We start from the raw sequence: 72,089 nt of genomic DNA, 5'->3' as shown, positions 1-72,089 counted from the left end.
GGGTGTCATACATACAGCGGGGCGGTATTGTTATATGTGTATTCTCCCCTCCCTGGGGCTCCGTCATCTACATACAGTGATGTCCTATCAGCGCTTCTCTCCTTATTTATCAACTTCAGTTTCTTAAAATGGTATTATCTGGGCACGATATGGCGTTATTGTTTAAGCAGTACATGCTGGTACTAATTGGGCACTGTATGGAAGTATTGTTTAGGCAGTATATGGCGGTATTATTTAGACACTGATAGATGTTTTATTTGTGCACTGTATGGTAGTATTGTTTAGGCAGTATATGATGGTATTATTTAGACAATGTGAGATGTTTTATTTGCGCACTGTATGGAAGTATTGTTCAGGCAGTATATGATAGTATTATTTGGACAATGTGAGATGTTTTATTTGGGCACTGTATGGTAGCATTGTTTAGGCAGTATATGGCGGTATTATTTAGACACTGATAGATGTTTTATTTGTGCACTGTATGGTAGTATTGTTTAGGCAGTATATGATGGTATTATTTAGACAATGTGAGATGTTTTATTTGCGCACTGTATGGAAGTATTGTTTAGGCAGTATATGGCGGTATTATTTAGACACTGATAGATGTTTTATTTGTGCACTGTATGGTAGTATTGTTTAGGCAGTATATGATAGTATTATTTGGACAATGTGAGATGTTTTATTTGGGCACTGTATGGTAGCATTGTTTAGGCAGTATATGGTGGTATTATTTAGACACTGATAGATGTTTTATTTGTGCACTGTATGGAAGTATTGTTTAGGCAGTATATGGCGGTATTATTTAGACACTGATAGATGTTTTATTTGGGCACTGTATGGTAGTATTCTTTACGCAGTGTATGGTGGTATTATTTACACAATGTGAGGTGTTTTATTTGGTCACTGTATGGTAGTATTGATTAGGCAGTATATGGTGGTATTATTTAGACAATGTGAGGTTTTATTTGGTCACTGTATGGAAGTATTGTTTAGGCAGTATACGATGGTATTATTTAGACACTGATATACTGTATGTTTTATTTGGCCACAGTATTGTAGTATTGTTTAGGTAGTATATGGTGGTATTACCGTATTTAGACACTGATAGATGTTTTATTTGGATACTGTATGGTAGAATTGTTTAGGTAGTATATGGTGGTATTACCGTATTTAGACACTGATAGATGTTTTATTTGGATACTGTATGGTAGAATTGTTTAAGTAGTATATGGTGGTATTACCGTATTTAGACACTGATAGATGTTTTATTTGAGCACTGTAGGGAAGTATTGTTTAGGCAGTATATGGGAGGTATTATTTAGACACTGATAGATGTTTTATTTGGGAACTGTATGGTAGTATTGTTGAGATAGTATATGGTGGTATTATTTATTTATTTTGTTTTATTCATGTAATACCATCATATTTCTCAATTCCATAAAGACATCATATTGTTCCTGGTTGGAATTGAAGCCAGCACTGCAAAACAACAGTACTAACGACCAAGCCACCATATTGCCCTTTATTATGTTGACACTATTGCACTGTTTTATTGGAGCACTGTATGGTAGTATAGTTTATGCATTATGTGGGTGGTATTATTTGAACACGTAGTATTTTTAGATAATGGTTGGTATGACTGTATTGTTTGGCCCCTATAAGGTGGTATTATTTCAACATTGCATGGTGGTACTATTTAAACAGTATAATTTTGCAATTGTATTACAGTCTTACAACAGTGTATAGTAGCATTATTTAAATTCAGTTAGGTAGTATTATTTGGCAATGGTATGCTGGTATTGTTTCAATATTGTATGGCACTACCATTTATACACCTTTAAATAGTATTATTTCCAACTATAGTTTAGTTTATGAGGGAGTATATTGCAGTATAATTTGAATACAGTCAGACTATTATTTAGCAATGGTATGACATCATTGCATTGCCACTTTATGGTTGTATTGTTTCAACATTATATGGTTGTACTATAAGCAGGGGAAGTATATGCAACAGCCGAGACACCAGGAGGAACAACAGAATTATATGAATAAAAGATTGTTATTAGAGGCAGATTACACAGACACAGTATTCACAGAATCAATGGCAAAACAATGATATAAGCAGGAATATATTGGTTAATGTACAATATCAAGATAAACTCGGGGTCTGCAGTCCAACCTAATTCTAGTTGGGAGGGGGCAACTTCTGTACTTGGTGGGAACAGTCTCTAAGAACTTCCGCAGCTTCCTGGGCCCGACAAGGGACGCTGCTCTGTCTCACTAACCCCAGGTTTTCCTAACAAAGTGTATCAGTTCTCTCTGGGCCGCTCTAGCATCAGCCAGACCCCGTCTGGTCCGCATCCCTCCCTCTGACAATTATTTATGTATGAATGTACAGGTACTGCTGTCAATCAGTAAAAAGTAACACCCACTGGACTCTCAAAACCAGAATGAGTAGAAGAAGAAAAAAGTTACGAGTTGTAATGAAACTTTTGCCATAAACTACATATCAATTTGCTCGGTTCTTCCTGCTCTATAACCTGCTGTCCACAGATCTGCCGGTATGTTTAATGTGACAGGCTCCCTTTAAGGCTGTATTACAGCTCTATACAACCTACCAGATACACAGTGACATTTTATTACACCACACACATTTGGACGCCATATTACGGTAAATAAACGTTACTCCTAGAAGATAACATCTCCATATTGCGGTGCCATACACAGCACCATGTGGCGGCACACAGAGTGCCCATATCTTGGAGCCTCGGGGAGTTTGCTTATCTCCATACTCCTTCTTGTACACGTTTCTGACGACGAGACACTCTGTATTATATATTGTACAGACTGTATTTTTTTAGCCGCCTTCAAGACACCATTACCAGCAATTTATGGCATAATGCGGACTAGGATTGTTAACGCAATGAAAGTACAATAAGGGCAAGGTTGTCGTAACACAACCACACCGAATACTAAGGAGACGCACATCACTTAGTTCCAGGATGATGAATGACACAAGTACAATGAACCGCTCACAGCTATCTTCACTAAACCTTTTTAAAGCGGTAAATAAATAACCAATAATAGAAAGAAAATGCTCAGAAAAATCATCAAAAGTTCAACATATCGAAAAAGAGAGCAAACAGCTTTAGCATGGAGGTGGAGCAAACCCAACCGTCTCGTTATGATCCTTCATTCTTCTATATGAGACCTTAGAGCACTGAGAATCGGAAGACTTAAGCCCTCCATACACCCTCGATGGCTGTTGGGCAAACAATTGTTGACCCATCTCTTATACAGAGGAGCGTTCTCTCGTCTGAATGTTCCTATGTTCTCTTCGAGAGAGCTGTTGCCAGGCATGTCAAGGAGAGCAAAAGACTCGGCAGCCTTAAATCAGACATGCTGGACCCTTATCTCCCCCCATCATCAGCAGTACAGGGAACCCGGACTGATGGCCAAACCTGTTGACATCGGCGGCTTTGGTTGATGTTGGTGCAATGTGTATGGAGAACTTTAGTCTGGCCAAGAACCCTGGTGAAATGTGGCAACAAACTAATGGAAAAAAGTTGTTAAATCTGCGTTGCTGGTCCAGTATCCACAATAAAGATCTAAAGACGATGTAGAGATGTCAATAGCATTTTAATCTCGACACGTTTCAAACTTCTGAAACTTCTTCCTCAGGAGAACCACAATGGAACATGTCCTTTTCAGTAGACGCATAGCTTAGTGCGTAATCATGATAAAACGGTGGAGGAGTGCTATGGTCCATGAGTTACTATGAACCAAAAATGCATCCAAGACTGAAACTATAATTAGGGGACAGATTTACGAGTTGTGAAGTGACAAAGGCTCTGGTATCGGTGGTGGATTACGGTGCCTCCGTAGAGACAATGGTGTCAAAGGGGTGGACATCTGTTGATCGTATGATTTTCATCTAGAAAAATAATGGACGATTTTTCATCTGGATCGTGACATCCATTATCCTACATCAACAACGGATAACATTTACGAGACTGATTCCTATGTTAACAATTTCAATCAGAGATGATCGGATCGATTCGCGGAACTTGGGTCCAACATCTAGGTCAGTGGCACCTGGAGACTAGACGGGAGTACCGCCAATCTCTTACCTTCCTGCTTGACATGATCTTTACTCAGGCGGACTACTCTAGAGATGACATACAACCTCACTGGTAGGTTTTCACATGAAACCAGTTTTCAATTAGGCGATAACAACTCTTGATACCATATTTGGTGGCTTAATGTGACACGTGTCACCTGCACAAATGACTCTAAGGAGGAGACGTTCTATATTTATCATCCCTTACAAACACTATTACAGGTAAACTATGGCATACATAGCAACGTAGCGGAAACGCATAATAGCCAATTCTTCAAATATCCCGCAGTACAATAAAGGCAATGTTGGTGTAACCTAACCACACAAAATGCCATGGAGACACATAACCTCCAGGAAGATAAATCACTCTGACACAATTCACCTCTCACAATCATCTTGACTAAACTTTAAAAAAGGAATAAAAGGATAATTAAAGGTCAATGTATGGGGTATACAGACCGAGTAACACTGAGGTGGACGACGCATAGTACTCTCTGTATGGTCCTCAGGAGCTTAGCTTTTCTAGTACAGACCGGAGAGCAGTACTAGTCCGAAGACATACTGTACACTGACCAAGCGTCCTGTTGTGGATTCTGTTTTTGGGCTCCCTCTGGTGGTTACAGCTGGTACTGGGTGACTTTGGTGGGTTGCGGTCTCTGGTTTCCACCTGTCCATCAGAGGCTGGGTGTTTCCTATTTAACCTGGCTTTCCTGTCATTCCCTTGCCGGCTATCAATGTATCAGTGTGTCTCTGTTACCTTTGCTACCTGCTCCTAGGCCTTCAAGACAAGCTAAGTCTGGATTTCCCTGTTTCATGTTTGCTTTCATGTTTTTAGTCCAGCTTGCAGATATGTAATTCTCTGCTGCTGGTTGCTCTAGTGGGCTGAAATTACCACTCATGTACCATGAGTTGGCACATGAGTTCAAGTAATTTCAGGATGGTATTTTGAAGGGTTTTAAGCTGACCGCGCAGTTCACCTTTTGTATCCTCTGCTATCTAGCTTAAGCGGGCCTCATTTTGCTGAATCTGTTTTCATAACTACGTTTGTGCCTTCCTCTCATTTCACCGTCATTATATGTGGGGGGCTGCTATTTCTGTGGAAATATTTCTCTGGAGGCAAGATAGGTCTGTGATTCTTCTGATAGGGGTAGCTAGATCTCCGGCTGGCGCGAGACGTCTAGAGTCCCCCCAGGAACGTTCCCCGGCTGCTGTTAGTTGAGTGTTGAGGTTCAGGATCGCGGTCAGCTCAGGTTCCATCACCCTAGAGCTCGTCCTGTTTTTGCCCGTGTTATGTGTTTAATTCCCTGCCATTGGGAACATGACAGCGTCCCTACCCATTACTTATGGTGAAATGTGTCCAATTCAGCAGGACCATGGCTTAGCATATAATGGTGCCCATAAAGTATTGGAGAAAGGTTAAGGTCCACCTGATGGGTTTCTAGAAGTTGTACATTTATCTAAAGTTAAAACTATAATCAAAGAACAAATTAAAAAGTTGTGCAGTGAGGGACTGCCGAATTTGTGCCTCTTTACCGTGCACACTGACAATGGATTGAAGAGGTAGACATCTTCCAAAAGCTGTCTATGGAGTAGATGACATTTTGATTTTACTGACTTTGTCATTAAGCTGCTTTTACATCAAGAACTTGCATGGTGACACCACTACTGACTCATAGTTCCACGTTCTAGCATTCACAGACTGTTGATACTAAGCTGTCCCAAAGGCCATAAACACCAGACTTAAGGCTAGGTGAGTCTAACCTAACAATTTCAAGGGAACTGACCATCTAACGTGCATGAAAGGTGCGGCCAACATTCTTTCGACATACGGTGGGGGTACAATGGATTGGACATGTTGAATATCCACATACTTTGTTTTCAAGAGAAATAAGCCATCACAAGAGAGAAGATCTTACCATCCTCCTTTACAGTTCATTATGCCAAGTGCCTAGTTTAATTGATCCTAAATTAGGTACTTGGCATAGTGACAACTCTAGGACTTAACATGTTTTCATTCAACACATACAATGATAGCTACAATTTTGCATAAAATGACACTTAGAGTTTGGCATCAACCCCAAATTGTTTATCGAAGAGATGATGTCCAACTTTCAACAAAAAGCCAGTCCTACATTAGATGATATCAACACTGGGCACAATTTCTTGTCTAGGAGCTTACATTCCCACCTTCTACTCCACGCATAAATTGGTGCCAATTATAGACAATTCCTAAAACTGTCTATAAAGGAGAGGACATTTATTTCAATGGTAGATTTTGACACTAAATCAGTCCCATATTGGGTTCCATCAACATCAGACATAGTGGTGACACTTGGAACAACTAGCCCCATTGTATTTCTCCCTCGTACCTCCGACAGTATGCAATAGGTCAGTAGAGCAATGTACACGCTAAACCAAGTGGTCATGTCAACCTCAGTTCCATGGTGTCTAAGCCTTCTTCGCATTTGCAGGTTTCCCTTAGATACATGATCAGAAACTGTCGTGGTTCTATCAAGATGGAACAGAATATAACAACGACTGAAGTGAGCAAATTTGATCTTCAGTCAGAAATTATTTCAGTCTTTGAAAAAATTCAAAATATCATTCCAAATATTACGTTCAAAGACTTTAAGACTAGCACAAGTGGGAAGAACAGCAATGTGTCCATAGTCAACAAAAAGGAAAAGTACTGTCTTGGAGAAGACCTTGTGGTACAAATTGATATGTATGATCATCAGGGCATCAGGAAGACCTGTGAAGGAGACTTCATAAGATCAAGACTCTTTTCTTCTACTCTTGGAGCTACTGTGTCTGGTAGAGAGGAAGATTTTCGAAATAGATCTTACCACATCCATTTCCCATTACAATGGGTCGATGGCGTTCAAGCCAAGGTTACACCTTCAGTCTCATGCTCTCTTTCAAACTAGAACAATCATAAGGTCTCATAACAGCTATGAACTTTAGCCTAGTAACAGAATTTATCTCAAAACAGCAAAATGGAGTCGAAAAGCCAAAATGAAGCCTGCTTTAATTTTTCTTAGTTTAACCCTTCACATCTCTACCTGCGGTTTCCAGTTGAAGACAACCGAAAAGGTTTGCGAGTACAGAGATGAGCGTTAAGAAGAAGTCTTCTACTGTATCAAACCTCAGAACTTTCCATGTGAATGTCTGAATGACATGATGGCTGTGGACCTTCAGGTGTCCTACCTTACACCTGGTGAGAAGTCACTATTTGAAAGGTATGATCTAAAATCTTCCATCAGGTTCTGAGTGATTGTTAAAAAGAAAGGGTTTTATTATGCCAATAAAATACCCATCCAAAGCCAAAGAGGTGGCTAAAATGAGTCAAGCCTGAAAGTGAGAATTGTCATGCAGGGACCTCCAAGGGCAGTCCGGGATGCTGTTCACTGGGCAAATGTCCTGCATATAGTCTGTCACCCAACTGATCCATGGGCCAATTCATCCTCTTGAACCCACAAAAGGATATACAGTAGATAGAACAAAAATTGAAGCCCCTTTTCTAACACTATTTAAGGCTGCAACCTCTTAGGTCTGGATCTTCTCGTAATAGCGCCTTGACCCCTAATTGTCATGATGTCCAATTTGTGATCTTTCAAATTTTGCAAAACTAGAGTTGGGAATAATCTCAGAATATTTTTATTTCTATTTTGACAAAGGTTTATTATTATTTTTGTAATAATATTGATGGAATGACTGGTATCTTAATAATTTCTTAAAGGTCTAATGTTGAGGTGGAAATGGCCCAAAGTTTGGAAACCATTGTGGTTACCGATTGCAGAAGTAAGTCATTTGTTAGATTCTACTTGTTTCTAGCCTAAGTGGATTCTTTGGTCAATGAACTGATGGATTGGCAGCACTTAAAGTGTATTAAAGGGAATCTGTCAGCAGGTTTTTGCTATTTAATCTGAGAGAAACATAACAAAGAGCAAGAGAGGCTTATTTCAGGGATGTGTGTTATAGTTTCAATACATTCAGTGTTTTATCAGCAGCAGATTATCACTGTAGGACTACATGTCATGATATAAAGTGTTAACAGAAGCAATGTCTTTTTTATCGATTGTTTAGCAAACAGATTAGTTCTAATGTTCATATCTCCAACAATAGTGTTTCCAAAAGACAAATAAATACATTTGTTTCACCTGTGTTATCCGGAAATGAAATATAAACTTCCTGATTTATTAAAATTACCGAGGAAATCATAGAATAAAAGTAACATGGAGGTATAGATAGATAATAGATAAGAGATAGGTAATAGATAGATAATAAATAGATAATAGATAGATGATAGATAGATAGATAGATAGATGATAGATAATAGATAGATGATAGATAATAGATAATAGATAGATAGATAATAGATAGATAGATAAGAGATAGATAGTTAATAGATAGATAATAGATAATAGATAGATGATAGATAGATAATATATAGATAATAGATAGATAAATAATAGATAGATAATAGATAGATAGATAGATAGATAATAGATAGATAGAGAGATAGTTAATAGATAGATAATAGATAGATAGATGATAGATAATAGATAGATGATAGATAATAGATAGATAATAGATAGATAGATAAATAATAGATACTGTAGATAATAGATAGATAGATGATAGATAAATAATAGATAGATCGATACAGTAATAGATAGATAATAGATAATAGATAGATAACAGATAGTTGTTAGATGATAGATGCCCCAATATTACTCGTAGCACACATCACATGCTATATTTGCCTTTTTTATCTCCCTAAGATCTTCCTCCATCACCACCCAGAAGATGTCAGCCTGGTATGGACTCTCCGTTCCCCAGCGGACACTTCTTCAATAACGTCTGGCGCCCCATGTATTGCCATATGGCAGTCTATAAAACGGGACGACTTCATTAAGTGTCTACAAGGGAAGCAGCTCTTCCTCATCGGAGATCCCACATTACGTCAGTACATCATGCACTTTACAGAGGGAATGAAGAGTAAGTGTTGTCCATGTCTCGTTCTCTCCTCATTGACTGTGAGCCATGATGTGCTCTAGTCCACCAGGGATGCTGCTATCATGAACTATTGTACTGCCTCATCTCACCAGGTTTCTATGACCGTGCCAAGTGAGTGTTATCCTTCCTACCTCCTTAGCCCTATACCACCAGGGCTCTGTGCTCTAGCCCAGCAGGTCTTATAATTAATCTATTCTATTTTCCTTCCCTCACCCAGCAGTGTGGTTATTACGCACTAAGATGTTATTATTAACAATTTTCTGCCCTATTCTACCTTATCTCTGCTTCATTTCAGCAGATGTCATCATTACCCTTTCTGTGTGCTAGCCCATCAGGGCTCTGTGCCCCAACCCATAAAATGTCATCATTAACCTCTTCTGTGTCCTAGCCCACTAGTGCTCTGTGCCCCAACCCATAAAATGTCATCATTACCCTTTCTGTGTCCTAGCCCACCAGGGCTCTGTGCTCCAACCCATAAAATGTCATCATTAACCTCTTCTGTGTCCTAGCCGACTAGTGCTCTGTGCCCCAACCCATAAAATGTCATCATTAACCTCTTCTGTGTCCTAGCCCACTAGTGCTCTGTGCCCCAACCCATAAAATGTCATCATTAACCTCTTCTGTGTCCTAGCCCACCAGGGCTCTGTGCCCCAACCCATAAAATGTCATCATTAACCTCTTCTGTGTCCTAGCCCACCAGGGCTCTGTGCCCCAACCCATAAAATGTCATCATTAACCTCTTCTGTGTCCTAGCCCACCAGGGCTCTGAGCCCCAACCCATAAAATGTCATCATTAACCTCTTCTGTGTCCTAGCCCACTAGGGCTCTGAGCCCCAACCCATAAAATGTCATCATTAACCTCTTCTGTGTCCTAGCCCACCAGGGCTCTGTGCCCCAACCCATAAAATGTCATCATTAACCTCTTCTGTGTCCTAGCCCACCAGGGCTCTGAGCCCCAACCCATAAAATGTCATCATTAACCTCTTCTGTGTGCTAGCCCACCAGGGCTCTGAGCCCCAACCCATAAAATGTCATCATTAACCTCTTCTGTGTGCTAGCCCACCAGGGCTCTGTGCCCCAACCCATAAAATGTAATCATTACCCTTTCTGTGTCCTAGCCCACCAGGGCTCTGTGCCCCAACCCATAAAATGTCATCATTAACCTCTTCTGTGTCCTAGCCCACTAGTGCTCTGTGCCAACCCATAAAATGTCATCATTAACCTCTTCTGTGTCCTAGCCCACCAGGGCTCTGTGCCCCAACCCATAAAATGTCATCATTAACCTCTTCTGTGTCCTAGCCCACTAGGGCTCTGTGCCCCAACCCATAAAATGTCATCATTAACCTCTTCTGTGTCCTAGCCCACTAGTGCTCTGTGCCCCAACCCATAAAATGTCATCATTAACCTCTTCTGTGTGCTAGCCCACTAGTGCTCTGTGCCCCAACCCATAAAATGTAATCATTACCCTTTCTGTGTCCTAGCCCACCAGGGCTCTGTGCCCCAACCCAGGCAATATTATCGCTAATCTATTTTGTACGTTAGCCCACCAGGGATCTCTGCCTTAGCTTAGTAGAAATGATGAGTTGTAGCCCACCAGGGATCTCTGCCCAGGCCCCCAGCCCACCTGGACCTCAGATGCTATTTTAACTCACCTTCAAAACCTTTTCAGAAGCAAAACATGTAAAATAGCAAAAAATAAAAATGTACATGCAGCGCCCCAGAGTCCTGGTCGTTGCAGTACTGTTGCTCCGCCACTAAGGGGGGCTATGGTACGTCTGATGGCACTGAAGGAGTTCACCTGACCAGGTATCACAGACACCAATACACTTCACAGTCTGGCCTCCAGGGGGAGCTAAGGGTTCTATTCATTAGGCCACTCCTCACAATCTGGTAAAACTGGGGGTTAGGCAGGAAGTTAGGAGAGAAAGCTGACTGGGGATCGAACAGGCAACATCCCGTGGCAGGGGGTGTTGCGGGGAGAGACTCAGGGGGGTCCCTGTCAGGGGTGGGATCCTGACAGAGGCCTAGCGAACAGAGAGAACGTTACGGGACCGCGCCTGCACGAGATAGCGGCGGTGCTCTAAGAAAGGACAAGAAGCGAGGTTTATTGTGCTGAGTGAGAAACGAGATCAACGCAATGAGGAGGATACCAGTAGGAGTCGTGCTGTAAGATCGAGGCAACATTCTACTGAGGCGCGCAGCCGGTGGCCGGAACGCCGAGGAAGTACTAGGCTCCAAGCAATACTTCAAACCTACGGCAGGACAGTCAGTTATAGGCGGGCTGTCTCACTCAATTCACCTAAGAAGACATAGGGGGCAACAACAGGAGAGGGGCGACTCTAGGGTCCCGGAAGAGCTCCGAGCCTACCCGTCATACGGGTGCGTCCTAGCCATATCATCTGGGGGACGAAGAAGAACATCATAATCGAGTTGTGAGGGAACACGAGAAACAGACACAACAGTTGTGGGGACTATCCCGTAAGCACAGCAGGGGAGGACCACAACACACAAGCGCTAGAAGGTAGGCACAGATTTCCACCTGCAAAGGGAACCCTGGAGGTGCCATCGGACCGGCCGGACTTGCGCAGCCCGGTTAACCGTATTCCGGACTGAGGATCCTGAAGCCTTCAGTAAAGAGGTAAAGAGACTGCAACCTGGTGTCCTCGTTATTCACTGCGACCGGCACTTCACCGCACCATAACATCATCACCTTACCTCCACCTTCATTGTACGCCCCTCAGCAGGGTCACGGACCGGGTCTAGCCACCGTGACAACCCCAGAGCAGAGACTCAGAGGCCCGGTACCGGGTACCCCTCGGCTTTGCGGCAGTGGGGGCGCTACAACTTGGCGTCACGAACAGGATCTACTTAAGCCTGAAGAATCAGGTCATGTGTGCCTTGGAACTGTGATTTATTGTACTTGGACTGTGACTTATTGCAAAGACTGTGCCGCGCCACTTGCCGCCAAAATCCGCCATTACGGCGCTGAGGAGAGCGCAGGAGAAGGAGAGAGGCGTGGAGTGGGCGTAGACAAGCGCGAAAGACAATGGCCGCCCAGTCTAAATATTTCTGCACCGTGAGGACGTGTCCGTCAGCAGCCGAGATCCGCCTCCTGATCCTTAATGGTGGGCGGAGGAAGAGGAAACGAAACCGCCCACGAAGGAGAGAGCGGGAAAAGGATCAGGAAGCGACCCGCCGCCATTGCAGCGCCACAGGGAGCGCAGAGGAAGAAGAAGGGCGTGCCATGGGAGGAGACCACCAAAGCGGCGCCAAAAGCAGTGACCGCCCCCTCTGACTTCTGCTGCGAGATGATGACCTGCCCAGAAGCAGGAGAGAACCACCCCCTGATTTGCAACGGCGGGAACGAGGTGAAGAGAGAGCTCGACCTCAGAGAAATGGCGAGCTAGGTGCATGCGTTGCCACCGAATGCCGGACAGCGATGATGATCAGCAAGTGCTCGAGCGACGGCGAAGTGATCCCGGCTTGCCCTCACCCACCAGAGGCGGACTCGCATCCACCGCAGCGGAAGGACCTGAACTCCTTGGAGCCGCCGGCGGAGGAGCTGAGCCCACCTATCCCGACCACGGAGCCAGTGGATGCAGAGCCATGGAGAGCGGAGCCACATCGGGAGGCCGCCGAGGATGAGCGGCGGTCCAGGCTGCCGCCGATTCCAGTGTCCTCGTCAACGGAACAGATCGACATTGGTGGAATCACATCAGGCGCAGGTATGGAAGACGCACCTGCTCCCCTGACCGATCCCGCTCCCGTGACCGCTCCTCACCCCAACAATAACCGTTTCCTCTCGGCGGGGCTGGTGGTGCTAACCCCCGACACGATGGGGAAGCTGGTACCTCCACTACCGACCACGATGGGGGAACCCATAGATGTGAGCTCAGAAGGGGTGATCCTCCAGTGGGATACCCCATGGATCGGGCCGGATGGAGCTCGGGAGGAAGGCCTCACCCTTGCTGTGCTCACTTGGGAACAATATAAACAATGCCTGATCCTACATTGGAAAAACCGAAAAGACACAGAACAAACTAATGTGCCAAAAGTACAACGCCCGAAGCCTGCGCGTGGCAGGAAAGACGTGGTAAAGCGGGGAACTGTGCTGGCCTTTCACCCAAAGCGGGGTTGGGGCTCCATACAGGAACCGGGACTACCGACTGACGTCTTCGTTACTAGTCACGATGTGAAGACTCCTTTCCGCAACCGATACGGTGACCCATTATTGCAAAGGGGGGATCAGGTGACCTACACCCGCTACCGGAGTGCACAAGGATGGTGCGCTCGGAATGTCCAACAATGTGGACCTGAGGGGGTGTCACCTGTTGCCCCGACCACGACCGATCCGGACTTGACAGATCTTGTTACTATCGCCACTGTACACCTTGTTGCGGCTACCGAGCTTGCAGCCAGGGTTAGCCTTCGAATTCAGACACCGGGTGACCTGATTGCACCTGAGAGACCAACCACCGATACTGACACCACATCGGCCGGGGACCAGGGGCCGAAGCCTGAACGGTCAGGAGATGTCCACTATCGGCTGATGTCTTGCAATATACTATGAAGCCCTAATACTCGACAAGGATGTAAATAGTTAACTGTTCGTCTTTCTATGTGTCTTCTTGCTGCCAGTACCCGTCTAGGGTTAACTCTTAAAGGGATCCCTTTGTTTACCCGGGATCCCTTCCTCTGTGTTTTTGCTTTTGTTTCCTGTTTCATCATTGTTGAAAGAACTGCTGGATCATGAACACTGCATGATTACAAACTCATTGTAAATAGTTTGCACCTTCTTAAAGGTGCCCGCTACTGGTTTTACAAAAGAAAGGACTCTTTGCGAAGAAACTGTTCCTGGAAACAGCACTGGAGTCCTTACTGTATACAGACTTCAAAACCACCGCAACCAACGATCAGAAAAGAACCCCAAAAGACTAAGTAGTTAATGAATGTAAAATTTTTTTTTATTAATACACAGGATCAGGGTAGGAGACAAAGGAAGAAGCAAGGCAGATGTTAATCCACACATGTTGAGAAACGCTAGGGTGTATGCTGTACAGCTGGCTCAAAATATACAGAGGAATACAGTTAATCATTGTTTATAAAGTATATACACAATATGGACCTCTGAAAAGACAGCACAGGTAACTACATCATAAGATAATGATCAATTACAAAACCAATAGGTCGCAGATTACCTGAGAGATGTACAAATGAGAACCGCCGCAGCATACACCCGCCCCAACGCGCGTTTCGGCGTGATGGCCTTTTTCAAGGGGTAACGTAGGGAGGAAGGGGATGTGAATAAAAAGGAACCAACCACCAATAGTAAGTGAATCACATAATCATGTGATACCTAAGCGCTGGGACTGCTGGGAAAAGCATTAAACCAATGAATGCGCCGCATTCACCCACCCGCATTTAACTCCGCAATCATGTAATGTGTTCGAATCATGAGGCTGCGACACACCGTCCACCGAAGATGACGCATGCACTGCTACGGTGGCCGAGAGACACAGGTCGGCGCTGGCGTCATGTGCACGGCAGCTGGCGCCATGACAACAAAGACGCCGGAAGACGACGAGCGTGTGAGGGTCAGTAGCGCGCATGCGTGCTGGTTGGATGCGGTGATGAAAACTAAGTAAGAATTAACTGCCTGCAGCGTATGCGGCATCCATGACAATGTGGGGAATATGTCTAACGATGGAAATAGAAGGCGGAATAATTAGAATAAATAGCACTACGGCAATGAATCGTATGGGTTAATGGATGGAGGGAAGATAGGGAGCAGAACCCCAGGAATAGTATTTGTGCATAATAGTTTCCCATTATATACTGACCACCAATACAACCAAAGTACACATTGTATAATTACTAATATAGCATAACGATATAAATGGTCAGCACAAATGAACATATTGTGCATGTTAACAGCAAACGATGAATGATATTCCAATCCCGCGAAGAAGAAATAGACGGCCTGAAGTGGGACATGTGCATCCAGTCTCAGACACCATCCAGAGAAACACCCATAAAGAACCAGCGCAAGGTGGTAAGTACTAAATAAGAAAAATAAAAATGAGTTAAAAATCACAAACATGTGGCAAAAAACCAAGAAGACCAAAACCTCTATAAAAACGGAACGAAACTAATTGTTTCGTTAAGCCCTTTTGGATGGACAGTATCCAGTACCCAGATCCATCTTGTTTCACAGCATGCCAATTTTTGTTTCAAGCCACCTCCCCGAATATTTGGAATGATCATGTCAATCCCTCTGATTGATAGTAGGGAGCTATCGCATCCATGATGTTCTTTAAAATGACGTGGTATTGTCCTAAGCGTGGTTACATCGTCGCGGTCGGCCGCCTCCTGGATCCCCAATATGTGCTCGCGGACACGCACCTTCAATTGACGGGAAGTCATACCGATATAGATCATTTTACAAGGACAGAGAGCAAAGTACACCACATACCGAGATGTGCAAGTAATGTACTTTCTGATCTCATATGTTCTTGTTTCGGCTGAATTGAAAAAAGTGGTGGTGCGTTCAACGTTGGGGCAGGCGACACACCGACCACAAGGACTGCAACCACGCCTAGGACATCCACCATCAAGGAAGGTGGACTTGAGTTCATGTTGGTAGTGGCTGTGCACAAGATGGTCTCTGAGATTTCTGGCACACCTAATGGTAATATTAGGTGTAGGCGAGATAAATTGACTCAGGACTGGGTCGGTCTGAAGAATGGGCCATGCCCTTTGGAGGCAACCTTTCAAGTTGTTATGTGCTATTTATGCTGTGTCTTGCACAGGTTTTGTGTTCTTCTGGGACATGGATTTCCGGGCCAAAGACAAGGCTTTGTTATGCCAAATGGATCAGGTATTTGGAGCTGGCGAAGCAGGGTCACAACCACCAGTCGACCAAACCGTGGAAAACCTAGCCCTGGATATTGAGAGACTATTGATTAAAAGGACCAGACTCTGGTGGAACCGTGCATTCTTAGAGCGTTATATTTCCAACAAGCTCATTCCCAGGGGTCTCAGGGTTCGAGTCATTCCAGCTTTTCCTGTAGAGGATGGTGATTTTATGTCTAAATGGGAGGAGGCATGTGGTATATGTTCAACTACCTTAATGCAACTATTGGTGGACTTAAATACAAAATCAATTTTAGATTTGGATAAAAGAATTGATGAATTGGAACTGAATTTTAAGATGAAATGTCCTACAGACAAAGTGATGGGCTTTGAATCCAAGATTGAAAAGAACTTGGACTCTTGTGTCAAAAAAATCCATGACACTCAGGCTTCCAAATTCAAAAGGGACACAACTGATTTTATCAACAAAAATGTATATTTTTGGAGGAAGCCTAATTCCCAGGGCCCCAGACTAATGGGAGCTCCATCGGAGAGTTCTCTTTCCAATATGAGTGACTCCTCAGAATGGTCTACTTCCTCCATGATGACCAGATCTGGAGCAAGGCCGAAAAGGAATAGAGATGCCAATTTCCACCCATATAAACGGACTCAATTGAGATCACCAGAACGTAAAAAGAGCAATCAGGTAATAAACTTGAGTTCGTATGATCTATCTGACACTGACCTGTCACTACTAAGTAAAGGGCTCTCTTTTTCACCAACATCAGGTTTCAATACATTTATGGCAATTAAGGATTTACATCTATTTGCCAGAAACCTGTTATTTAAGAGACATTTTTTTGACCCTTACCTCCAAAATTTGTTTCCAACAGAAGAGGAACAACTAGCGCTGCAAGATTTGGAGGAATTGTCTATGGAACACAGACTTGGTGAGGGAGGTAAGATTCCCCCATCAATAAGGGTTAAATCTAAAAAATTTCCTCCACTATCCACTTGCGCGTCAATTGATATGTTTGTGCAGGTCGTATCTAGAGATTTTATGAACATCCCTAGAGGTGTTACGAGAGATAATCTCTCAAGACCTGAGCGGGAGAGATTGGAGGTCCTGCGGGGGCTTCCTGATGTAGTGCTGAAGCCAGCTGATAAGGGTGGCAACATTGTGATCTGGCCCAAATCCCTTTACGAAAAAGAAGCCTTCAGACAGCTTAATAACAAAGTATGTTACAGACGTTTGACTTTTAACCCATTATCCACCTTTATGGGCCAACTGTCTAAAATTCTAAACGTCGCTGTCCAGAATGAAATAATCACCAAAGAGCTGGCTTCGGCACTACAAGTACAGGAACCTACTATTTCCACCATGTATCTTCTTCCCAAGATACACAAAAACATTGAGGCCCCCCCGGGACGTCCGATCATCTCTGGCACGGGTAATTATCTGGAGAAAGTCAATTGTTGGATTGACTCAAAATTGCAGCCGCTGGTTGAGGGCCTCCCCTCTTTTTTGCTAGATACGGGGGAATTCCTCAAAAGGGTGGATGGCCTTCTAATTGAACCCGGGACTATGTTGGTGACAGGCGATGTTGAATCCCTGTACACCAACATTAAACATACAGATGGCCTTTTGGCAGTTAAACATTATTTGAGTATGTCTAATTCTTCCCCGGGGATCATGGAGCTTATTCTACAACTCCTTGAATTTTCCCTCACACATAATTTTTTCACCTTCAAGGGGTCCTTCTTCCTTCAGCTCCAGGGCACAGCAATGGGTGCCTCCTTTGCCCCATCTTACGCTAACCTGTTCCTGGGGCTGTGGGAGGGGGACCTCCCCCTGTCAGATCGGAGTTCGTTGATGGACCGCATCCCCTTTTGGGTGCGGTACATCGACGACATATTCCTGATCTGGCAGGGGACCCTTGAACAACTGAGGGAGTTCATGGAGGAGATCAACCACAATGATAAGGAATATTCACATTACTTTTAATCATGACTTGAATGTGGTTGATTTCCTCGATGTGAAAATATGGAGGGACCAGGATAACACCCTACAGACCACAATTTATAGAAAAGAAACGTCTACCAACAGTTTGCTCCATGCCTCCTCTGCTCACCCTAGACCTCTGGTGAATTCTATCCCCGTTGGGCAGTTCCTGCGCTTGCGCAGAATCTGCTCCAACGATGATGAATTTTTTCGCAATGCACGTGACCTTAGTACAAGATTCCGGGAAAGGGGATACAGTGGTAGAGCAATCAAAAGAGCCTTCAATAGGGCTAAGCACTCGTCACGTCAATCTTTATTGTACAAACAGAAGGTTGAGAAATGTGACAGGAAAGTAAGGTTTATTACCAATTACCATGCCCAGTTTGCCCGAATGTAAGGTTGCCTCCAAAGGGCATGGCCCATTCTTCAGACCGACCCAGTCCTGAGTCAATTTATCTCGCCTACACCTAATATTACCATTAGGCGTGCCAGAAATCTCAGAGACCATCTTGTGCACAGCCACTACCAACATGAACTCAAGTCCACCTTCCTTGATGGTGGATGTCCTAGGCGTGGTTGCAGTCCTTGTGGTCGGTGTGTCGCCTGCCCCAACGTTGAACGCACCACCACTTTTTTCAATTCAGCCGAAACAAGAACATATGAGATCAGAAAGTACATTACTTGCACATCTCGGTATGTGGTGTACTTTGCTCTCTGTCCTTGTAAAATGATCTATATCGGTATGACTTCCCATCAATTGAAGGTGCGTGTCCGCGAGCACATATTGGGGATCCAGGAGGCGGCCGACCGCGACGATGTAACCACGCTTAGGACAATACCACGTCATTTTAAAGAACATCATGGATGCGATAGCTCCCTACTATCAATCAGAGGGATTGACATGATCATTCCAAATATTCGGGGAGGTGGCTTGAAACAAAAATTGGCATGCTGTGAAACAAGATGGATCTGGGTACTGGATACTGTCCATCCAAAAGGGCTTAACGAAACAATTAGTTTCGTTCCGTTTTTATAGAGGTTTTGGTCTTCTTGGTTTTTTGCCACATGTTTGTGATTTTTAACTCATTTTTATTTTTCTTATTTAGTACTTACCACCTTGCGCTGGTTCTTTATGGGTGTTTCTCTGGATGGTGTCTGAGACTGGATGCACATGTCCCACTTCAGGCCGTCTATTTCTTCTTCGCGGGATTGGAATATCATTCATCGTTTGCTGTTAACATGCACAATATGTTCATTTGTGCTGACCATTTATATCGTTATGCTATATTAGTAATTATACAATGTGTACTTTGGTTGTATTGGTGGTCAGTATATAATGGGAAACTATTATGCACAAATACTATTCCTGGGGTTCTGCTCCCTATCTTCCCTCCATCCATTAACCCATACGATTCATTGCCGTAGTGCTATTTATTCTAATTATTCCGCCTTCTATTTCCATCGTTAGACATATTCCCCACATTGTCATGGATGCCGCATACGCTGCAGGCAGTTAATTCTTACTTAGTTTTCATCACCGCATCCAACCAGCACGCATGCGCGCTACTGACCCTCACACGCTCGTCGTCTTCCGGCGTCTTTGTTGTCATGGCGCCAGCTGCCGTGCACATGACGCCGGCGCCGACCTGTGTCTCTCGGCCACCGTAGCAGTGCATGCGTCATCTTCGGTGGACGGTGTGTCGCAGCCTCATGATTCGAACACATTACATGATTGCGGAGTTAAATGCGGGTGGGTGAATGCGGCGCATTCATTGGTTTAATGCTTTTCCCAGCAGTCCCAGCGCTTAGGTATCACATGATTATGTGATTCACTTACTATTGGTGGTTGGTTCCTTTTTATTCACATCCCCTTCCTCCCTACGTTACCCCTTGAAAAAGGCCATCACGCCGAAACGCGCGTTGGGGCGGGTGTATGCTGCGGCGGTTCTCATTTGTACATCTCTCAGGTAATCTGCGACCTATTGGTTTTGTAATTGATCATTATCTTATGATGTAGTTACCTGTGCTGTCTTTTCAGAGGTCCATATTGTGTATATACTTTATAAACAATGATTAACTGTATTCCTCTGTATATTTTGAGCCAGCTGTACAGCATACACCCTAGCGTTTCTCAACATGTGTGGATTAACATCTGCCTTGCTTCTTCCTTTGTCTCCTACCCTGATCCTGTGTATTAGTAAAAAAAATTTTTACATTCATTAACTACTTAGTCTTTTGGGGTTCTTTTCTGATCGTTGGTTGCGGTGGTTTTGTGGTACTTTAAGTGCGATTACCCCAGAATTATCCACATTTAGCCCTTCACCTAAATATTAATATTTATATATTTATTGCATTACATTTTACTGTGGGCATGCGTCTTGTGAAGTTGTTATGTGTATACAGACTTGCAGCTTGAGAAGTTGCACTACCTCATAGAGACTCGGTTCCTTTTTAAAGAGAACGTTCATCGATAGCACTTAGAGAATGATGATGCTTTAAAAGAAGAAGTACCACATAAGCTACAAAACAGCTTTAGGTCAACCGAACATCTAAATAATTACCAAGAAAATAACCTACAATTTCTTATCCAGATACCACAGATAAAATACAATATTTATTGTTATAACTCTAAAACCATGAAACAGCCACAAACAATTATACACAAGAATAACACATAACCGTGCACTCTATGATACCCCTATATCAGATTGTCCTATAGTGATTTCTACCTGTCAGTGGAGGTTGGCACCCTATACATAATTACGAGAATGGCGCCCCCACTCCTCGTCGGCTTGCCCTATGGCTCCTCAAGTGCGCCCTAATTATAGTGTTTCAGGCAAGCCTGCAACCATACATGACAGGAAATTGTATAGGACAAAAAAACCTTGATTATAAGGCAAAATAAAGGGTGCTGTACACGGACACAGACAATAGTGCAAAACAAAAAAGTGCTTGTGAAAAAAACTAAATGTGACAAAACTAATGCTGTCCACTATTGATAATTACCTGCCTAGCCTGTGGGGGTTGGCACCCTACTTGTCAGCGGATATGGCGCCCCCACTCGGCGGCGGCTGTCCCTAAATTGACCCTACTGATAATTAGATGTCAACTAGCAAAAGATTTCTCAAAGTAATGCCTTGGAAAGATATTACACTTTGGCCGCATGAGCCTATACCAGCTATTACTTCTGATGATTTAGACAGCAACTACATGCATATACATAGCTTGACAGCAAAAGGTAAAAGATGATACTTATCAGTTGATGTGAAGTAACACGCCTCGACGCGTTTCACCTGGTCGGATCATCAGGAGGCCATGATATGTGGATGCTGCATGGAATCAGAGTTTATCCCCTTATATGCATCCGAAAATAATGATGTGGGCAGTACTAATGATGAAAAACAGAGCCAGAACTAAGCCGCCATTTTGTTGTAGTTCTAATAGATATACTTGATTAATAAAGCCCTTAAAACAACAGACATATGAAGCTACAGCCATCAGGGCGCATGAATACTCTAGCGTCACCCTGTCACAGGTATTACAAGCTGCAGCGATTCTTTTGTATGGCACACGTAATGGTACTGGAAACGCTGTCAGCGTGCGTGTCAGCTGGACCGCACGCTATGGCACATGTAAAGCACCCCCACAGGTCAGCACTCAGTATATTATGGGCGTCATTAATAGGCTGTAAGCCGGACACTTTGCATCACACATACCTGTGTGACTGGCGTCCTACACAAGCCTCATTTGTGTGCATTTTTTTCTACTAGGCAGCCGAACCCTCCATTATCTGGTAGGTGTGTGGGTGGCTGTTTCCACCAGTAGTTTGCACCTGTGCTGCCCCCCGCCTTTATTAGTGGGGGCTGCTGCATCCTGCTAGTGCATTTGTCATCTGACAGGTTTTGGGAAGGCTGAATACTTATGGTATGTGCCTATAATAATGTCTTCCATCCTGGACCCTTCCTATAATACTGTCTTCCATCCTGGGCCCTTCCTATAATAATGTCTTCCATCCTGGGCCCTTCCTATAATAATGTCTTCCATCCTGGGCCCTTCCTATAATAATGTCTTCCATCCTGGTCCCTTCCTATAATAATGTCTTCCATCCTGGGCCCTTCCTATAATAAAGTCTTCCATCCTGGCACCTTCCTATAATAATGTCCTCCATCTTGGCCTCTTCCTATAATGTCTTCCTTCCTGGTCCCTTCCTATAATAACGTCTTCCATCCTGGCCCCTCCCTATAATAATGTCTTCCATCCTGGCCCCTTCCTATAATAATGTCTTCCATCCTGGCCCCTTCCTATAATAATGTTTTCCATCCTGGGCCCTTCCTATAATAATGTCTTCCATCCTGGCCCCTCCCTATAATAATGTCTTCCATCCTGGCCTCTTCCTATGATAAAGTCTTCCATCCTGGCCCCTTCCTATAATAATGTCCTCCATCTTGGCCTCTTCCTATAATGTCTTCCATCCTGGTCCCTTCCTATAATAATGTCTTCCATCCTGGCCCCTTCCTATGATAATGTCTTCCATCCTGGCCCCTTCATATAATAATGTCTTCCATCCTGGCCCCTTCATATAATAATGTCTTCCATCCTGGCCCCTTCCCAAAATAATGTCTTCCATCCTGACACCTTCCTATAATAATGTCCTCTATTCTTACCCCCTCTTATAATGATATCCTCCATCCTGGCCCATTCCTATAATAATGTCCTCTATTCTTACCCTTTCTTACAATAATGTCTTCCATCCTGGCCCCTTCCTATAATAATGTCCTCTATTCTGACCCCTTCTTATAATAATGTCCCCCCATCCTGGTCCCCTCCAGTAATTTCCCATTCTTCTTCAACACATTTAAAAAAAAACAAGAAAGAATTCTTTTTATCCTCCTCTGTTCCCTGGACGCACGCCGTCCTCCTCTAGAGCCAGCAGTTGACTTTCGCTTGCCTGGCATGGCGCATGTTGTCACTGCCATGTGCCGCCTGTGACAGGCAAGCCGACATCAATTGCTAGCCTCTGATTGGCTGGCGTCATGTATTGCAGAGTAGGAACCTGTTTCTGTGCTGCCAAACATTTCAGCTGAATCTGAGACTCGGACGCACATCCAGCTGAATTAGGTGCTGGTATCGATGAGCCACACTTCTTCACGGAGGATCTTCACGAGCCCCTGAATGCAGCATACAACACTCGTATTGTCCACCCAAAAACCAACCATTTGAAGCTGTTCCACCAATATCTAAAAAGACAAAATGATCGCAAAAAATTCAAGGAGCATTAAATTTCTGCAACGGCAAAAGACCAGCCTCCCCCACCCACAGCGTTCCTTATGGAACCAGCACCAAACCCAATCGAGCCTGACGCACCTGTGGACTATTGAATCTCCTGACGTAAGACTTCCGATGACGACCAACAAATCTGACCACTAAGGAAATCCTTCCAAACTTTTAGATCACCTTTTAATTCAAGCATTAATCGAATGTTGTGTTCAGGTTTTCAGACAGCGACAAACTTTGGAAACAAAATCCAAAGAGCCTTCAGTCTTTTTGTTTTGAAACAGGAACCCGGAAGGCTGAATTTGCGATAGAAAGGTCTCACCAAACTGGCCGTTATCGCTGTGGGCTACAGGAAGTCATCCATATAGTGAATAACACAATGAAAACCAGTTTCTCAAGAAAATTACTAAACAACTCAAAGAAATGGAACGAGATTGAGCCCTCCATAGGCAAACAGGTGTCACAATAGTACAGGCTGTGATCCGGACAACCCAGGAGGTGATGCTTGAGTAGCCCGATCTACTCCACAAACGGTCACCTCCTCAACACTCCTTAGTATCAGGTTAATACGGCCTCGAGGGACGTCCCAGAGTCAGCCGTTATATATCGTGATACACGTGAACTCCAAGAAATAAGTAAAACCATTGTAGACTAGAAAAGTGACGGTCTCTCAGAGTACGGTCACCACATCTACCCGCACGTCTGTGGACAGATTAGCAGTGATAACAGTCAGGGTGGACTGGAAGGAGTCAAAACCCCGACTCAATGGCTGATTTATGTGGTGGTGCAACAGCTCTATCAAAAGAAACATGAAGATCTTTTGAGATGCCATCGTTTACAGAAGAACCTTTAGGGAATGGAACATAATCAGTCTAAATTCACCTACCTCTTTCTTTGCCATCACCCCAAAGGTACAATCCCAGAAACCCACAAATTGTAAAAAGACAATGTCCTCTAATACGACCTAATCCCCCATCTTTTTTCCTAGCGAAAAATGGAGACTCGGACAAAAAAAAGGAATAAAACCCCCCAAACTTAGAACCAAAATGTAGCTGTCTGCACAACATTGGGATACCGATCTAGCCAGTGGTCCACCACATTCACGCTCAACGAGATCTTTCTCCTCCATGGCCCCTTATGGTTTCCCAGCCACCTTTGGAGGTCTCCATACTGGCTCATGACTTTGGCTGCTTTTTTTGTTTAAACTTACACCATACGGCTCATCATAAGGCACAAGTCCTCTTGCTTTGGTGGTGGTAATAGCCCCTTTACCTCTTGGGCCTCTGCTCGGCTGCACAGGTTGCACCAATGGTGTGGTTGCCCCTGCCGGAACCTAAAGTTGGGGCTAATGAAGAAGGTGGAGGTTCCATCCCTATCATGGTTGACATGCTATAATCCGGAGCAGTGGCTTTGGACTTGCACCATGCAGAAGAAGATAAACTTGGCGATGGTCTGCTGGGTCTGAAGCACCCCAGGGAGCAAGTGCACTGAGCGGTCTTGGATGGAGAGCTTGCACCATGGACCGAGCGAGCTCTTAAAGCCCAGACCGCAGACAAGTAAGGAGGTCTTCACTCTTCTCCTGCACCTTGGATCACAATGCAGCAATCAGAGCAGCTTCGTCTGCCATACCTGAGGGGTTGAAGCAGTCAGGCTCCGTCCGAGGAAACCGGTGAAGAGGAAGAGACAGAGAACAATGTAATATCCGACAACCAGCAGAGCTCAATGTCAATCAGCAGCTGCGAAAGCAGGCAAAATATTAGGGTGTATAAAAAGAGAGGTAAATTCCTGGGATCTCAGTGTATTATTACCTCTCTATAAATCCACATCTTGAACATGGGATCTATTTTTGGGGTAACACATTCTTAAAAGTATATTGGGATGGTGTAGAGGTGGCGGCCTAATCATTACGCGGGATGGAAGTTGGACTTGTTTAGCTTAGAGGACTGGAATATGATTTATTTCTTCCATGTACTGGGGGACTTTCATAACCTGTGGAGGAAAGGAGATCCCGGCAGATGAATAGGAAAGGGTTCTTTACAGTTACAGCAGTCAGACCACAGGACCACAGGAGGTAGGAATGGCAGATACTATGTCGTACTTGTTTTTTTTACCTGTTTTCCTGCCCCTCTTTGTCTACACTCCTTCCTGTTGAGGCAGGTAAGAAAAAGGCATGAAAAAAAAAATGAAGTCGTCTGTTTCCATTCTGCTCCTTAATCCTACAGAGCTATTCTTTTGCACGAGCTCGGTCAGCCTTGAAGACGGATCTATGGGCCGCAGACTCGAGAATAAACTGAAAATTGCTGGAACGACGTCACAAACATTCAAGGAAAACAAAGTATAATAAAGAACAAAAAAGAAAAATTGTATTGATTGCTTTCTTTACAACAGGATATTTCTGATACAAAGCTCCAAATCCCCTACAGTGACACAGAGATAACACTGCAAGTACATCCAATCACCACTAGAGGGAGCTCACTGCATATTGTATATAGATAGAACTCACTAGTAATCCGGTGTCCGGAAATCAGAGCTCCTGGGGGTTTTGGGGGGCGAAACTGAGACCTATTAATATAAGATGGCACCACTGAGAAAGAAGGAGCCACGGTGTCAACCCTCACTGCACATCTGATTGGCCATAAAGGCTAGGAAGTGGTGCAAAGGGGACATTTATGCATTGATAGGGGCATCTGTCTTATTTTCAGGACAGTCTAATTCTTCTTAAGGAGATCAGCTCTGTAAGGGGTCTTTCTTGCAATGATTCATGGGAATATGGTATGCAAATTACTTCTCTTGCAAATTTAAGGCAAAACTCAATGCTGCCACCTTGTGGAGATAACTATTAAAACAGGTGTATGTAGAGGAGTCATGTTGCAGGGCTCTGACTCTCCACTAGGTGGCAGTAGATATATTTTAGTGTAAGGGAGAACTGTATAGAGTCCCTATAAAGAAGTCCTATAATGTCCCCGGTGACCCTGCTTCACCTCTGGTTACTTTTTTTGGCAGCACCTTGTGTGTAAATCCTTGGACTTATGTGGCGGCGCCTCCCAGAGGAATGTCCAGAGGAATGGCAGCGATGTCACCGCCTGCTATATTAGTACCATAAGGGCCCGATCATCGTCTTCGATACTATGCGGCTGAGTCCAGTGTGCGCTGCATTTAATGGGTTGACAGTAAAAATTCCATTAATCCAGAATCTGATGGTCCAGAATTATATCCTGACTCTATGGGAATTGCCCCCACCATTCTCTCCGATGGGTCTCAGAAAAATGTCAACTTCCAGATTAAAGTTGTTCGTCCTACAGGGATGGATCTGCCCCTTATTATCACAGCGCTGCTTATTCTTCACCTTTACCATTAACCCTATACCACCAGGGACCTTTCCATTAACAACTTCCCTTAAGGGACTTAAGCATTAACCCCTTCCTTGTCCTAGACTATTATGGATTTTACTATTTTCTCTTTTGCATTTAAGAATACCAGGGATTTTACCTTTAACCCCTTCACTGCCTGCCCTAGACCACCAGGGACTCTATTTTTATCATTTTTTTTCTGCCCTAGACCACCAGGGACTGCATTCTTAGCCCTAGACCACCAGGGACTGCATTCTTAGCCCTAGACCACCAGGGACTGCATTCTTAGCCCTAGACCACCAGGGACTGCATTCTTAGCCCTAGACAACCAGGGACTTCACCATTAACCCATGCCCTAGACATAATAGAACATTATCATTGAACTGTTGCCTATCCTTGACCACCAGGACTTTTTGTTTGTCTGTTTTTGTTAAACCGTTTCCTGCCTTAGACCACCAAGGATTTTAGTTTTAGCCCATTCACTGCCCTAGACCAACAAGGCCTTTACCATAATTCTCTTCCCTGGCCGAAACATAAAGAAACTTTGCATTGCCCTTTTCCCTATCCTAGACCACCAGGTCTTTTTATTATTATTATTATTATTATTTTTATTAATAATAATAATAATAATAATAATAATAATAAACCCATCTCTGTCCTTGGCCACCAAGTATTGTACCTTTAGCTCAATCACCGCCATAGACCACCAAGGAATTTGCCATTAATCTCTTCCCTGCCCTAAATGAAAAAGAAGGGAACTTTGCCATTGACCTTTTCCCTATCCTAGACCACCAGGTCTTTTTTTTTTTTATGAAACCCATACCTACCCTAAACCACCAAGTATTTTACCCTTAGCTCAGTCACCTCTCTAGACCACCAAGGACTTTACCATTGATCTCTTCCTTGCCCTAGACCCAAAGCAACTTTGTCATTGCCCTTTTCCCTATTCTAGACCCACCAGAATTTTCTATTCTGCCCCAGGTCACAAATTATTTTACCTTTAGTTCATTCGCTGCTCGAGAAAACCAGAACCCTAAACCACCAATGAATTAACCTATAACACCTTCACCTATAACACCTTTCTCTGCTCCCCTAGACCACCAGGAACCTTACCATTAGTACTATCTAGGCAGGGTATTATCGGGCCAATGAATGGCAATTTTATTTAGCTATTGTATATAAAACTTTAATATTTGGGAACAAGTAAAAGTTTCGCATTGTCTGGCGGGAAATCAGTTGTCTTTCTTGGAGGAATCGGGGGTCGGGGAGGTCTATTTAATGGAGTTTAAGCATTTTTTGGGTGGTAGAGCTACCTTGTCACATCTAGACACGTTGGGATTTTTGACCCCAAGCGCTTTCACGACATTCTCCGGAGAATGGCCCCTGTCATTGTGACAATGGCAGAAAGTTATAGAAGTGGCGCTGTGACTACGCACTGACTCCTCGGGCGTGCTTCTCCTTTAATTATGGGACTATTAAGGAGCATCAATGATGGAGCAGTCCTGAGACCTGCAGAACACGTAATCACACTGACACCTGCCGTCTGAGCCGGTCGTACCTGGCAGAAATAGTGACATACAAAGTACAACCCTTGTAAAAAAAAATCAGAGCAGAGATCAGAGCCGGGAAGAAGGAGGACATGCCAGCCGGGGGCTAAGGAGCTGAAACAAGGTGACCAACCTGGAAAAGTCCAGGAATTACCAATATTATTATTATTATTATTATTATTATTAATCAGGAGTTATCATTTATATCCACATTGGTTTAAATAGAGATGATACATAGAAGCGGGAACAGTCACTAGCTGTTTACTATGTATCTATTTACTTAAACTATGTATCTATTTGTTTACTTTACTATGTATCTATTTAGTTTACTGTACTATGTATCTATTTAGTTACTTTACTATGTATCTATTTAGTTTACCAAGTAACTAATACATTAACCCCTTCAGATCAAAGCTTGAAGAAGTAAAATATTTATATTTTTTTAATATTTTTCTCCAATCATTTCATTACTGCGTTCGCTCCTTTTTTCCTCGCACGACCTGTTGTAGAATCTTTATTGTGGGTGGGGGGGAGGGTTGGAGAAGACATTAACCATTTGCGTTTAGTTTCTATGAATTATTACATAGAACATTTTAATTTGCCCAACTGCAGCTTTAGGTTTTGTTCTCAAGAAGGCTTTTTTTTTTTTAAATTCTCGGGAAAGCAAAATAGTCTACAAAAATGTATCAAGGATATTAGTAAAGCTCGTACTATTCTTTTCTATTGTATGCTCGCTTTAAGGCATGTGGCTTTTTTTTTTCCAGCAAAAACTCCCAAGTTTTCAATGAGTTTTGAGGAGGATTTAGAAAGTTTTACTCTGAATTCCTGCTAAAAAAAACCTCCTAAAAAAATCCTCTCAGTGTGCTCAGAGCCTTAATGTTCATATGAAAAGTGTATTTATTTTCTGAAAGAGGTTTTGAATAATGCCCGGTGGAAAAAATAATGGAGGAAAGTTCCTGATCCCTTCTGTCAGAACTACAGACTGTCAAGTCAAAAGGTTGTAAAAATGCTTCAGGGAGAAAAAAAAAGAAAAACACGGGAAAGGAAAAAGTCCTAAAAAAATGAGGATTCTGCTGGAAACTATAGTTACGGCTGTTGTTTTGCTCACAAGGATCCCAGATACAGTGCGGTGTCCGGGGTTTTCTTCCCCCCTTAGGTCATATTTACATTTATTTTTGGTTTTTATAGCTGTGATTTTCTGTTTATATAATGTATTTATTTATGTTATTGTATTAGGATATTGTAACTTTTGGGTGCTTATACCTTACTGGAATGTATTGGAATAGTTGTAGATGTGCAGGAACAAGTAATGGCCGAGGATGATGGGGGTTGGAATAAAGGCTGGCACCGCACTTTAGCCATACAAATAGTTACATGGGATAATAATTGTAGCACACCCCCCATTTTATGAGCTGAGGGCTACAAATAGTTAACTGAACAAGCGCAGGTTTTACGACTACACGGAACATAATGTCTATGTAGATCCTCGGTGTGAAGTTTATTACCTCGCTGCCTTGTTAATCACGAGGAAGTGTTCACTTTAGGCAGAGACGGTTGTACAAAATGTGTGGCCCCCGAACAAAGACTGAAAGTGGGGCCCACGAGCAAAGACTAAAAGTGGGGCCCCCGAGCAAAGACTAAAAGTGGGGCCCCGAGCAAAGACTAAAAGTGGGGCTCCCGAGCAAAGACTAAAAGTGGGGCCCCCGAGCAAAGACTAAAAGTGGGGCCCCGAGCAAAGACTAAAAGTGGGGCTCCCGAGCAAAGACTAAAAGTGGGGCCCCCGAGCAAAGACTAAAAGTGGGGCCCCCGAGCAAAGACTAAAAGTGGGGCTCCCGAGCAAAGACTAAAAGGGGGGCCCACGAGCAAAGACTAAAAGTGGGGCCCTGAGCAAAGACTAAAAGTGGGGCTCCCGAGCAAAGACTAAAAGTGGGGCCCACGAGCAAAGACTAAAAGTGGGGCCCTGAGCAAAGACTAAAAGTGGGGCTCCCGAACAAAGACTGAAAGTGGGGCCCCCGAGCAAAGACTAAAAGTGGGGCCCCCGAGCAAAGACTAAAAGTGGGGCCCCGAGCAAAGACTAAAAGTGGGGCCCCCGAACAAAGACTAAAAGTGGGGCCCCGAGCAAAGACTAAAAGTGGGGCCCCCGAGCAAAGACTAAAAGTGGGGCCCCGAGCAAAGACTGAAAGTGGGGCCCACGAGCAAAGACTGAAAGTGGGGCCCACGAGCAAAGACTAACAGTGGGGCCCCGAGCAAAGACTAAAAGTGGGGCCCACGAGCAAAGACTATAAGTGGGGCCCACGAGCAAAGACTAACAGTGGGGCCCCCGAGCAAAGACTAAAAGTGGGGCCCCGAGCAAAGATTAAAAGTGGGGCCCACGAGCAAAGACTGAAAGTGGGGCCCACGAGCAAAGACTAAAAGTGGGGCCCCCGAGCAAAGACTAAAAGTGGGGCCCCGAGCAAAGACTAAAAGTGGGGCCCCCGAACAAAGACTGAAAGTGGGGCCCACGAGCAAAGACTAAAAGTGGGGCCCCCGAGCAAAGACTAAAAGTGGGGCCCCGAGCAAAGACTAAAAGTGGGGCTCCCGAGCAAAGACTAAAAGTGGGGCCCACGAGCAAAGACTAAAAGTGGGGCCCCCGAGCAAAGACTAAAAGTGGGGCCCCGAGCAAAGACTAAAAGTGGGGCTCCCGAGCAAAGACTAAAAGTGGGGCCCACGAGCAAAGACTTAAAGTGGGGCCCCGAGCAAAGACTATAAGTGGGGCCCACGAGCAAAGACTATAAGTGGGGCCCCCGAGCAAAGACTATAAGTGGGGCCCCTGAGTAAAGACTAAAAGTGGGGCCCCCGAGCAAAGACTGAAAGTGGGGCCCACGAGCAAAGACTGAAAGTGGGGCCCACGAGCAAAGACTAAAAGTGGGGCCCACGAGCAAAGACTAACAGTGGGGCCCCGAGCAAAGACTAAAAGTGGGGCCCACGAGCAAAGACTATAAGTGGGGCCCACGAGCAAAGACTAACAGTGGGGCCCCCGAGCAAAGACTATAAGTGGGGCCCCCGAGCAAAGACTATAAGTGGGGCCCCTGAGTAAAGACTAAAAGTGGGGCCCCGAGCAAAGACTAAAAGTGGGGCCCCTGAGTAAAGACTAAAAGTGGGGCCCCCGAGCAAAGACTATAAGTGGGGCCCCTGAGTAAAGACTAAAAGTGGGGCCCCGAGCAAAGACTAAAAGTGGGGCCCCTGAGTAAAGACTATAAGTGGGGCCCACGAGCAAAGACTATAAGTGGGGCCCACGAGCAAAGACTAACAGTGGGGCCCCCGAGCAAAGACTAACAGTGGGGCCCCTGAGCAAAGACTAAAAGTGGGGCCCCTGAGCAAAGACTAACAGTGGGGCCCCTGAGCAAAGACTAACAGTGGGGCCCCCCAGCAAAGGCTAACAGTGGGGCCCCCGAGCAAAGACTAAAATGGGGCCCCTGAGCAAAGACTGAAAGTGGGGCCCCCGAGCATAGACTGAAAGTGGGGCCCACGAGCAAAGACTAAAATGGGGCCCCTGAGCAAAGACTAAAAGTGGGGCCCCCGAGCAAAGACTAAAAGTGGGGCCCCCGAGCAAAGACTAAAAGTGGGGCCCCTGAGCAAAGACTGAAAGTGGGGCCCCCGAGCAAAGACTGAAAGTGGGGCCCCCGAGCAAAGACTAAAAGTGGGGCCCCCGAGCAAAGACTAAAAGTGGGGCCCCCGAGCAAAGACTAAAAGTGGGGCCCCCGAGCAAAGACTGAAAGTGGGGCCCCCGAGCAAAGACTGAAAGTGGGGCCCCTGAGCAAAGACTAAAAGTGGGGCCCCCGAGCAAAGACTAAAAGTGGGGCCCCTGAGCAAAGACTGAAAGTGGGGCCCCACGAGCAAAGACTAACAGTGGGGCCCCCAAGCAAAGACTATAAGTGGGGCCCACGAGCAAAGACTAACAGTGGGGCCCAAGAGCAAAGGCTAAAAGTGGGGCATCCAAACAAAGACTAACAATGGGGCCCCTGAGCAAAGACTAAAAGTGGGGCCCCTGAGCATAGACTAACAGTGGGGCCCCTGAGCAAAGACTAACAGTGGGGCCCCCCAGCAAAGACTAACAGTGGGGCCCCCGAGCAAAGACTAAAATGGGGCCCCTGAGCAAAGACTGAAAGTGGGGCCCCCGAGCAAAGACTGAAAGTGGGGCCCACGAGCAAAGACTAAAATGGGGCCCCCGAGCAAAGACTAAAAGTGGGGCCCCCGAGCAAAGACTATAAGTGGGGCCCCTGAGTAAAGACTAAAAGTGGGGCCCCGAGCAAAGACTAAAAGTGGGGCCCCTGAGTAAAGACTATAAGTGGGGCCCACGAGCAAAGACTATAAGTGGGGCCCACGAGCAAAGACTAACAGTGGGGCCCCCGAGCAAAGACTAACAGTGGGGCCCCTGAGCAAAGACTAAAAGTGGGGCCCCTGAGCAAAGACTAACAGTGGGGCCCCTGAGCAAAGACTAACAGTGGGGCCCCCCAGCAAAGGCTAACAGTGGGGCCCCCGAGCAAAGACTAAAATGGGGCCCCTGAGCAAAGACTGAAAGTGGGGCCCCCGAGCATAGACTGAAAGTGGGGCCCACGAGCAAAGACTAAAATGGGGCCCCTGAGCAAAGACTAAAAGTGGGGCCCCCGAGCAAAGACTAAAAGTGGGGCCCCCGAGCAAAGACTAAAAGTGGGGCCCCTGAGCAAAGACTGAAAGTGGGGCCCCCGAGCAAAGACTGAAAGTGGGGCCCCCGAGCAAAGACTAAAAGTGGGGCCCCTGAGCAAAGACTAAAAGTGGGGCCCCCGAGCAAAGACTAAAAGTGGGGCCCCCGAGCAAAGACTGAAAGTGGGGCCCCCGAGCAAAGACTGAAAGTGGGGCCCCTGAGCAAAGACTAAAAGTGGGGCCCCCGAGCAAAGACTAAAAGTGGGGCCCCTGAGCAAAGACTGAAAGTGGGGCCCCACGAGCAAAGACTAAAAGTGGGGCCCCCAGCAAAGACTAACAGTGGGGCCCCCAAGCAAAGACTATAAGTGGGGCCCACGAGCAAAGACTAACAGTGGGGCCCAAGAGCAAAGGCTAAAAGTGGGGCATCCAAACAAAGACTAACAATGGGGCCCCTGAGCAAAGACTAAAAGTGGGGCCCCTGAGCATAGACTAACAGTGGGGCCCCTGAGCAAAGACTAACAGTGGGGCCCCCCAGCAAAGACTAACAGTGGGGCCCCCGAGCAAAGACTAAAATGGGGCCCCTGAGCAAAGACTAAAAGTGGGGCCCCCGAGCAAAGACTAAAAGTGGGGCCCCCGAGCAAAGACTAAAAGTGGGGCCCCTGAGCAAAGACTGAAAGTGGGGCCCCCGAGCAAAGACTGAAAGAGGGGCCCCCGAGCAAAGACTAAAAGTGGGGCCCCCGAGCAAAGACTAAAAGTGGGGCCCCCGAGCAAAGACTGAAAGTGGGGCCCACGAGCAAAGACTAAAAGTGGGGCGCCCGAGCAAAGACTGAAAGTGGGGCCCCCGAGCAAAGACTGAAAGTGGGGCCCACGAGCAAAGACTAAAAGTGGGGCCCCCGAGCAAAGACTGAAAGTGGGGCCCCCCAGCAAAGACTAACAGTGGGGCCCCCCAGCAAAGACTAACAGTGGGGCCCCCGAGCAAAGACTGAAAGTGGGGCCCACAAGCAAAGACTAAAAGTGGGGCCCCCGAGCAAAGACTAAAAGTGGGGCCCACGAGCAAAGACTAAATGTGGGGCCCACAAGCAAAGACTAAATGTGGGGCCCCCGAGCAAGGACTTAAAGGGAGACCTGAATACTAACATGTTACATCGTCACACAGGAACATTTCCAGTGCATTTACAGGAGCTGATTTCACAGCATGAAATCAGCGCCAATCGGTTATAGGCAACTTGTTTTTAAAAAGAAAGATGGGGCAGAACGATGGGGGGGCAAAACGATGGGGAGCAGAACGATGGGGGCAAAATGATGGGGCAGAACGATGGGGGGCAGAATGATGGGGGGCAGAACGATGGGGACAGAATGATTGTGCAGGACGATGCGGGTCAGAATGATGGAAGGACAGAACGATGGAGGCAGAATGATGGGGGGCAGAATGATGGGGGGCAGAATGATGGAGGAGAATGATGGGGGGCAGAATGATGGAGGAGAATGATGGGGCAGCATGATGGGAGGCAGAATGATGGGGCAGAATGATGGGAGGCAGAATGATGGAGGGGCAGAACGATGGGGGGCAGAACGATAGGGGCAGAATGATGGGGAGCAGAACGATGGGTTGCAGAATGATGGGGGCAGTACGATGAGGGGCAGAATGATGGGAGCAGAATGATGGGGGGCAGAACGATGGGGGCAGAATGATGGGAAGCAGAATGATGGAGGGGCAAAACTATGGGGGCAGAATGATGGGGCAGAACGATGGGGGCAGAATGATGGGGGGCAGAACGATGTGGGGCAGATTGATGGGGCAGAACAATGGGGGTGCAGAATCATTCTGTCACCATACACATCATATTTAAATCCTGTTATCGGCAGCACATGTTCTCCTTACTCCAGACAATGTGCTGCCGAGAATTTTGTTCCAGTATAAATTATTCAGTCACCCAATGAATGAGCAGCATCAGTATATACACTGCTCAAAAAAATAAAGGGAACACTAAAATCCCACATCCTAGATATCTCTAAATGAAATATTCCAGTTGCAAATGTTTATTCATTGCATAGTGGAATGTGTTCAGAACAATAAAATATAACAATTATCAATGTAAATCAAAATGAATATCCCACGGAGGTCTGGAGTAGGAATGATGCTCAAAATCAAAGTGGAAAATCAAATTACAGGCTGATCCAACTTCAGTGGAAATGCCTCAAGAAAAGGAAATGATGCTCAGTATTGTGTGTGGCCTCCGCGTGCCTGTATGACCTCCCAACAATGCCTGGGCATGCTCCTGATGAGGCGGCGGATGGTCTCCTGAGGGATCTCCTCCCAGACCTGGACTAAAGCATCCGCCAACTCCTGGACAGTCTGTGGTGCAATGTGACATTGGTGGGTGGAGCGAGACATGATGTCCCAGATGTGCTCAATCGGATTCAGGTCTGGGGAACGGGCGGCCAGTCCATAGCTTCAATGCCTTCATCTTGCAGGAACTGCTGTCACACTCCAGCCACATGAGGTCTGGCATTGTCCTGCATTAGGAGGAACCCAGGGCCAACCGCACCAGCATATGGTCTCACAAGGGGTCTGAGGATCTCATCTCGGCACCTAATGGCAGTCAGGCTACCTCTGGTGAGCACATGGGGGGCTGTGCAGCCCTCCAAAGAAATGCCACCCCACACCATTACTGACCCACTGCCATACCGGTCATGCTGAAGGATGTTGCAGGCAGCAGATCGCTCTCCACGGCGTCTCCAGACTCTGTTACGTCTGTCACATGTGCTCAGTGTGAACCTGCCTTCATCTGTGAAGAGCACAGGGCGCCAGTGGAGAATTTGCCAATCCCGGTATTCTGTGGCAAATGCCAAGCGTCCTGCACGGTGTTGGGCTGTGAGCACAACCCCCATCTGTGGACGTCGGGCACTCAGACCATCCTCATGGAGTCGGTTTCTAAGGCTGCGTGTCCACGGTCAGGATGGCCGGCGGGATCGCCGGAGCGGCGAAGCCGCTCGGCGCTAAGCCCCGACCCCTTTCTGGGACGCGATGATGCCGGATGTGTTAACTGTACACATCCGGGATCATCGCACCCTCGCATAGCGCCCTGTGATATTACTTGCGGCGACGCAGCATCGCCGCAGGTAGCACGGACATGCTGCGATCTGAAAAGACGCGCAGCATGTCCGGAGTCGCAGGGAAGTCGGATGCGTGTTTCCACGCATAGTGGACACGGGATTTCATAAAATCCCCTCCACTATGCTGGAACATCTGGACGCTGCGTGTTTGACGCTGCAGCTCTGCGCAGCGTCAAACAAGCAGCGTTTACTGACCGTGGACACATACCCTAACCGTTTGTGCAGACACATGCACATTTGTGGCCTGCTGGAGGTCATTTTGCCGGGCTCTGGCAGTGCTCCTCCTGTTCCTCCTTGCACAAAGGCGGAGGTAGCGGTCCTGCTGCTGGGTTGTTGCCCTCCTACGGCCCCCTCCACATCTCCTGGTGTACTGGCCTGTCTCCTGGTAGCGCCTCCAACCTCTGGATACTACGCTGACAGACACAGCAAACCTTCTTGCCACAGCTCGCATTGATGTGCCAGCCAGTTTGATTTCACAGAAGTTTGATTTACTTGGAGTTAGATTCTGTTGTTTAAGTGTTCCCTTTATTTTTTTGAGCAGTGTATTACACACATATCAGTATATATTACACACATCAGTGTATATTATATGCAGAGAGCAGAAAGAAGACAGCAGAGAGCAGAAAGCAGAAAAAGCAGAGAGTGAAGAACAGAAAGCAGACAGCAGAGAACAGAGAGCTGAAAGCAGAGAGCAGAGAGTAGAAAGCAGAGGGCAGAAAGCAGAGGGCAAAGAGCAAAGAGGAGAGAGAGCAGAGGGTAGAAAGCAGAGGGCAGAGAGGAGAGAGCAGAGGGTAGAGAGTAGAAAGCAGAGAGCAAAGGGTAGAGAGCAGAGAGCAGAGATGAGAGAGCAGAGGGTAGAGTGCAGAGGGCAGAGAGCAGAGAGGAGAGAGCAGAGGGCAGAGAGGAGAGGTAGAGAGCAGAGAAGAGAGAACAGAGGGCAGAGAGGAGAGGTAGAGCAGAGAAGAGAGAACAGAGGGCAGAGAGGAGAGAGCAGAGGGTAGAGAGCAGAGAGGAAAAGGCAGAGAGCAGAGAGGAGAGAGCAGAGGGTAGAGAGCAGAGAGGAGAGAACAGAGAGCAGAGGGTAGAGAGCAGAGAGGAGAGAGCAGAGGGCAGAGAGCAGAGGGCAGAGAGGAGAGAGCAGAGAGGAGAGGGCAGAGAGCAGAGGGTAGAGAGCAGAGAGGAGAGAGCAGAAGGCAGAGAGGAGAGAACAGAGGGCAGAGGGCAGAGAGCAGAAAGCAGAGAGCAGAGGGTAGAGAGCAGAAAGCAGAGAGGAGAGAGCAGAGGGTAGAGTGCAGAGGGCAGAGAGGAGAGAGCAGAGGGCAGAGAGGAGAGGTAGAGAGCAGAGAAGAGAGAACATAGGGCAGAGAGGAGAGGTAGAGCAGAGAAGAGAGAACAGAGGGCAGAGAGGAGAGAGCAGAGAGGAGAGAGCAGAGGGTAGAGAGCAGAGAGGAGAAGGCAGAGAGCAGAGGGTAGAGAGCAGAGAGGAGAAAACAGAGGGCAGAGAGCAGAGGGTAGAGAGGAGAGAGCAGAGAGCAGAGGGTAGAGAGCAGAGAGGAGAGAACAGAGGGCAGAGAGCAGAGGGTAGAGAGCAGAGAGGAGAGAGCAGAGGGCAGAGAGGAGAGAGCAGAGAGGAGAAGGCAGAGAGCAGAGGGTAGAAAGCAGAGGGCAGAGAGCCGAAAGCAGAGAGCAGAGGGTAGAGAGCAGAAAGCAGAGAGGAGAGAGCAGAGGGTAGAGAGCAGAAAGCAGAGGGTAGAGAGCAGAGTCTGGCATGTTTTGTGCACAACCTTTGTCGGCGGCTTCCTAGTATATGGTTGTTAGTGGCCGGCATTGTACAGGACCCGGCACCACTTGGTGAAAAGGGGGATTTAAAAACAAAAACAAAACAGGTTAAGTAGAATGACTTGTCACACTGGTTATTATCTGCTCCATACAGGATAAATAATAGGATATTTTATTTCTTTGGCCGGATACACACGTGACAATATCAAATATAATAAACTCCTTGTTGTACATTATATTTACTTTGCTTTTTTTATTGGTTCCCTGTTCCAGAGATGTGAGATTATCTATTTATTTCCGATTTTCATGGTCTTTTATAAAGTGGGCGTGTCTCTCAGGACAATTATGCAGAGGAGTCTAATGACACGCCCCCTGAGAAAATGCCATGAGCCACGCCCCCTTTGAAAGGACCAGAAAAAGTCCCATATCTCCGGAACCGTATGGAATATTCTAAAAAAATCAAAGAGCAAAATAACCAGGAGAGCATTGGGAATAAAATGAGAGCAATCACTGAACACTTTTGACCTGATGGCAGATCCCCTTTAATTCTAATTTTTGGCACCGTGAAATTAAAATCAAGGAATCTTAATTGTGCACAATTTTTTTCCCTCTATATAACACTCTCTAAACCAGATTTGGACGTCATCTTGTCCTTTGATTGATCCATTCGGCACCATTCTTTCAAGATGCGCCTTTCTTTTTCTATAAAACTTTTGGAATGAGAATGATTGTGGCAGCGAAAATTTTGCGACATCTTGCTGAGAACTTTCACCAGGAAAGCAAAAAAAATGTCAACTTACTCCTTCTTGGAATGAGGTTAGAAAAATGGTCGTCACGATTTAACGACTCGCGTTCCCCTAATAAAACCACGTGACAAACATTCCAAGATTTCCTATTGGTCGGAACTGATCTTTTACCTTTACAGATCATTTTACAGCCGTTTATTCACCATTAACCCCTTCCTGCCATGGACTTTTTTTTTTTTTGCTTTTTTTTCTCTTTTAACCCCTTCTGCCATAACTTCTTCCATTGACATGAGCCTGCTTTTTTTTTTTTTTTTTTCCCCCCGAGGGAACGGTTGCACTTTACAATGACATCATACAATTTACTCAACAACATGAAAAATAAAAATATCCATAATCGTTATATAAAATATCAGATCAACTCTTACAAGAGCCAAAGCCCATATTTTGCCTCAATTATGCTAAGGCAAAAATTAATTATGTACCACCTTTAAAAAAAAAAACTAAAAAAAAAAAAATCAAGCGCCACGCATAAAATTGTGCAAAAAAAAAAATATATATATATATAAAAAATATATTAAAATGTAAAAAAATATAAAAATATATAAAAATATATTAAAATGTAAAAAAAAATATAAAAAAATAAAAAAAGTAAAAAAAATATAAAAATATATTAAAATATAAAAAAATATAAAAAAATAAAAATAATAAATTTTTATTGCTCCGTTGCACAGAATTAATAGCTAAAAACACAATTCGGGCACTGTGTTTGTTCCTAGCTCGCTCTGATTTATCTTATTCTCGCCACGCCCTTAGAAAGTGCAAAAAAATAAGTAACTAATTCATATATTAAGACAAGAGATATGAGATAAGGAGGAAATAATCTAACTAATGATAAAATAGTATCATGTAAGTACAAAGAAGAAAGTGCAATAATAAAGTGTCAGATACCAATAGGAGTAAAACGTAGCAGCAATAACATACAACACTCATCCGCCATTGCTCATTTTTTTTGCTTAATGCATGTATTTTTGGAATAAAAAAATCATGTTTCATTAAACGTTTGTCTTCTATAGCCGCTATGTTGTATTGTTCATTACTGGCTGCAGAAAGAGTTAACTGAGAATCCGTCAGTGAGCTCCTTCTGTTGGTCCAACGGGGGGAGGGTTTTTTTAAACACTTTTATCTGTCTTATCTGAAAAAAACAAAAGTTGCAACATTTTTTAATGAAACTGAATTGCAAAATTGATTTTTATTAGCCCCAAATACTTGCATTAAAATTAAAATGTCCCCAGTGTTGCATACATACTATCCTGCTAAAGGGCATTCTGGGTTTTATAGTGTGCTTTCGCCATTTTTCATGGTTTTGAAGTTTCCTTCCAATATCCGTTAGTAAAGTGTCTGCATGGCCGTTGGGTGTCCGCACACAATGACGTGAAGCTGCAGATACATTGGACCCGGATTCATCTTTTGCCATTTTTTTTTCATAAATAACTTTTCTTTTTTATCTTACCGTACCGGTTGATGCTTTTTGCGTAAGTTTTATAAAAACAATTTAAAAAAAAAAATGCTCTTTACACCGTATTCTTCTTTTAATTTGCTCCTTTTTATAGTCACTTTTATGTGTTTGTCTTTTTTTTTTTTTGGCTTTTCATTGTGGGGTTTTCCAAACTTTTTAAAAAGCTGCAAATTTTTTTTTTTTTTATGTAAATGTTCTCCAGCTTTCCCTTATTATAGGAATGATTTTATATCCGTCTGATATTTTCGGGTCTCAATTTTGGGACGTTTTAGCTCAGCGCTGATTATTTTGCGCAAAACGTCTTACAAAATTGGTTACGTTTTGAACAAATTGGAGCAAAAAATGTCAACGAATATCACAAGGCAAAAAAAAAAAGGTAACTGGTAAAAAGCCGTAAATGATCGATTGGAACTTTTTATTTAGATTTCTTTAACCATTTTTGCAACTTTTTAGCCTGAAATTCCGCTAAAATTGTGGCCAAGTTTCCATAGTTGCAGTGATTGTGGACCCATCTTTGCCACCAGCTGATACGCAGCCTTAGGAGCCGCTGCGGACCCTGCCGTACTGGATAAGGTGGGTGACATCGATTACTGCCCAGTGACCCGCTTCACCTCGGCTGCATTGTACTGAGCGCTATTGTATGGACATGAAACGGATCACTGGCTCCATTCTTCTTCTTTTCACACTTTATTCGATAAGTCGCGTTCCACTGTTGGGACCAAAGTAAAAGAAGTGTGAGGAGGCAAAACTGTTTTTTTTTTAACCCTCCCCCCTGCATTTGTTCTGGACCTGAAAGTATTTGCCTCACCTTCATTAATGGAGTAACGTTTCATTTTGTGGAGATTGACATGCCAAGCCTGGCATGTCAGAGTGAGGAGACTAATAAGCCATGCATGCTCCTCTGGGAAATTAGGTATGCAAATTGTCAATCATATTGCAAGGCTCGTTAAAACTTAATATTGACTTTTAGGATCGCTGCTTCCAATAGGTGACGCTAGAGTTCTAATCCTCTTCCTCTTTGCACTGATGAGGGGCATCACCACGAAGCACTGTGTCTGCAAATTGAGATTTTGGTTTGGCTTTTATCCTCAATCATATTGCAAGGCTCGTTAAAACTTAATATTGACTTTTAGGATCGCTGCTTCCAATAGGTGGCGCTAGAGTTCTAATCCTCTTCCTCTTTGCACTGATGAGGGGCATCATCATGAAAAACTGTGTCTGCAAATTTAGATTTTGGTTTGGCTTTTATCCTAAGTCATATTGCAAGGCTTGTCAAAAAGTTGATATTAACTTTTAGGATCGCTGCTACCAATAGGTGGCGCTAGAGTTCTAATCCTCTTCCTCTTTGCACTGATGAGGGGCATCATCACGAAACACTGTGTCTGCAGATTGAGATTTTGGTTTGGCTTTTATCCTAAGTCATATTGCAAGGCTCGTTAAAACTTAATATTGACTTTTAGGATCGCTGCTTCCAATAGGTGGCGCTAGAGTTCTAATCCTCTTCCTCTTTGCACTGATGAGGGGCATCATCACGAAACACTGTGTCTGCAAATTTAGATTTTGGTTTGGCTTTTATCCTCAATCATATTGCAAGGCTCGTTAAAACTTAATATTGACTTTTAGGATCGCTGCTTCCAATAGGTGGCGCTAGAGTTCTAATCCTCTTCCTCTTTGCACTGATGAGGGGCATCACCACGAAACACTGTGTCTGCAAATTTAGATTTTGGTTTGGCTTTTATCCTCAATCATATTGCAAGGCTCGTTAAAACTTAATATTGACTTTTAGGATCGCTGCTTCCAATAGGTGGCGCTAGAGTTCTAATCCTCTTCCTCTTTGCACTGATGAGGGGCATCACCACGAAACACTGTGTCTGCAAATTTAGATTTTGGTTTGGCTTTTATCCTAAGTCATATTGCAAGGCTTGTCAAAAAGTTGATATTAACTTTTAGGATTGCTGCTACCAATAGGTGGCGCTAGAGTTCTAATCCTCTTCCTCTTTGCACTGATGAGGGGCATCATCACGAAACACTGTGTCTGCAAATTGAGATTTTGGTTTGGCTTTTATCCTCAATCATATTGCAAGGCTCGTTAAAACTTAATATTGACTTTTAGGATCGCTGCTTCCAATAGGTGGCGCTAGAGTTCTAATCCTCTTCCTCTTTGCACTGATGAGGGGCATCACCAAGAAACACCGTGTCTGCAAATTGAGGTTTTGATTTGGCTTTTATCCTAAGTCATATCGCAAGGCTTGTTAAAAAAGTTGATATTAACTTTTAGGATTGCTGGATCCAATAGGTGGCGCTAGAGTTCTAGTCCTCTTCCTCTCTGAAGAGACAATTTGTATAACTCATTAATGGATGAAGCTTCTAAGAGCTTGAAAAACATTGAATTTATTTCTTTTTAAAAATCTCCTCCATTCTGAAACATGGAGAGATTTTTAATTATATGGCGCCGATTCATTAAAGGTTTTACACCAGGAAAATGGCGTAAAAGCTTTGAAAAGTCACAAGATGTTTGCACAACGCGGAGTTGTGCTAAAAAAAATAGCAAATTTTTGGAATTTTCACCCCAGTTTGAATCAGTTCCTGCAAAATGGACGGAGCTGGGGAAGATCTGGAGGAGGGATGGAGCATGGTCTCTGTATTTGCTCTAATTATATGGATATTGGCCTTTTTGGTTCATGTTATACTTCTTAGATTTAACACACAAATATAAAATACATTACATTTAAAGAGAATCTGGAATCTGTCAGATAGATCAACACCCCCTTGCCCTTCCCCCTCCCAAAAAACCTGTACATATGGCCATGCAGGTCTTTGAAATGTTAATCAAGCGGCACCTTTATATCTTATATCTGTTGCTGCACTCCTAAGTAATTAGCTTTTTAATTCAAATGCAAATGAGGCATTTAGTGCTCTGGGTGTGACCGAGTATTTAAGGAGCAACTACCGTATTTATATTCCAGAATATAAATGCAATTAAAAAAATATAAACAAAAAAAACACATGTAGGCATGAGAAAAATTATGTACACCCTTTGAAATCTATTGTTTTCTGTATCAGGAGTCAGGACATAATAACAAATAACCATCTCTTTCATCGGTCTTAAAATTGGGTAAATCCAACCTCAGATGAAGAACAACTCTTGACAAAATTACACTGTGTCATTATTTATTTATCAAACAAACTATACCAAAATGCCAAAGCAAAGTGACAGAAAGTAAGTACACCCTAACAGCTTCCATAGGAAATAAGAGAGTAAGTTGCTGCCAGATCAAATGCCCTTGATACATTGTTCATCAGTAATGCTTTCTGGCTGATGTTTTGGTCACTTTTGAATGTTGGTTGTGCTTTCACACTCGTGGTAGCATGAGACGGACTCTACAACCCACACAAGTGGCTCAGGTAGTGCAGCTCATCCAGGATGGCACATCAATGCGAGCTGAGGCAAGAAGGTTTGCTGTGTCGGTCAGCGTAGTGTCCAGAGGTTGGAGGCGCTACCAGGAGACAGGCCAGTACACCAGGAGACGTGGAGGGGGCCGTAGGAGGGCAACAACCCAGCAGTAGGACTGCTACCTCCGCCTGTGTGCAAGGAGGAACAGGAAAATGATCTCCAGCAGGCCACAAATGTGCATGTGTCTGCACAAACGGTTAGAAACCGACTCCATGAGGATGGTCTGAGGGCCCGACGTGCACAGATGGGGGTTGTGCTCACAGCCCAACATCGTGCAGGACACTTGGCATTTGCCACAGAACATCAGGATTGGCAAATTCACCACTGGTGCCCTGTGCTCTTCACAGATGAAAGCAGGTTCACACTGAGCACATGCGACAGACGTGACAGAGTCTGGAGACGCCGAGGAGAGCGATCTGCTGCCTGCAACATCCTTCAGCATGACCGGTTTGGCAGTGGGTCAGTAATGGTGTGGGGTGGCATTTCTTTGGCGGCCGCACAGCCCTCCATGTGCTCCCCAGAGGTAGCCTGACTGCCATTAGGTACCGAGATGAGATCCTCAGACCCCTTGTGAGACCATATGCTGGTGCGGTTGGCCCTGGGTTCCTCCTAATGCAGGACAATGCCAGACCTCATGTGGCTGGAGTGTGCCAGCAGTTCCTGCAAGATGAAGGCATTGAAGCTTTGGACTGGCCCTCCTGTTCCCCAGACCTGAATCCGACTGAGCACAACTGGGACATCATGTCTCGCTCCATCCACCAACGTCACGTTGCACCACAGACTGCCCAGGAGTTGGCGGACACTTTAGTCCAGGTCAGGGAGGAGATCCCTCAGGAGACCATCCGCCGCCTCATCAGGAGCATGCCCAGGCATTGTAGGGAGGTCATACAGGCACGTGGAGGCCACACACACTACTGAGCATCATTTCCTTGTCATGAGGCATTTCCACTGAAGTTGGATCAGCCTGTAACTTCATTTTCCACTTTGATTTTGAGTATCATTCCAAATCCAGACCTCCATGGGATGTTAGTTGTGATTTACATTAATATTTGTTATGTTCTGAACACATTCCACTATGCAATGAATAAAAATTTGCAACTGGAATATTTCATTCAGAAATATTTAGGATGCGGTACTTTAGTGTTCTCTTTATTTTTTTGAGCAGTGTATATATATATGATGGCTACCGCCCAACGTTTTGAATTTCACATCGATGTGTGTGTATATATGTATATAGTCCAAGCATAACGAGCAGCGTTTTGCTATGTCTTCATCAGAAGAGCCATTATTTCAACAAAGGCCCTATTGTATACCTTACCTTTACCACACTTTAATTTTTTGGAATAAAACGCTTAGTCCAAGTATAGTATACTTACCCAAATGAACAGGTGTTTTCTCTCTGGGATGGCTCCAACCTCGACGCGCGTCTCGCTATGTCTTCATCAGGAGAAGGCATCATTTCAACAGGAGGATAACTCATTGTATACCAGTAAAGATCCGGAAAATAGCCGGTCCTCCTCTGTAATATTTTAGAAACACCAAATATAAACTTCACACAGGGCTAATAATAAACTCAATTTTAATAAATCACAAAAAACACATACAAATAATGACAATGAGGGTATACTCCTAGAACACAGGAACAGAGGGGGCTAGCCAAGCAGAAACTTCCAACATGATAGTATCATAAGCCAGACAGTAATGTAATCGTATAGCTAATCATTGTGCCAGTGATCACATGTTAGTAAAAGAGTAACATAGTCCAAAAAATACATATGCAAGGTATAACGGTATTTATTACTTTCACATTCACTTTTGTTGCAGCCCCTCTTTTGTTCAAAGTATGTCGGTTTTTTGCGCCCACGGTTTGTAATCTTCCATCTGTGACATTGATTATCCAGGCTGTTTACATCCGTGCCTCATAGGTAGTTTACCGTTGCCTGGACTACGAGATTGGATACCGGATATGACGTTTCTGTCTATGCCTGTGTGCCGCCGGGTCTTCTGCGCATAATCTGTGCGCGCTTGGTTGTCGTGACTACAAGACGCCAGCACCGGATGTTACATCACTGCTCAGTGACGAGCGCCATAACATGACTTCCGGCTTTGTTCCGGGTTATTATTTTGGTGCGGCACGTATTGTGAGGATTTCCCGCATTAATCAATGGTTGCAGATGTTCCGGTTTAACATGTGAGTGTCTGTCCGACCAATTTAATGTCAGTTTGTTTACTCTGCGCATGTGCACACAGCAGTTGTTCATTAGCCTTTTTTGGCTGGCATCCTCTTATTGGGCCCTGCATATATATATACCATCTATGGCCAGTGCCTAACCATCCCCAGACGAAGCATTTCGGTGCGAAACGCGCGTCGGGAGTTGGTGGGCATCCAGCAGCGCTTCCTTTGGTAACTATACCGTTATACCTTGCATATGTATTTTTTGGACTATGTTACTCTTTTACTAACATGTGATCACTGGCACAATGATTAGCTATACGATTACATTACTGTCTGGCTTATGATACTATCATGTTGGAAGTTTCTGCTTGGCTAGCCCCCTCTGTTCCTGTGTTCTAGGAGTATACCCTCATTGTCATTATTTGTATGTGTTTTTTGTGATTTATTAAAATTGAGTTTATTATTAGCCCTGTGTGAAGTTTATATTTGGTGTTTCTAAGATATTCACTTCATGGTTTGATCATGTGGATGTGATTAGGTGTTGTGTCTGTAATATTTTGTAGCAAAATGTCCTGGTCAAAGTGGTGAATGCGCCACACGTCGACTCTACTTCTACACTGCAGCAAGCACTGCATCCCACGTGACTTATGCCAGGGCGCCAGCTTGTATGTGGGGACACAGGAAGGACAAATATAGGGATGAGCGGTAAGAAAGAAAAGCGAAGATATAGAGGGCGAAATGTGAAGGGTGAAATGACTGCATAAACATACAGCAATGTGACGGCTGGTGTAGAGCGCTGTGAATGGTAGAAATTGCAGAGAAGATAAAATGATACATTGACGATGTTTAAAAAAGCAATGTGTAAGAAAAACAAGAATAAAGTCAGGAAAAGTAGGAAAAAATTACTGAAAGGTTCACGTTAAATTAGGGAGATAAAAAAGGACATATAAAAAGTAAAAGTATTTACAAATATTACAAAATGTAAAAAAAAACTAAAACATTTAAACAATTCAATATGCCCCATTTAAATTACATATATATATATATATATATATATATATATATATATATATATATATATATATATATATATATGTTTGGTATCTCAAGGACTGATCTATCAAAACATAGAATTAATTCATAGTAAACTAAAAAAGCAAAAAAAAAAAAAACAGTAGACAAACAAATATCAGAATTGTTGTATTTAGGTCTTTGAAATTCTCCCAAAAGATACAATCAAAACCCTGTATCTACCCCAAAATGATGCCAATGAAAGCAAAAAAATAAAGAAAAACTCCTTACACATCTCCTGAAAGATAAAAAATTGTTTTATTAATCACAGAAAACGGAAACACGAAAAATTATTAAAATATTATATTAAAAATTATAAAATTACTATAATATAATAAAAAATATAATTCAAGTTCGGTTTAATATTTGGCTGCGGCAAGAAGGGATTAAAGGGCCAGTGGCACTTTATGATAATTAAAGGGCCGGTTCTCACAATGTGTCAGAACAGCAGAGACGGCATAGCAAAACACAATGGAACATAAAAAGTTGTCAAAGATGATTTTGTAGTTGTAAGTTATTAACTTTTCTTTCTTCTTTCTAGAAGTCCATCTCTAATGTTAGTGACCGCAGCTGCCGTGGACTAATGATGATCCCTTTTTATGTGAAGCCCCAAAAGATCGAGCAGGTAATAACGATAACGGCCACTTCTCAATTTGGCTTTGTGTGGATAAGAGACCCAAGGGTGGATGACAGACCTATGGGCGGATGAGAGACCTATGGGTGGATGAGAGACCTATGGGTGGATAAGAGACCCAAGGGTGGATAAGAGACCTATGGGTGGATGAGAGACCTATGGGTGGATAAGAGACCCAAGGGTGGATAAGAGACCCAAGGGTGGATAAGAGACCTATGGGTGGATAAGAGACCTATGGGTGGATAAGAGACCCAAGGGTGGATGAGAGACCCATGGGCGGATGAGAGACCTATGGGTGATAAGAGACCTATGGGTGGATGAGAGACCTATGGGTGGATAAGAGACCTATGGGTGGATGAGAGACCTATGGATGGATGAGAGACCTATGGGTGGATAAGAGACCTATGGGTGATAAGAGACCTATTGGTGATGAGAGACCTATGGGTGGATGAGAGACCCAAGGGTGGATAAGACCTATGGGTGGATGAGAGACCTATGGGTGGATGAGAGACCCAAGGGTGGATAAGAGACCTGTGGGTGGATGAGAGACCTATGGGTGATAAGAGACCTATAGGTGGATGAGAGACCTATGGGCAGATAAGAGACCTATGGGTGGATGAGAGACCTATGGGCAGATAAGAGACCTATGGGTGGATGAGAGGCCCATGGGTGGATAAGAGACCTGTGGGTGGATGAGAGACCCAAGGGTGATAAGAGACCTATGGGCAGATAAGAGACGCAAGGGTGGATGAGAGACCCATGGGTGATAAGAGACCCAAGGGTGGATAAGAGACCTATGGGCGGATGAGAGACCTATGGGTGATAAGAGACCTATGGGCGGATGAGAGACCTATTCGTGGATAAGAGACCCAAGGGTGGATGAGAGACCTATGGGTGGATAAGAGACCTATGGGTGGATGAGAGACCTGTGGGTGGATGAGAGACCTATGGGTGATAAGAGACCTATGGGTGGATAAGAGACCTATGGGTGGATGAGAAACCTCTGGGTGGATAAGAGACCTATGGGTGGATGAGAGACCTATGGGTGGATGAGAGACCTATGGGTGATAAGAGACCTATGGGCAGATAAGAGACCTATGGGTGGATAAGAGACCTATGGGCAGATAAGAGACCTATGGGTGGATGAGAGACCTATGGGTGATAAGAGACCTATGGGTGGATAAGAGACCTATGGGTGATAAGAGACCTATGGTTGGATGAGAGACCTATGGGTGGATGAGAGACCTATGGGTGATAAGAGACCTATGGGTGATAAGAGACCTATGGGTGGATAAGAGACCTATGGGTGGATAAGAGACCTATGGGTGGATGAGAGACCTATGGGTGATAAGAGACCTATGGGTGGATAAGAGACCTATGGGTGATAAGAGACCTATGGGTGATAAGAGACCTATGGGTGATAAGAGACCTATGGGTGGATAAGAGACCTATGGGTGGATAAGAGACCTATGGGTGATAAGAGACCTATGGGCAGATAAGAGACCTATGGGTGATAAGAGACCTATGGGTGATAAGAGACCTATGGGTGATAAGAGACCTATGGGTGGATAAGAGACCTATGGGTGATAAGAGACCTATGGGTGATAAGAGACCTATGGGTGATAAGAGACCTATGGGTGGATAAGAGACCTATGGGTGATAAGAGACCTGTGGGTGGATGAGAGACCTATGGGTGGATGAGAGACCTATGGGTGATAAGAGACCTATGGGTGATAAGAGACCTATGGGTGGATGAGAGACCTCTGGGTGATAAGAGACCTATGGGTGATAAGAGACCTCTGGGTGGATGAGAGACCTCTGGGTGATAAGAGACCTCTGGGTGGATGAGAGACCTATGGGTGATAAGAGACCTATGGGTGATAAGAGACCTCTGGGTGGATGAGAGACCTATGGGTGATAAGAGACCTCTGGGTGGATGAGAGACCTATGGGTGATAAGAGACCTATGGGTGATAAGAGACCTATGGGTGATAAGAGACCTCTGGGTGGATGAGAGACCTCTGGGTGATAAGAGACCTCTGGGTGGATGAGAGACCTCTGGGTGATAAGAGACCTATGGGTGATAAGAGACCTCTGGGTGGATGAGAGACCTATGGGTGATAAGAGACCTCTGGGTGGATGAGAGACCTATGGGTGATAAGAGACCTATGGGTGATAAGAGACCTATGGGTGATAAGAGACCTATGGGTGATAAGAGACCTATGGGTGATAAGAGACCTATGGGTGGATAAGAGACCTATGGGTGATAAGAGACCTGTGGGTGGATGAGAGACCTATGGGTGGATGAGAGACCTATGGGTGATAAGAGACCTATGGGTGATAAGAGACCTATGGGTGGATGAGAGACCTCTGGGTGATAAGAGACCTATGGGTGATAAGAGACCTCTGGGTGGATGAGAGACCTCTGGGTGATAAGAGACCTATGGGTGATAAGAGACCTCTGGGTGGATGAGAGACCTCTGGGTGATAAGAGACCTATGGGTGGATAAGAGACCTATGGGTGATAAGAGACCTATGGGTGATAAGAGACCTGTGGGTGATAAGGGACCTGTGGGTGATAAGGGACCTATGGGTGATAAGAGACCTGTGGGTGATAAGAGACCTATGGGTGATAAGAGACCTCTGGGTGGATGAGAGACCTCTGGGTGATAAGAGACCTATGGGTGGATAAGAGACCTGTGGGTGATAAGAGACCTATGGGTGATAAGAGACCTATGGGTGATAAGAGACCTATGGGTGATAAGGGACCTATGGGTGATAAGAGACCTGTGGGTGATAAGAGACCTATGGGTGATAAGAGACCTGTGGGTGATAAGAGACCTGTGGGTGATAAGAGACCTCTGGGTGATAAGAGACCTATGGGTGATAAGAGACCTGTGGGTGATAAGAGACCTGTGGGTGATAAGAGACCTCTGGGTGATAAGAGACCTCTGGGTGATAAGAGACCTATGGGTGATAAGAGACCTGTGGGTGATAAGAGACCTATGGGTGATAAGAGACCTATGGGTGGATGAGAGACCTATGGGTGATAAGAGACCTATGGGTGGATGAGAGACCTATGGGTGATAAGAGACCTATGGGTGGATGAGAGACCTATGGGTGATAAGAGACCTATGGGTGATAAGAGACCTATGGGTGATAAGAGACCTATGGGTGATAAGAGACCTATGGGCCTCAGTCAAATACTTGTTCCTCTCTGAGAGGGTCAACTTTTTGTTTTCCAGGATATTTCAGGACGGAGGAAAATGAAGATTTCCTCGAAAGCAGTGCTGATGGTGGCGATCGTAACATTTGTTTTTTTTCTTCTCTTTCACCAGAAAAAAGTTCAGGTACCTCCAGAACCCAATACAAACTATTCCTAATTTATGTATTATGGATTATAATTGAATGTGAAGGCCTCACATGGAAAGATCTGGCCAAATCACAGTAGGTCACCACTGAAAAATCAATTTAGATTGGGGAATTTTTGCTCCATAGTATAAGATCAACCAAATGGCCCTTAAAGGGAATATCCAATTATTAGTTTCAAAATTTTGTTCTGATTAATACATTTTTAAAAGGATCAGAGATCCATGTTTTTCTTTAATACGGAGCTTAAATTTCCTTCATATAACGATATATGATATATTTATAATTCCATGATAAATTGTGATATCAGCATTCACCACTAGAGGGAGATACTGCTCCATGTTTATTCATTGAACTCAATATTGAGCAGCATCCACTATGCGCCCTCTAGTGGTGACTAAAGGTAAAACAACATTCTAATAAAAGGAGCTCTAAATAAGAGATGTAGGACCTATAATAAACATAGAATATTTGACCTAAGTCAAAAGCCAAGATATTAAAGAAAGGTGGATAATCACTTTAAAGTCCTCATAGGACTGGAGGAAGTAATCCATTGTCTCAAAGATAAGAACATGTTTCAGAGAATTATAGTCACGTGACCCTTCTCGGCATCTCTGAATGGCTGAAAGGCTTAATTAAAGGAGAGGGGTTAGACAATCTATTTTCCTGCCTCCTGATTGGATCTTCAACATCCAACAGTTTAGTGGTAATGATTTAACCCTTTATATTGGTGTGATTAAGGATTCTTAAAGATTAAATTAATTTAAAGGAATGGTCCTGCTGATGGGCCCCCTTTAACTTCTTCATGACCTTGGGATTTTCCGTTTTTCCGTGTTCGTTTTTTGCTCCCCTTCTTGCCAGAGCCATAACTTTTTTATTTTTCCGTCAATTTGGCCATGTGAGGGCTTATTTTTTGCGGGACGAGTTGTACTTTTGAACGACATCATTGGTTTTACCATGTCGTGTACTAGAAAATGGGAAAAAAATTCCAGGTGCGGTGAAATTGCAAAAAAAGTGCAGTACCACACTTGTTTTTTTGATTGGCTTTTTTACTAGGTTCACTAAATGCTAAAACTGACCTGATATTATGATTCTCCAGGTCATTATGAGTTCATAGACACCTAACATGACTAGGTTCTCTTTTATCTAAGCGGTGAAAAAAGTTCAAAAATTTGCTAAAAAAAAAAAAAAGAAAGAAATTGCGCTATTTTCCGATCCCCGTAGCATCTCCATTTTTTGTGATCTGGGGTCGGTTGAGGGCTTATTTTTTGCATCCCGAGCTGACGTTTTTAATGATACCATTTTGGTGCAGATTCGTTCTTTTGATCGCCCGCTATTGCAGTTTAATGCAATGTCGCGGCGACCAAAAAAACGTAATTCTGGCGTTTCAAATTTTTTTCTCACTACGCTGTTTAGCAATCAGGTTAATGCTTTTTTTTTATTGATAGATTGGACGATTCTGAACGCAGCGATACCAAATATCTGTAGGTTTGATTTTTTTTTATTGATTTATTTTGAATGGGGCGAAAGGGCTGTGATTTAAACTTTTATATTTTTTTTATTTTTTTCACATTTTTTTAAATTTTTTTTTTTACTTTTGCCATGCTTCAATAGCCTCCATAGGAGGCTAGAAGCTGGCACAACACGATCGGCTCTGCTACATAGCAACGATCATCAGATCGCTGCTATGCAGCCGAAATGCAGGTGTGCTATGAGCGCCGACCACAGGGGGGCGCTCACAGCAGGCCGGCATCAGTAACCATAGAGGTCTCAAGGACCTCTATGGTTACCATTCTGACACATCGCTGACTCCTGATCATGTGACGGGGGTCGGCGATGCGATCATTTCCGGCCGGAAGTGCCGGTTAAATGCCGCTGTCAGCGTTTGACAGCGGCATTTAACTAGTTAATAGCGGCAGGTGGATCGTGATTTCATCTGCCACTATTGTGGGCACATGTCAGCTGTTCAAAACAGCTGACATGTCCCGGCTTTGATGCGGGCTCACCGCCGGAGCCCGCATTAAAGCGGGGCTTCTGACTTCGGACGTACTATCCCGTCCGAGGTCAGAAAGGGGTTAAAAATATGTAGGTTGTGGTTTGGATTATATTTTTTAAAGTACAACTATAAAAATACTGTAGCGAATCTCTAGCAAAATTTATTTGAAGAAGGCATAGTCGATATAAATTTGCCTCAAAATGAAAATTTGAGGATTTTAAAAAGACTGTAAAAATATCTGTAATAAGGTCAAAATTAGGCAGTTTTGCTCTAATTTTATTCCTCCTGTTCCCCTGAGCATTCCGTATTTTTATTTTTTAAAATCCGCTGTACGATTCCAGAGATATGACCCTTTTTATTTAGTGCTACATTTTATGTTCTTTACCAAGGGGCGTGGCCCACAGGGGAATTATGCAGAGACACGCCCCCAGGGAACCATGTGAGCCACGCCCCTCTGTAAAGACCATAAAAATTTAAAGTCGATAAAAAGGGTCATATATCGGGACCAGTATGGCCGATTTTAAAGAAAAAACAAGTCAGGGTCGTAGCGGGAATAAAAGAAGAGCAAAGACTGGAAGTAATTGACCGGGTGACAGGCCCCCTTTAAGGGGTAAGATGGTTAATTCTTGCATTCCCATTTCAGATCCCCAAGATTAACATGCTCCAGTTGTGTAGCTGTGAATCGCACAACGCTGCCCCCGAGTGGCCCGACCTGATGGAGACGGATGACGAAATCGAGGAGCTGTTCAACAAGATCGACAAGCAAATGCCTCAGGCGGTAATCGATGATATAGAAGAGGCGACCAGCGCGGGAGAGAGTACGGCCGTCATCATCAACCCCAAAACTGAGTATTGTGCTGGGGATCAGCTCCAGATTAAAGTGACTGCCTACGACTCTACCGGAACTAGGAAATCCTACGGCGGGGACTACCTGAGGGCGAGAATATACTCACCTGCCACAAACAGTAGCGCCAGCGGGAGCATCATGGACAAGAAGGACGGGACCTACCTGGTGACATTCACCCTATTCTGGGAGGGGTCCGTACGCGTATCTATATTACTAATGCACCCCAGTGAGGCTGTCTCAGCCTTATGGCGGGGGAGGAACGAGGGGTTTGCCAATATCAAGTACACAGGAAATTTCACAAGTGCCACGGAGTATGTGAACACCGAATGTGGCTTTGAGTTGGACACGGATGAGGAACTCTGCCGCTACGTGGACAAGAGAGATCGAGAGGCCTTCTACTGCATCAAGCCGCGGCAGTACCCGTGCGAGGCCTTGACCCACATGAATTCCGTCAATCGGGACCACTCCTACCTGACCGAAGTGGAGCAGCTACTTATTAACAGGTGACTCAGACTTTTTATGAAACGGCAACAGATTCCCAAAAATGTACGGAACCCTTCTGAAAGACTACAAAAATGGCATTTTGGGGGGAGAAAATTAAAGGGGAACTCTAGAAAAAAATCATCTGGAGTTTCGCCTAAGATTCATCTGATGCTTGGTAGAACGGTGTAAGGTATAAGGGGTGGAGAGGAAGCAGCTGCACCTGGGCCCTGGTTCTAGAAGTCTAGAATGCTCAGGAGTTGAACCCACTAAATTCTGTGCAACCGTTTAGATGTTGCTGTCAGTCTATGACAGCTTCATTTTAGTGGCCCATTTCCATGCTACAATCTTTCCTGGGGGGCACATGGGTGGCCATCGGGGGCATGGGCCAACTGGTGGTCCCCCCCATGGCTGCAATGTCAGTCCTTCCATAAAGTCAAGCCATTGGCTGGGCTCATAAGAAATTAATAATATCCCTATATACTACAATTCTGTCAAATTTCAGTTTATAAAACAAAAGATCATGTTTCTTGTAGACTAAAAAAAAATGAAAAAATTTTACAAAAATGTGTTAATTTTTTGTTAAATAAAGTGTAAATCACTGCCCTTTTCCCAGTTAAAAAATGAATAAAAAGTAAAAAAAAAAAATACATATTCAGTATCGCCAGGTCTGTAAAATTCCAATCAATCAAATTATATAATTGATAAAACACCAAAAAGAATAATAAATGTGAACACCATAACTGACATTTGTCAGACGGTCAAAAATGCAGCAAAAAGCAATTAGAGAGTCATATGTACCCCAAATGGTGGTAAGAAAAACAGCAATTCGCTAAAAGAAACAAGCTCCATCCATGGAAAAATAAAGGAATAACGGGTTTCAAAAACTGGGGACACAAATAACATTTTTATTTTTACAAAGTTGAGATTTTTTTTTAACCACTAAAATATAAAAATAAAAAACTATTATCAATTTTGTCATTGCCGTAGTCGTACCGACCTGGAGACTCATGTTCCCGGGTCATTTTTTATGCACCCTGAACCGTAAAAACAAACCCAAACTAATCAATGGCGGAGTTGGCTTTTCACCATTCCACCAAATCTGGATTTTTTTCCCCGTTTCTCAGAACTTTATAGAATAAAGTGAATGGTGGTGACTCGTCTCACACAAAAAAAACAAGTCCTCAAATGGGGGAGGAAAAATAAAAAAAGGGAAGAAGGGGATGAAAAAGCAAAATTGCCAAAACAAAAAAGTATATATTGATGATATTTCTTACCTGTTTGATACTGACTGGGTTCTTTCTGCTTTTAGGTCAAACATTGGCTTGGAAATTTGTAAGGATTTGAAGCCCGTCACTGTGAAAAACTGTGGCCGTAAGTACTTCTTAAAGGAACCGACCGCTGCTAGACTTAAGGGGTGTAACGTAGCTCGCGTTATGTAGAGTCATTCAGTAGTTTCCTTCTTAAAGGGCTCCACCTTCCCATTTTAAGACTATCGTTTCGCCCTTGTCAATAACCCTCACTGGGAATATACTGTAGTCAGTTGTACGTGGGCCTGGGGGCATAACTAACACATACGGGGCTTTTTTTGTCAATAATTTTTTTTTTTTGTGCTTTTTTTTTAGAAAAAATAATGGAGCCGACAAAGAAATGTGGCCTGGGCTCCTATCATCGGATCCCAAGTGGATATTTCCATTACAACGTGTGGAATCCCCTACACTGCCGCATGACAAAATTCACCGAAAACGACAAACTGAAAGCGTTCCTAACGGGGAAAAAGTTGTTCCTTATGGGGGATTCCACAGTACGACAGTATATAAGGCATTTCGCGGAGAACCTTAAGTGTGAGTATTCTTACTGTCTCATATCTGTCTGTCTACCCATCTCTGGTTGTTTTGAGCTACCTTCTGTCTTTTTGGACTTTTTATACTCCTCTATGTTTCTCATCTCACTCTTTCGTATGTTTTTGGTTTTTTTTTTTGCTCCCAGTTGTGGACTATTTTAACCACACAGAAGACGAGATGCAATCTTGGCAAAAGACTCTTCTAGCAATAAACCTGGAAAAGTTTATCTACATCCAGTGGAAGAAACATACTTTTCCATTCGTCAGCAAAACCTTCTATTCCATCAAAGAGGACGCGTATATGGCGCGACAGATCGACCAGGTCGGTGGAGGAGAAAACACCATCATTGTCCTCACTTTAGGACAACACTTCAGACCTTTCCCGTTACGAGTCTTCATCAGGTCGGCCATCAATGTCCGCAAGGCTGTAGAGAGGCTCCTCATCCGTAGCCCAAGGACCAAAGTGATCATCAAGGAGGAGAATGCCCGGGACATGGACATCGACATGGAGCGGTTCAGTGATTTCCATGGATATGTCCAGTATTTGCTCCTCCGGGACATTTTTCATGGGTTAGATGTTGGGTTTGTTGATGTTTTGGACATGACCATAGCTTATGCTTGTGATGTCATCCATCCACCACAAGAAGTTTTGGAGAACATCGTTAGCATGTCCTTCACTCAGGCATCATAAATAACATCACTTCTTTAGGTCATTTTTGTAGCATAATTTGGATTTGATGACCTTGTGACGTGTCAGACACCATTAAGGTCAATTTGAGACATAAATTTCTTTGTATCCTGCCCATTAGGGGGAAGTATTGTTATTTATTGTATTTTAACTGGCAAAGAGCCAATGCCATTGACTAGAAATATGCTCAGGGTACTTGTCACTTCCTTTCCAAATGCCAGATCGGGTGCTCCTTGTAGTTCTTCTTGATGCTGCTAATCTGAAGCCATCTTTTACTGGAGTAACCAACATCAACATTTCATATAAACATTGAAAAGAAATAATTAATATTTATTTTTAATGGAAAATAGTGTAAAATTTACGAAACATGTTAGCATTGAGTGGTGTATCTCCATCTTGTCATGGAATGATATTGCATAGGGCAGCATGGTGGCTCAGTGGTTAGCATTGCAGCACTGGGGTCCTGGGTTCAAATCCCACCAAGGACAACATCTGCCAGGAGTTTGTATGTTCTCCCCATGTTTGCGTGCGTTTCTTCTGGGTTCTCCGGTTTCCTCCCACACTCCAAAGACATACTGATAGGGAATTTAGATTGTGAGCCCCATCGGGGACAGCAATGATAATGTGTGCAAACTGTAAAGCGCTGCGGAATATGTTAGCGCTATATAAAAATAAAGATTTTCCCTTACAGCTCAGAGGGCAGCGAGCTAGTATGAGATCTATAAATATACTACCCCACAGCATAATGACGGTAGTAGGACCGGTGTGACGTTCCTTCGTGAAGGCCTCTTCATGGCGTTGCACATGTGGTCCAATCTTCGGCTATCATTTTGTCCAAATCAAAAGGGGGAAACATCGTTGAAGAGGACAAACCTCCATTCCAGCCGCCATTGGAATTTTGCTCTGTACCATGATAGTCTTTGAAAGCAAAGTCAATGAAAAAAGGGTTTATGCGGGAACGTCACATTGGTCCTACTAGCGAGTTTTTTCTGTGGGATGACATTATGTACAGTAGCCGGACCCCTCTAGTCTTCAATGCACGTAATCCAAAAGCTCAGTGTTACATTGATTTGGTCGTGGAACCAGTGGTACTGCCATTTATCAAAAATATCCCCAGAGCTGTTTTTCAACATGACAACCCCAGGCCCCATATTTCTCATGCTCGTGTGAGTAGCCTGCATAGCCTAAAGGTGATACTGTAGCTTTGAGTTTTTCCAGACTTGTCTCCCACCGAGCGCATCTAGGACATCATTGTTCAACAATTGCAAATTGAACTGCCAGCAGCAGATCTTGATGAATTCTTTATGGCAGAATATTCCTCAGATCTCCTCATTGATGGTATCCAAGGCCTATAAGTGCATGTACTTCTGCACACAACACTCATACTCAATGCTGAATAAAGAGAGATGCTTTGAAAATTTTGCTTTCATTCTTTTCATCATTTGCATATCATTAACAGATCTATCCATCCTGTGATTTCCATAATTCTATGACTTTTCTTCTTGGTGTTGCAATTTCAATGTTGAGGAGTATATGTAGCATGGGTAGATTTTTTTGCACTATTTCCTTGCTCAGTATTCCTGAAATCCGGTAGATAAATTTGAAGTCTTTTAAATATCTTTATAGATAGATTTGTGGTACCACAATGGGCACCCCCATCACCCCATTGTGACATGGAACCTGTAATCTTTCTGTATCTTTAATAACAGTTTAATTTCAGACATTTTATATAGGGACCCATGCTTTTCTTATATACAATGATATGTTTACTTTCTAATTAAAATGGGACAAACTTCAATAAAAGTGGCCATACAGTTTGCATGAAAACTATATCTCCAACTCAAATTAATTTTTGGCAAACCTTTATTAGGGGAATAAATAACCCCCTTACATATTACATAGTCTACATTTGCAGTATTATACCTAACATTACAATCTTTTATCATACATTCCATCTGCTCCATATTCCTGAAATCTCTCTGTTCAGTAATGGTTTTAACTTCATATTGTGAAAAAGTTAAACTTTGATTTCCCAAAAGTATTAAAAGTTTGTGAGTGTTTCACTTTGCAAACTTGTGGTACCGCTATGGGTACGCTTATCAACCCTTCATTTTGCGCAAGACTAATGATTTTTTTATTATATTTGCAATATTTTACATTCAGGTTTTTATTAGGATCCTCAACATTTCCAACATAATTTGATGAACATTACTTATTTTTTAAGAAATAAATGGACCCTCAATCGACTGTGTTTCTTGATCATTTGCCAAACTGCAGAACTACTTTGACTATGTTGACTGGAAATTGCTTATATATTTTTTATTAATAGAAATAAATCCAGAAACAAAGTGATAATTTGTACAGTAACAGCTAAATCCTAATATGCACAAATACTTTCAAGTACCACTAAACACACGGTATAAATTAACAATATTAGAATTAGAAAAATTAACAGACGGTTGAAAAAACATAGATATGTAATAAAGTGCAGACAGAAGTTGGATATATTGCATCTAGGGTTTCAGTCGAGAAGTAGTGGCAATAAAATCAAGTGGTTGTCAGAAGAGAAGCCTCTGGGAATGCAATGGAAACTTGTAAATGTAAAAGAGAACTTGTGTGTTTCCAAATCACCAACTACATCAATATATACAGTTTCATTTGTTCACTTTGGTTTTAAAACATTTGTTCTTATTCCTTGGCATCAAGTGTCCATAAGTCATTGTCCTTAGTTCCACCAAATCATCTTGGACATTGATTGAGAAACTTTGCTCTTTTTGCTTAAACTTTTGAGTTTAATAACACTTTCATCTTAATTTGCCATTTACCCATTAGTGTTTATTACGCCCAAGGAGCCCTGTTGCCGAATTTCCCTGATATTTGACTCTGTATCCATTGTGGAGTAGACTAATCCTTCCAGAACATTCTGTGACCCTAAAACACAAGTATGCAAAAGTATCTGTTAGAAATCGTATATTTGGAGGGTTCTTTGATAGACATCTATGACTCAACTTGTTGCTTTAAATTAGCTAATTTTACAGGTGTTGGGTGTCTTTCATGACGTTACTGACCTGGTGCCTGAAAATTATAAGATCTGTCAAGCAGTCCAACATCTTGTACATTCCCTTGGCTATTGTCACTCCTTCTGTGACTATGTCGGCGGCCTACGCGGTGCTTCTCTGTGGAAAACACAGTCATTAGTAGCAATATCATACTTGTTAACTTTTTGAGTTGGTTTTCCAGGGGGGGAATATTTTTTCCCTGACCACACTGCCTTATATAGGCTATGTCCCGTCAATGCACAATTGGATATTGGTATTCTGTATAATGATAAATCAATCCTGAATCGTATACATGAGACCCCCTAGAAATGTAGGATTTTAGAGACTTTTGCAGGGTTTGGCCAAATGTTTTTGGGAATCTGGAAAGTCTCCCGTAGAATCTTCCAAACTTTCCTTCCTAGTAATAGTAGTAGCAGTTTTTTGTGTCTTTCACTAACCTCCAGTTCATTGAGGATTTCAGTAGACATGAAAAGGGGTATTCACCAAACCGTTTATTACTCTATTTTTTCCATGACCTCATCTGCTCCAAAGAAAATTCATGCTCCCTATCCATACTCCATCCTTTATCCTTACCCCCACCTAATCTGAAACTAAATTAAAATTTTACCTTTTCAGCTAAATGCCCAAGAGGTATTAAACATTTCTGAAAATTTCTCTACATAAGGTTGAGGTACTGCCATGGGTACGTTCATCAACCCTTGGGCTTTAGCAAAACAGATGATATATCCATTTTGAGCAGGTCAGATGATACTTCCCATCAATAATATACTGGGTATTATCTGAAGACCGTATACTGGTGATGGGTAAACACAATCATTCCCAAATGACCTCTGATAACACCGCCAAGCAGACAAGTTGTTTCCAAAGAAATAAAACCTCAACTTTATTTTGTAAATACCCTTGATTATTAGGCTGTGCACAGTAATATGGTCCCTCTATACCTTTTCAGATGAATCAAATTCAGAGTAAAGGGGTCGTGTGTTCATTTACCTGTTGACATGATAGCTGAACTATGCATGGGAGAGCTATTATTCATCAACGCTCGACTGTCTGGACGCGTTTCTTGCTCAGGAAGATGCAGATCCAGCGACAATTTTTTGGGTCCTAGAAGTTATAGATATAGATAAGAGCTTGTAGTGCCCTCCTCCAAAGAAAAACCTAGATGGCATGCCTTGTGGGCACAGCAAGTAAGCCAGTATTAAATGTTCATTATAGACCATTCCTGGGCCCTCATATACCACGTCACGCTTACAGACCCAGAGACACCAGGGTCGAGTGTGTTTTCTGCCTCTTCACTCTCATCTTAATACTAAAATGGCCGCCTCCCGTCACGCAGTATTTCCTTGGTATGCATCGTGAATGGTATATTTGCATTGTTATGGCCGGGCGGTGATCATAAACCCACATATTATATCAGATTATATAAGGATTTCTATTGGCGGTGTTTATGGGATGACGGGTCGGCCATAGCAGTGCGGCATGGCCTCCGCTCCCCGCCATCCATGTTATGTCTCTTGCTGTGGCGCTTTCACAACAAACATGGAAACAAACCGCGGTGATTCTGATGAAGCGGTCACTTACTCATCGTGCAGTCGGATGTTTTTATGGGTGATTTTGAGGTCTGGAACCGGCCGCGTCTAGACACATCCGGCCTTGTCTTGGGCCTTGGGAGAACTTTCGGTTATGTATAAACACCCCGCCTCTCATTACGTATCACCGGAAACAGGAAAACCCAAAGCCCAACCCAGTATACGATGCAGACTGGGGATTCCCATAGAGAGCAGCACATGATGGTGGTGGTGGTGCGGAGTGTGGTGTTCTCAACCCAAATGTCAATAATATATAACTGAAATAACGTCACACACATGTACGAGGCAGCACAGTGCTTTATTAAGGAAAACTTTCATCCTGGACATTTCCTTTAAGTAATACTGAGACATGGAAAACGCTGGCGGTCAATTCATCAAGGTTTTTACACCAGAAAACTGGGGGAAAATTGGGGGAAAATTGGGGGAACCATGGAAGAGTAGAGGCAGGAAGGCGCTTAACTGTCACACTGAGCAGAAATGCAGGTGTCGCATATGTCAGAAATGCTACTCCAGTCAGAGACTACAGTAACACTTCTGGTGAGGAGCACGCCGCCGAGAGAGGCACCGAATTCAGTGTGGTGCCCGATAGATAGATAATACATAGATAGATAGTAGATAGATAGATAGATAGATAGATAGATAGATAGATAGATGATAGATAATAGATAGATAATAGATAGATAATAGATAAAAGATAGATAATAGATAGATAGATAGATAGATAATAGATAGATAGATAGATAGATAGATAGATAGATAGATAGATAGATAGATAGATAATAGATTATAGATAAAAGTTAGATGATAGATAGATAGATAGATAGATAGATAGATAGATAGATAGATAGATAGATAGATAAGAGATAGATAGAAATATAGATAATAGATAGATAGATAGATAGATAGATAACATATAGATAGAAATATAGATAATAGATAGACAATAGATAGATAGATAGATAGATAGATAGATAGATAGATAGATAGATAGATAGATAGATAATAGATAGAAATATAGATAATAGATAGATATTAGATAATGGATAGATACTAGACAGATAGATAATAGATAGATAGATAGATGATAGATAGATAGAAAGATAGATAATAGATAGATAGAAATATAGATAATAGATAGATAGATAATAGATGATAGATAATAGATAGATAGATAGATAGATAGATAGATAGATAGATAATAGATAATAGATGATAAATAGATAATAGATGATAGATGATAGATAATAGATAATGGATAGATGGGTATTAGTGAGGGGATACATACGCACCTTGTTAGCATTGTCGGATTATACACTATAGTATTAGTAGAATAACTCCCAGCACAGATCGGTGTCAGATAATATCCGTATACGCTATACGTCTGCAGCGCGTAGTTACCAGACACCCAGTACTGTGCAGAGAATCATCCCTCCATCCTCCGCACATGAGGAGAGCAGTAGTACTGCGCATGGAGGGCACAGGAGCGCAGCCTATAGAGAGCGCTGGCGTCTGTTGTCTCCTCTGGACATTTAGGTCACATATACTGTATATATATAGTGATTTATCCTGGAGGAGGAGCTGTATAACAATAAAAGAATTATCTCCTAAGGTGCGGAGAGCTGTTACCCAATCAGTGACCAAAACCAACAGATCATACTGGAAAAACCAGATTCCTGGTCACTTTGCTTTATGAAGTTATGAGGAAGTTTGTGCTGACAAATGTCAAGGAGATTATAGCCATAAACATAAACTGAGCCGTCACTTGACTTTTGAACACAATATTGTTTATTTCATTGTGTTGCGTCATTTCATTATATATCTGACAGACGCTCACCTGGGGGGTTGGATCTTCTGAGCCATAGTCCGGGGTGAACAGGACGGACTGGAGGCCATGATGCAGTGGAGCTAGACTTGGATCAGCAACGACCAGTGTAGCAGAATATTCAGAATGGCAGATGGGGAAGCGGAGCTGGAAGCACTAGATGCAGCTGAGCCAGATCTGCGGATTGTATCAGCAAACTGGGTTCTTGCAGCAGAAGTGCGATTGTGCACAGGAATAGCAAAGATGTATAGGCAAACTGGTATCTTGCTAGCAGAGATGAGTAAATTATCAGGCACCTTGATAGCAGAGACGAATGTGTGAACAACACTCAGATTTGTTAGCTGAGGAGATAATTAGACACTAGGTACGAGTGGAGCTAAGTCATGTGGAAGATGAAGCTCCACTCCTAACAAACACATAGAAACAGTGTACTATAGTACCTTAATACTCAGGCAGCACATAGAAGCCGGAGCCGACCTTAAAAGTTCTTGAGTGATGACACGGAGGTGTTGGCTGAGACACCCTAGTATGTGCATGGCCTTGTAACTGAGACAGAAGAGTAACGATGCCTTTATATCGCTCTGAACTAATTTTTACTGTGTGTTCGGCAACAGCCAAATATCTTTCAATTTTTGCCCTCAAGATCAGTGGTTTAAGGAGGTCTCAAACGTTTCCCGTAGGGTCAGAGGAGTTCAGTGAGGGAAAACATAGTACAGATGAACCCACTAACATCCTCAGGAGAGCTTGGCCTATGGATAGGTGACATTCTTTTTTATGACATTCTTTTTTATGACATTCTTTTTTAGATTTTTTACCATTTTTTTTTTTATAATTTTTGTTCCCATTAAAGAGAGCTGATTAGTTATAGCAATGTTCCTAGGGGAAAAAAAAGTATGCAAATGATGTCTCTCCAGAAGGAAGAAGACTGTGTAATATTAGCCAGGGCTGGCAGCCATCTGTAGAAGCTGCTCCTGGGGTTTCGCCCCTCATCAGCGCACAGTTGGCAGGATGAGATGCCGCTGACTTAACGTTGGGTTGGGGCCGGTACTAATTTGTATTGCTTGTCCGTTGTTGCTATGTACTTTTGTCGCTCGGCCGTGCGCAGGGTTTAGCCGGTGAGAACACAGGGTGATACTTTTGTACTGAATGCCACTGACAGCGAATGACTTCAGGAAAAAAACATGAGTGAAATTTAAAAAAAAAACTGAACGCCGACATTCCAGCACGCCACATAACTTCTCTAGATTTTTACCCTTGAAGACAATAACTTTTGAACTTTTCAGATGTGAATTTCCTTATTGCAGTTATTGTGAAATCATTCAGAATCCACCTAGATATTGCTGGGTCTTTTGTTCCTTAGAGGGGTTATGATTGGATGGATGAACATTCAGTGAAATAATGACCACAGAGCGGTGGGAACTGGGATCTGAGAAACGTAAAGCTATGGGATCTATGATTTGATGTGATGACCGTAGAACAGTGGGATCGATGATCTGATGATCATAGAGTTCTGGGATCTGTGTTCTAATTATTATAGAGTAGTCACATCTGACAATCATAGATCTGTGAAATCTGTGATCTGATGTCCACTGAGCAGTGGGATCTGTGATTTGATGACCATTGAGCAATGAGATCTGTGATGTGATGACCATTGAGCAATGTGATCTGTGATCTGATGACCATTGAGCAGTGGGATCCGTGATGTGATGTCCAATGAGCAGTGGGATCAGTGATCTGATGTCCATTAAAGCAATGGGATCTGTGATAAGATGTCCATAGAGTAGTGTGATCTGTGATATGATGACCATTAAGCAATGGGATCTGTAATCTGATGACCATTGATCAGTGTAATTTATGATCTGGTGAACATTGAGCAGTGGGTACTGTGATCTGATGACCATTCAGCACTGGGATTTTGTTATCTGATGAACATTGACCAGTGGGATCTGGTTTCTGATGAACATTGAGCAGTGTGATTTGTGATCTGATGAACATTCAGCAGTCGGATCAGTGATCTGATGATCAGAGAGTTGTGGTATCTGTCATTTGATCCTAAAGATTCCCATCAATAGAACTTTCTAACACAACATGAAACATAAAGGATTATTCAGATCAAGGAAAGGAAGCTCAGAGATGGAAGTCTAGTGTCTGACTCATGGCGGGTTGACATGTTTTTCTGAAATTCTTCCTGATCCATGACGCTGATTAGTATCTGCAGATCTTTAACTCACTTTTCGTCTCCTGTGATCACACCTGTGATCCCCCCTGTGATGGTGTGATATGCTATGTGGGTATCATTTTGTGTATATTTCTGTTTTGCTTGTTTTCATGGTGTTGAGTTGTTATTTGCCATCTGATATTCTCCCCACATTCCTGTACCGTTATCTCTCCACAGGGTCAGTGAATAATGTTGTTTGCTAATATGCTAATGACATGTTGACCTAGCTTGTTGAGACAATGAGCCCCTGCGACCTTCCCCCTCCTGACCTGTGAATGAGGAGGGAGACTTAAAATATCAGGAAGGTGAGACAGAGATCAGTCTTGTTTGGAACTATGAAGTGAACACAGCACGTCAGAGAGAAGGGGAAGCGTATGGACCATATTTTATCCTCTGTGCTGGCTTGTTGGACTTTTATCCTGTTACTGAACTGCATTTGTGTTCTGGAATATTTTGTCCTTTGTGTGGTGGATCGTATATCTGGACCTTTCGTGTTTTTGCCTAAATAAAGATTCTTGGATCTTTTCACTCATCTCTCGCTCTGTTGATTGTGTGATACCGGAGTAGGACCCCGTGATACCCCCATCACAGCATCACAGTCGTCTATTCCTCCATCGCTCCTTCCTGATGCTGAGGACAAGCATTGACTCGGCCTCAGTGGCTGAAAGGTGCAATGAGAGTGTAAGGACAGGCGAGGAAAGGCGGGTATAATCAGCTTCCAATCAGACTGAAGTTAATCAGAAGGAATCAAATGTTCTGGGCGAATTCAAGAGAATCTGCAGAAATCAATTTTTGGAAGATTCGCTCATCTCTGACCGAGATAATTTCACTTGTGGAATAGCCTGTCAGTGAGCCCAACACTCATCGGGGTCCGGCTGACTGATATGTATATGTAACACCCCAGGTTCCTGGTTGTTACAGTGGCATTGCTTTCCTCACAGGGAGAGTGATGTCACGCTTGGAAGCGAGGAAGGATCCCTTTATCAGGTATTCAGCACATACAACACCGTTCTGACTCCAGGCCAGAAGGGGGAGCTCTGAATCCAGTTTCAGGGGAGCTTCCCTAGATATAGATATATATTCTGGTCTGGAGGAGGAGTTATCTAGTTTGTGAGAGGAGAGTGAGGAAGGAGGTCTGGGGCCGTGCAGCCACGTGAGGTGCTGCAGCTCCTGGAAAGAGCAAAGAGAAAGCAGAGCAGTCTGTAAACAGACTGAAAGGGGAATTGAAGCACAGGAGAGAGAAGAGCTTGAGAGAGAAGCTGTGACTGAGCTTCCTCCACACTGAGCGCAGATACCGGTAGCCAGAAGACTGAGATTGCACAGTACTTTACGGCTCACAGCAGAAACCGGCGGGACGGCTTAACTTCAAGTCTCCAGCGCTAGAAGGAAGGCTTCCAAACCCACCTGGTAAGGGTGATTCCAGACTCACTTCCAAGCCGGCCAGACCATCGACACTTTTGATCTGGTACACTGGAATATGGATGCCTGAACCCTTCAGTAAAGAGGTAAAGAGACTGCAATCCTCCGTTTCTTTCTACACCACCTACCACCTGTCCCTACTACATCAGGAGCCCTGGGGACCCAGCTTCACCTGTGGGAAGCCATACCATCCCAGCTGCTACAACATCACCCCAGAGGACCCCTTTAAGCAGCGTCGGTCATCCCTAACCGAATATCACAGGTGGCGTCACAAAGAAACTTTATTGAAACCCCTTTAAAGACCTTTTCCCTTTTACATGGGCGCCCAGGGCCACGGACCAGGTCGCCGCTGCCATGACACATCCCTTAAAGTACTAGACCCGATACCAAGTACCCCACGGCCCTGGCGGGCGTTCCATATAGTCTACAGATGGCGCTTTTGGCACATCTTAGGGTCAGCGCTGATTCTCATAATCCATACTTTGTACGTTGTATATATATATATATATATATATATATATATATATATATATATATATATACATTTTCTTTTTTGCATCTTGGTCACGGTGTCTGCTCTGCTCACTGATCAGCCAGAGCTGTTATCATAATGTACGGTAATCCATTTGTACTGAATGTCACTGACAAAAAACAATGATCTGAGGAGCAGCCAAAAGGTCGGGCGTTGTAAGAAGTACATTCCAGACAGCATAATAACCTGGGCGGAATAAAATGCAAACTTTCCTGCATAACAGCCAGGGACCGTTTTTCGCCAGATCAGTCGCTGGGCATTTTTTCACCGGACAGAAAAAAACGTTCTTCTGTACGTTTTCTCCGTCCTCCGGAAGCAGCTTTTTTGACGGATCCGGCAAAAAACGGATGAAACATGTGGCCATCAGGCGCAATCCGGCACTAATACAACTCTATGAGAAAAAAAACGATCCGGCGGAAAAAAAGCGGATCCATTTTTTTCAAAACTCACCGGATTGTGCCTGACGGCAAAACCCTGATGTGTGAAAGTAGTCAGATAGATATATGGATAGATATATCTATGTATCTATATATATAACTATCTATAAATATATCTATAGATAGATATATCCATAGTTATATCTATAGATATATCCATAGATATCCATCTATAGATATATAGATTTATCCATAGATATATCCATAGATATATAATAGCAAGGCCGATGTTGATTAATGAACATGTTTAATAAAAAAAATGAAGGAAAAAAATGGCGTGGGCTCCTGCGCAATTGTCTGCACCAGAGGGGGAAAGCTGATGGCCGGGGGCCAATATTTGCAGCCTGGGAAGGGGGTAATACCCATGGCCCCTTCCCAGGCTATGAATATCAGCCCGCAGCTGTCTGCGTAGCCTTTACTGGCTATTAAAATAGGGGGACCCCAAAAAAGATAATGACGTGGGGCCCCACTATATTTTATAGCCAGAAAGGCTATGCAGACAGCTGCGGGCTGATATTCATAGCCTAGAGAGGGGCCATGGATATTTGCCCCCCCCCCCCCCGGCTACAAATACCAGCCTGCAGCCACCTCAGAAATGGTGCATCTGTAAGATGCCCCAATTCCGGCACTTAGCCCCTCTCTTCCCACTCCCCTGTAGTGGTGGGATATGGGGTAATAAGGGGTTAATGTCACCTTGCTATTGTAAGATGACATTAAGCCGGGTTAATAATGGAGAGGGGTCAATAAGACGCCTATCCATTATTAATCCTATAGTAGTAAAAGGGTTAAAAAAAAAGACACAGCCAGAAAAAAGTATTTTAATATTCTGAATTTCGCCATACTTACCATTCTTGATCGCCTGCAAAAAATTAAAAATAATAAACCAACGTATACTACCTGTCCGATGCAGTCCAATTAATAATGAGTGTCCCACGACGATCTCCCCTATAGAACAGTAACATCGGGTGATGTCACTGCTCTATAGACCTCCAGTGACACACTGACAGGTGACAATGGCTCCTGCAGTGCATCACTGAAAAGGTTACCTGAGTTCATTGGTCTCACTTTATGGCAAAGCTGCGTGGGAATTTTCCCACACAGCAGTGCCACAAGTGAGAGTAGAGACTATTTCTCACAGAGGCGGAGGAATACAGTGCGGAAGGACACCTTCCGTCATTGTATCCTGGAGCCCCTGGAGAGCAGTCGCATCAGCTGATGTGGCTGCTCTCCAGGGGAGATCGTCGTGGGACACTCGTATTAATTGGATATCTGTGGATCGGGAAGTATTTTGTTTGTTTATTATTTTAATATTTTTTTACAGGTGAGCAAGGGCTTTGGAGATCAAGGTGATGGTGAGTATGTACTCTATGCTGTATGTACTGTATGTCTATATGTATGTTCTGTATGTCTATATGTATGTGTTGTATGTACTGTATGTATGTGCTGTATGTTGTATGTACTGTTGTATGTTGTATGTACTGTATGTCATATGTTGTATGTACTGTTGTATGTTTTATGTACTATGTACTGTATGTCATATGTACTGTTGTATGCTGTATGTTGTATGTACTGTTGCATGTTGTATGTACTGTTGTATGTACTGTTGCATGTTGTATGTACTGTTGTATGTACTGTTGTATGTTGTATGTATGCCATATGTTGTATGTTGTATCTTCTGTTGTATTAATCCCATAATCCGAAAAAAGAGGGGTTTACTATAGGCAGAACATAAGCACTTCGATAATAGATGCTGAAATAAATTACCTATTGAGGTATGAAGTGACACATTAGTGAGTGACAGTAAAAAAGATCTTTATTAACAAATAGTTTAAAATTACAATTCTTAAAAAGACAGGATGGTGTAAACAATTGGACCTCCAAAATGTAAACAGGTGGTGACCCACGGCGGTTCCCAGCGGCAAGGTATTTTATGAATATACATATAAGGTGTTACTATATTAAAGATAATAAAATCCCTATAGAAGAAACAAGGCTGTCTATGTGGATGGACGTGAACACGTCTCTTTAGAAATCCCACATAACAGTCTGATATCTAATTAAAGGGTATAGCAGAGAAATAAGTGAACAGTAATATGTATATATATATATTGAACTATACCCTCACATCAGAGGATAAGGAATGGCTCTGGCAGTAGTAATAGTAGGTTTTATTATGGTAGTATGGAGGTAAAGATAGTACTTTACTACTGATGATTGCTACTGTGCATGAAAGAAAGATGGCAATGAAGCCATAAAGGAAATTTGCCACTAGGTGGCAGTATGAAGCGTGAAGGAGGGAAGCATTGTTTCCTAAGGGTGAGTGTCCACGGTCAGTAGACGCTGCGCAGAGCTGCAGCGTCAAACACGCAGCGTCCAGATGTTCCAGCATAGTGGAGGGGATTTTATTATCTTTAATATAGTAACACCTTATATGTATATTCATAAAATACCTTGCCGCTGGGAACCGCCGCGGGTCACCACCTGTTTACATTGTGGAGGTCCAATTGTTTACACCATCCTGTCTTTTTAAGAATTGTAATTTTAAACTATTTGTTAATAAAGATCTTTTTTACTGTCACTCACTAATGTGTCACTTCATACCTCAATAGGTAATTTATTTCAGCATCTTCTGTTGTATGTACAGTATGTCATATGTTGTATGTTGTATGTACTTGTTATATGTTGTAGGTACTGATATATGTTTGTGTTTTTTTTGTTTTTTTACATTCAACACATTAGCCGGATGATGGGACTGCTACTGTCCCATCATTGGCTAATGTGTCAATCACTGTCACTGTAGCAGGCATCGTCCAATGGGACTTGTAGTCCCATCGGACGATGCCTGCATACACAAACACAGACAAAGACCCCCCGCACAGCCCTGCACAGACCCCCGACAGCCCTGCATAGACCCCCGACAGCCCCGCACAGACCCCCGACAGCCCAGGCAGACCCCCGACAGCCCCACACAGACCCCTGACAGCCCGGCAGACCCCCGGCAGCCCCACACAGACCCCAGACAGCCCCGGCAGACCCCCGACAGCCCCACACAGACCCCTGACAGCCCGGCAGACCCCCGACAGCCCCACACAGACCCCAGACAGCCCCGGCAGACCCCCAGCAGCCCCACACAGACCCCTGGCAGCCCCGCACAGATCCCTGACAGCCCCGGCAGACCCCCGACAGCCCCACACAGACCCCCAGCAGCATCGCACAGACCCCCGACAGCCCTGGCAGACCCCTGACAGCCCCGGCAGACCCCCGGCAGCCCCACACAGACCCCCAGCAGCATCGCACAGACCCCCGACAGCCCTGGCAGACCCCTGACAGCCCCGCACAGACCCCCGACAGCCCAGGCAGACCCCCGGCAGCCCCGCACAGACCCCGACAGCCCCGCAGACGCACTGGCAGACACCGTAAACCACGTGGGAAACTGCTGCAGATCCACAGCGTCAAAAACGCTGTTGATCCGCAGTAAAATCCGCAATGTGTGATCATGGCCTTACACAACCTCCCAGGTGCTTCCCTTACCTAACAGCTCTGAATTCCCGATTCCCAGCCACTGAATCATAAAAAATGTCTGTATTCCATGTAAAAACCTCTGATAAAAAAGGTATATCCTGAAATCTGAAACTGAAACTTCATGATCTGTAGAGATTAGTTCTCTACTGTCATTTCATTATCTTCACAGACACGATTACAGTAACTGATAACACCTCTATATACAGTAGATAACACAGGATCCATCATTTACAATAGGTGATGTCACAGCTCACCTCCTCCTCCTGTACAATGACCGATAACACCTCTATATACAGTAGATAACACAGGATCCTCCATTCACAATAGGTGATATCACAGCTCACCTCCTCCTCCTGAACAATAACTGATAACTCCTCTATATACAGTAGATAACAGGATCCACCATTCACAATAGGTGATGTCACAGCTCACCTCCTCCTCCTGTACAATGACTGATAACACCTCTATATACAGTAGATAACATAGGATCCACCATTCACAATAGGTGATGTCACAGCTCACCTCCTCCTCCTCCTGTACAATGACTGATAACACCCCTATATACAGGAGGTAGCAAAGGATCCACCATTCACAATAGGTAATGTCACAGCTCACCTCCTCCTCCTGTACACTGACTGATAACACCTCTATATACAGTAGATAACACAGGATCCTCCATTCACAATAGGTGATATCACAGCTCACCTCCTCCTGTACAATGAATGATAACACCTCTATATACAGTAGATAACACAGGATCCACCATTCACAATAGGTGATGTCACAGCTCACCTCCTCCTCCTGTACACTGACTGATAACACCTCTATATACAGTAGATAACACAGAATCCATCATTCACAATAGGTGAGGTCACAGCTCACCTCCTCCTCCTGTACAATGACTGATAACACCTCTATATACAGTAGATAACACAGGATCCATCATTCAC

At 43.8% G+C, this 72,089-nt stretch overlaps 2 protein-coding genes across 3 annotated transcripts; one reads left to right on the top strand and one right to left on the bottom strand.

Moving 5' to 3' along the window:
* Positions 1-28,228: 28,228 nt before the first annotated feature.
* On the top strand, positions 28,229-58,296 carry LOC143785426 (NXPE family member 4-like). The gene is made up of 7 exons (XM_077274264.1): positions 28,229-28,288; positions 47,227-47,310; positions 50,564-50,668; positions 53,327-54,033; positions 55,323-55,384; positions 55,636-55,854; positions 56,000-58,296. The coding sequence occupies exons 2-7, from the start codon at positions 47,269-47,271 to the stop codon at positions 56,542-56,544; spliced, it is 1,680 nt and encodes a 559-aa protein (XP_077130379.1). The 5' UTR covers positions 28,229-28,288; positions 47,227-47,268; the 3' UTR covers positions 56,545-58,296.
* LOC143785427 (uncharacterized) lies at positions 58,230-62,729 on the bottom strand. Of its 2 annotated transcripts, none has more exons than XR_013217983.1 (4): positions 62,479-62,729; positions 60,591-60,704; positions 59,610-59,717; positions 58,230-59,472 (listed from the first exon to the last, which is right to left on the bottom strand). XR_013217983.1 is itself a non-coding variant. In XM_077274265.1 (4 exons), the coding sequence occupies exons 1-4, from the start codon at positions 61,183-61,185 to the stop codon at positions 59,363-59,365; spliced, it is 336 nt and encodes a 111-aa protein (XP_077130380.1). In that variant the 5' UTR covers positions 61,186-61,870; the 3' UTR covers positions 58,230-59,362. The 2 variants fall into 2 exon arrangements, 1 of the variants encoding a protein (XP_077130380.1); XM_077274265.1 differs by lacking the exon at positions 62,479-62,729 and adding an exon at positions 61,182-61,870.
* Between the last annotated feature and the right edge of the window lie 9,360 nt (positions 62,730-72,089).

Source organism: Ranitomeya variabilis, chromosome 7 (assembly GCF_051348905.1).
Source record: "Ranitomeya variabilis isolate aRanVar5 chromosome 7, aRanVar5.hap1, whole genome shotgun sequence".
Taxonomy (NCBI): Eukaryota; Metazoa; Chordata; class Amphibia; order Anura; family Dendrobatidae; genus Ranitomeya; species Ranitomeya variabilis.
Note: the sequence above shows the minus strand (reverse complement) of the source record. Positions and strands in the feature narration are given on the sequence as shown.

What these genes read in the sequence shown, in the direction of transcription:
- LOC143785427 (XM_077274265.1), bottom strand. An exon ending in TTCAGCTATCATGTCAACAG is followed by an intron (nt 59,718 to 60,590) that starts GTAAATGAACAC and finishes TGTTTTCCACAG; the next exon opens with AGAAGCACCGCGTAGGCCGC. An exon ending in TTATAATTTTCAGGCACCAG is followed by an intron (nt 59,473 to 59,609) that starts GTCAGTAACGTC and finishes CTTGTGTTTTAG; the next exon opens with GGTCACAGAATGTTCTGGAA.
- LOC143785426 (XM_077274264.1), top strand. Translation starts at nt 47,269, where the DNA reads ATGATGATCCCTTTTTATGTGAAGCCCCAAAAGATCGAGCAG. An exon ending in GAGCAGCTACTTATTAACAG is followed by an intron (nt 54,034 to 55,322) that starts GTGACTCAGACT and finishes TTCTGCTTTTAG; the next exon opens with GTCAAACATTGGCTTGGAAA. An exon ending in TTTCGCGGAGAACCTTAAGT is followed by an intron (nt 55,855 to 55,999) that starts GTGAGTATTCTT and finishes TTTTGCTCCCAG; the next exon opens with TTGTGGACTATTTTAACCAC.